The sequence below is a fragment of the Chenopodium album genome, chromosome 6 (genome assembly GCF_948465745.1).
Source record: "Chenopodium album chromosome 6, dcCheAlbu1.1, whole genome shotgun sequence".
Lineage (NCBI taxonomy): Eukaryota > Viridiplantae > Streptophyta > Magnoliopsida > Caryophyllales > Amaranthaceae > Chenopodium > Chenopodium album.
This window is the reverse complement of record NC_137839.1, coordinates 16,983,354-17,055,442: the sequence shown is the minus strand read 5'-3', so window position 1 is coordinate 17,055,442 and position 72,089 is coordinate 16,983,354. Positions and strand designations below refer to the sequence as shown.

Below are 72,089 nucleotides of genomic sequence, written 5' to 3'. Positions count from 1 at the left end.
CCTAATCATTAGGAGTTTTGTCCTGTTCTATGTCAGGTGAATGCAGCCCTGTTGCCTCACCAATCAGTGGAGAATTTCCTTGTTTGTCTTCTTGTGACAGCCTGTGATTGTATTCCTGCCCTGTGCCTTGTTGTTTGCGTCTCCTCTCATACACTCTCATAGTTTGTTGAGGCGGTTTCCCTTGATTTCCTTGATTCACAGCAAACTAACAACTGGTCTTTGGGGGTTAACTTGATTAACCTTGGACAATTGACTAAGTCACCCTTCGGTAGAAAGCTTTAGGGCCATTGCAAGCAAAAGGTCCATCACATAACTAACTAAGAATCTTCAGGGTGGACTAATGTCCTCCCAAACTGGTCACATTACTTCTTGCCTGTGGAGGGGTAGGAAGTGTCACCTGTGGGCTGTGGCACCTCCAATTCTCCAAAGATATGATTATGTTAATGCACACCCACTAAAAAGTAAACCTAACAACCGCAAATTAATGTAAATATGGATCTACAAAGAGACCATTGTTCACTACAATTGTTTGTAATTTTCTTATTAGATCTTTATATTCTTCAAATTTGGAGACATCTTTGATCTTAATATCCACCCATAAGAACCTATGCGATTTTTGTCATAGGGAATCATACATCATGGTAAAACTAAACGACTGGTTCCTTGTTAAGAGATGTACTTTGACACCTCATTCCCATGATTCAGTCCCCAATCGACAAATAGATGAAACCCATATCAGACCTGTATAAACTTCTTTGTTTCTGGTAGTGGTGGATTATTGAGAAATCATTTTAGGGCATCTAAACATACTCTATAGACCTGGTTATTGGAAAGGGTAACCCAATGATAATAGGGTTAGGGCCAAGCTTATAGGGCCCTTAATGGACAAGGCCAATATAAGGCCAAAATATTTGTCCAATTTAATACATAAAGAAAATAGATAATGTATAAAAAATTTACATACATATTTTCGTACTCATATGTACTTAATTATGGCTTTGTCCATTATTTATTCTTATTGATAGTTTATTGGCCCGCCCATTATTGATCTGCGACCCACATTGGCCCGACCTGCTATTGACTCTATAAATTGTGACCCTTTTTGACCTGACCTGACCCGCTCAACCCAATAACCAGGTCTAATATTTTAGTATAATACTATGGAATTTTGTTTTGGAATAGGGAACAGGAGTACAATAGTTTAGAATGAGTATTTTGCCAAATGAGGTTTGCTCACAATATTTCATTGTTTGTTATACTGGTTGTTGAAATTTTCTTGTATAACTTTTTTAGCTCCTACATTAACTTTAGAATGTGGTTTATATGTTTATTTGAGTGCTCATTGTGTCTTATGTGTCTAGTTTGATATTGGAAATCATAAGTTTCAATCCTCCTTTTTGAACTGTAAAGCTTTAATCAGAGTATGCTTTAAATCTTCATCTGAGTTATTGCATCTTTAAATGTGCCAGGAACTGGAAACTGAAGAAGTAATGAAGCAATTGAAGTACATTGAAATGGTAAGTCTAATTGCTCCCACTATTAATATGCCATACTAAAGGCCTAGTACAGAGTATATGGAAGTGGCGGGGGGGAGGGTATAAAGGGGTGCAGGTTAATGCTGTTAACCCTTTCATTTGCTTTAACAGTAGACTTGAACCTAGCTGCTTGGTGACTAGAACAAAGCTTGCAAGGGGACACTAGGAAAATTCTTTTGTGTTTTGGAGTATATCTTATTTTTAACATCAATGCTGGGACGCTGGGTGAGGACTGGGTGGGTGTTGTATGTTATATACAGTATCCTTGGTGCTTGCACACTCCTTTATCTCCTGCCAGGGCTATGCATCGTATAGATCCTTTTTCCTTTTGGAAAGGAGCTGAAATGTCGTATGCCTTACACCTTACTACCTTATTGTTGTGAAAGTTGTCAATTAGAAGGAGCAAATGGAGAGTTAAGCAGATGGTGGTTGAAACAGATTAGTTTATGGAGTGGACTAATTAGGGTTTTGGACTAATTAATGTATATTTGGCGAAAATTTAATGATAATGCATATGTTCACCTACCAGTATTCCTCAAGTACAGATTTATTTTTTGCTTTTTACATTTGTACTTTATATTGATTACCGAGTCATGCTTTCCCATGTGCACAGACATGTTTGGCTATATTTTCTTGGTTAGGGATTGGGTGAGGGTAAAGGGTTAAACTGGCTAGCAAAATTATTTGTTTAGTGCTACAGTACATTGCAACAATCTGGAGGGAAAAAAAGTGTGGATATTTGTAATGGCCTGAATGCCCTGCACTTTTGAATTTGGAACATATCTGTCTTTTGAACTTAGTCAATTCAACAAGTTGGATTACTCAACAACATTTGTCATTGTTAATTTTAAGATTTCCTTGATCTGAACCATGTATTAGACAGAAAACATTATATCATTGATGCAATTATCTGAATGCCTCTAAAAATACTGTGGACAGAGAGAAGGGGGGGGGGGGGGGGGGGGGGGGAGTTGTGATGACAAAAGAGGTAGTTTGCAATTGAACATGCAACAGCTGATATGTGGCTGATATTCACTTAATAATCAATGGTCTGCAAGTGTGGGGAAGCTCTCTTAGCATGCTACACAAGGATGATCATGCAAGTTGGGTTTGAACTAGCCGTTTGTAGTGAGAGTAATGGTATATTAGTTGGAGAGTTATTTGTTGTTGTTGGAGCAAGGATTGTATTATTCTGATTTCTAGTTGCTTAAATTGGTATCACTGAGGTGGTTGTCTCTGGCTTCATTTGTTCTTGCAGTTGAGACCTCGATTGGCAGCAAAGAGACGGAAGTTAGACATGTGTATTGCTAGTGGCTCTGAGGTGGCGACAGAAGATGTGAGCAAGTGTACAGGCTCTGTAGATGCAGCAAGGACTACATAGTCTTGCTGTGCAACACCGGTGAATTTTATCTCAATTCATGGGTCTGATTTTGCTGCACAGGTATCCTATGTTTGCTGACCATGTTGTAATCAAACCAAAAGTTAGTATAGCGTACTTGTAAAAATGATCTAAGCTAGTTTTGTTTCTGCCTATTGAGCTCGTGCAAAATTGTAGAATTATGCCCCCGGTTTTGCTGTGGTTATAGGGGATTACATCTGTGTATCAAACTTGGTCGATTCGGATGTTGAATGAATGGATGGAGGTAACTAAAAACATCAGCACATATATGGCAACCGTTTCCTGATATCTAAATCAATTACAGGCCATCCGATTGTGACTTTGATTCCCATAGTAAAGAAAAGAAAAAGAAGTTAATTAGTGGAATAGAAATAAATTAGGAAAATTAATGAGAAATTTTGTTAAACCAGTCTAACACTCAGGCCTCAGGCATCTTGAACAGGTGATTGCTTGGCATTATAGAACATCTGAATGTTGCTGTAAATAACAAATAAACTTCAAGAAAGAAATAGAAATCTTCGTACTTTTTTTTAGACTTTAATTTCCAAGTCTAGTCTTGATTTGGACCAATTTACATAATAATATCATTAAACTCCTGCGGTCCTGAAATTCAATAAACAAAGGGAATCACTTATGTAGCCCAAGACTTATAAATGAGCTAAGAAACACATGTAATACATATGTGTGTAATACAAGAAACCTTTTGGTAATAATAAAAAATATAATAAAATAAAATAAAGCAAGCATGAACTTCGAAGTCGAGCTATCATAAGATTCATAACATGCCTTTTTAATACATTAACTAGTGTTTAGTCAGGCGATGTCCCAAATCAATACTTAAAATATTATTGTATTATAGTTCCCAATTTTTATGTGTACAGTTGTATTTTTCGTAGATGAATTTCATTTTTATTTTAATTTTTTGATGTACATAATAATATTAAGTATGCCTATTTAGTTTAGATTTAATCTAAGAAAATTGTGTTCTAGTTAATATATAGTATGGAGTACTCCATAATACTTAACAAATACATAGCAACATAAATTTTTTTCTGGATATTTATATTTCCAGCATTGGCATTGTGTTTTGGGCTTTTTAGCCATGTATATAGCAACATAAAATTACGAATATGGGTGTGTTCTATTCTCCTGATTTTCACTGATATGAACTTACCTTAATTTATATGAACTTATCTCTTATTTTAATTGTAATTTGTACTGGGTAACCCTTATCAGAACTTATTAAACTTGAACTGAACTTATCTGAATTTAACAGAACTTATCTGAACTTATTATACCTGAAATAAGTGAAAATAAGGTGAACATAACACACCCTAAATACACTATCATGGTCTACAACTCTACATTGGTCTACATTAACTATATTTAAGAAGAATAAATAAACATTATTAGATAGCGAAGATGGCATACTGTTAGTGGAATGGAGGGTGACACGTGGTGTGTATCCTTGATTTGAAACACCTTTTAATATATAGTATAGATTAAAACAGTTCTCAAAGTAAATTACTAAAGCACTACTTAAACTTCTAGGATTACACACATCCCTCACACATATGAACTTATGAAGCTACTAAAATGAGCACTAATAGGCCTTACAAACCAAAATGTGTTAGAAAACTTTTTGAGTATTTGTATAAAAGATACATGATAGGAAATAGATAACTCCCTTAGTTTTTTCAAGCAAATGAGCATCCTTCTGACGTTGCTACATGGTTCTCGTTGAAGTTTAATGTTTTTCGGCGGAGCAAGGTTGATGCAGTGGTTGTTGTGCTGATAAGGGTCACTAGCAGATTGCAGCGGTGCGGTGGTCGAAGTTGGGCAAGCGTTTAGGTGTCATGGTGGTTATGATGTTTAGGGTGAGGAAATTGATAGAGGGATGACAAAGGAAGAAGTATTTACGGAGTATTAAGATGAAACTAACAAAACCTCCCACAACTATTTTTTTTCTAAACTACATCCTCTATTTTATTTATTTATTGCATCACTTGCTTCTTTTTTTTTTTTTTTTTTTTTTTTTTTTTTTTTTTTTTTCATGCGTATCACTTTCTTTTTTGACAACTCATAAAAGTACCCGTGCTAAATAAGGATGGAAATATTAAGTAGATATCCGCTAACCTGCTCCATCCGCTTTAAATAAATAGACAAAAACTCAAATTAAATGGATGAGAAGCGGGTGACGGATGAAACGGGTAATGGATCAGTTTAACATATAATAAATTTTGAATCTAAGAATTTTAATAATAGAATATGAAATGTCTAAGAAAATTACTTTTTTCTTTGTTGCAAATTAATTTTTCAAACAATATGTTTTTTTTTTCCTTTTTTATTAATAAAATTTCACTTTAATACTCATTCATTAGTTTTCGTTCTACCCGTTTCATCCGCGGATGATGGATAGACGGATATGGATAATGGATGAAGAGAGTAACGGATGGATGTGGATGGAGCGATTAGAACAGTGGATGGATGCGGGTGAAGCTCCAGACAATCTAAATCCAATTCGTATTATATAGGTAAAGAAAACCTCCATCATACATTGAAACACAAATAAGCCTTCACGTATCTAGTCCCACCACAACATGCCATTTTTTTCATTCAAACTTTCTTACATGCATGTGTTATGACAACAATCAATAGTCTTTTTACTCCATGTTCTCATATTAAAGTACCCGTGAAACTTGCTCTTTTTGTTACATGAATAGGATAGTCAAACAAAACCAAATTAATCCTTAGAATGTCCTTTTATCCAATTTTATGGTTGCACTTGGATATGTCTCAAGCTGTTTATTATCTCCATGCTATATGAAGACTTTTAAGCCGGTTTTTCCAACCGTTATTAATGAACGATTAAGTTCTTAATTGAAATTTCCAAAGCTGGTTTTTCAACCACGACTGATCAATATATCAAAAATTTTAAGCCGGTTTTTTAACCGCGATCAAGATTCCTATCGCTGGTTTTTCAACCACGATTGATCATGAGATAATTAATCAAAACTTTTAAACCGGTTTTTCAACCGCAATCGAGATTTCTCGAAGCTAGTTTTTTTAACCACAACTTATCATTAATCAAAAATTTTAAGCCAATTTTCTAACTGCAAATAATTGACGATTAAGTTTTAACCACAATCAATACGTCGTATTTAACCGCAAGTATTCTGCCACATATAAGCAAATGCTTGATAATTATTAGCGTTTTTTTTTTATATATTTTACTCTAGTTTCTTTAAAAGTTCTATTTAAGGATCAAAATTTACTATCTTTTTCTAATCATTGATCATCGTTTGTTCCAAACTCGATCAATGAGGGATATTTTGTAGACACCAAATTTTGATCCCCTATTTTTATACTTTTTTTTTTTACTTTCAATCAACTAATAAATTTTGCATAATTTAATAATTATAATAACAAATTTAATTATGCTAACAACAACCGCGATAATTAGAGACGAATGTAAGTGATGTTTATTTATAATTTTGGAGTACACAAAACTATTACAATTTGTACTTCTAATTTACGAATAAAACACGATGTTAATTTGAAGCATAACTCGAACCTTGTATACTCCGTGCCAGAAACTTCAAGTCGTCATTTATTCATGATTATGAAATCATTATCGCCATCAGTAGCACCACTAACGCCATAATCAAAGCTAAATATAAATTTAGCACTCGAAAATGCTCGTCGAACGGAGAGAGAACTTAACGGGAGCCATGGAAACCGAAGATGAAAAGGTAAGAGGTGTGTTTTTTTGGGTAGATAAGGGGTGAATGGTGATTTCGGATAAGGGAAATCTCCCTTTTATAGGATGTAAATCTTATCAGTATTTTTATCATATCCCAATCGTGTTATCGTAGTCTAATAATAGTAATAAGTTTATCTTATAAAATAAAAACCATGTTGTTATCACTGACATATGTAACAATTATTCCATTTGATATATCATGGTCGGGAGTATTAAATATTGACCCTCTAATCCATAAAATTTTAAAACCGCGACCCTCTCTATATTATCACTTTCTAATTCCGGATAAAAGTTTAGCACTACTGATTTCATCTATCCTTTTTTTATTATTATTCTAATATTTTCAATCACCTTTTAATACATAATAATAATATAAAAAATTAAAATAAATAAATAAAAAAATTGGTTGAAAACAAAATAAAACAAAACCACAAAGGACAAATGTGCATGCTTTGATAATGAAGAAGCATGCATTACATGCATGATACAATTCAATTACCAAAGCTAAGTCACGGCTCCCCCCTCCCAACTTTTTTTTTTTTACTTTAATTTTTTTAATCTTTCACTCATAAAATGTTTTTTTATTAGATGGGACTTTGTGATTAACGTACTACTACTCCATTTTTCATCTTCTTCCTTTCAAATCCTCACTACAACACCATTACAGATATACCTTCATGACTCATCTTATCTTTGTTCCATACACTTAGAAATAACAAGTGTAAGGTATGCATGCTATTTCTCTTCCTGATTATTGCAATGACAACAATATTCGACAGTGAAAGAGTGTGTAACACCCCAATAATTCTCTCTTTAAACCTGTGAGGACCCTGAACAATATTCAAGAGAATTACTGGCGTGCTACCGCCACGTGTTCAAACGTTAAGGCTTTATAAAAAAATAGCAGCGAAAAACTAACTCAATAAAAAAATAGCAGCGAAAAACTAACTCAATTAAAGATAGTTTCAAAACCAATAACCAAAACCAAACTAAATCTTACAAATTGGAACCATTAAGACCTTTATTCAAAACTCAAACTAATAGAAGTAGTATGAAAGTAAAATTGAGTTTAAATGACTTCAAAAGTAATTAACAATAAAAATAAGAAAAGCAACCAACACTCCACTCAAGATCCCACTACCTAGCTACAGATGCTGCATGTGTAAGAACCTGTGGTTAATCTGCTCCCCAATATTACAAGTGTAAAAATTGAATCATCACATGGTCATTGAAAGGCGAAGGCCATAACCAAAGAAAGACACACACAAAAGCACGCAATCAGCAAAGTTGAGTACATACAAGCTGCGAAACATAATAAGAAATCCCTAGCATGCTACTAAAATAATCAATCATCACGCGTCATTAGTTTGTAGACTCGACACATGAATCATCTATTTACATTACTATGACTCCATTAATTAATAGGATGATTTTACAGTAGTCGTTTGAAAAATGACTACCATATTATTTTAATAGTATACAATATGATTGATTTATTTTTTTCACCTTATAAAATGGTCACAATTAGTCTTATTATATCTACTATGCATACATATTTATTAAAAATTTTAATCCAATATATAATAATTTTTTTTCGAGAAACTATAAAATAAGAATAAAAATTACATAATTGTTGCTAAAAATTTGATAAATCAAAAAAATGTTGATAATACTATTTTATACCTAAAATTAAGTAAAATAATTAATTATCTGGAAAAAATATATATCAATTATAAACTTTATAATCATGAAAACATTATGGTAGTCATATTTCAAATGACTATTGTAAAATTTTCATAATTAATAATAGGTAAATCATTATTTTTATTCATTGGATTACGCAATAGACAAGGTTGTCCAACCCATGCTCCTTTCGGAAACATCAATAAAAGAAAATGTAACACCCCCAAATCTCCCTCTACAGAAATACTAGTAAAATACGTATAATTATACCGTAGAGATAGACTTAGGCGTATTACCGCCGCGTGATTACGCAAGGCTACCAAAACTTACTAAATAAAACTAATACTTTGCAGTGGAAACTTTAATACTCTCTTATTAATAAAACCATAAATAGTAACCATTGTCATGAGTACTCATAATTAAAGACAAAGACCAACATTCCTAATCTAGATGAAGACATTCCCCGGACTCCATATGCTCACATATTGACTTCACCTGAAATTAGTCAACACTGCTTACCATTAAGGTAAACAGGGCGAACCAAAACAAAGAAGAAATACGAATTAGCAAAATATGCTAAGTACGATAAGTGCAAGATAATGTAAACTCAATTTACTTACAAACATGCTTTTAAAACCAATTCCAATAATTAATCCAATAATTCCAAAACTCATGTTTCAAAACCAATTCTCAATAATTCAATAATTTGATGAAACGATTTATAAAACCAATTCCAATAATTCAATATTTCAATAATCAATTCAATAACACCAATTCCTCTTTTAAAAACCAATTCCTCTTTTTAAAACCAATTCCTCACCCAAGTGTGCACACCCCCCAAGCTAGTCTCTTTATATTGCAAGGCTATTCTTGAGGAAAGACTCGGTCATACAAAGTTCAAAGTCTTATCTACCAAATCCGCATAGTGGGATTACTAACAACATGCTTGTAAAGCTTTAATAAATAATTCAATAAAATTCCTCTTTGAATAAAATCAACCTTTATAATAGGTTAACTCAAAACTCCTTTTTATTTAATTCAACATGCTTTCAAAATCAACCTTTTAATAAATACTTGAGAATTAAATCTCATATAAATAACTTTTCAAAATCAATAACTCTTCCTTTGAAAAACCTTTTTAAAAACTCTTTAAAACAATCCAACATACTTTTTAAAACCAAATTCCTTAAACATAATAAATAGTTTAAAACCATTCAAAACATGATATTAAAATCAATCCTTTAAAAATACATTTATTAAAACAAATATTAAAATCAATTCCTCCAACCAACTTTATTTCATAAATCATAGTTCAAATCAATTTAATTCAATCACCAATAAAATCATATAAAACATGTTATTCAAATTAAACCAATCACTTTCGAAGGTATCTTGCCACTTTGATCCTTGCTAGCAATCACACAAATAGACTTCAAGGACCTTGATTTAACACACCCTACAAATAATCACAACAATTAAATTAAAAACCCCCAACTATATGTACATGAACCTTTTAAATTATTTTTCATAAACATGAATAAAAATCTGATTTTATTTAATTAAAACTACTCATAATAATTTTTATAAATCCCTCATAATAATAATAATAATTAATTAAATAAGAGAAGAGAAGAAGAAAAGGTAGAAAACTAAGGAAAAGAGAAGAATTGGATTTGCGTTGGAAAGAATAGGCAGAACTTGCATAGGCTGTAACTCCTTTGATATAACTCCGAATTGGGTGATTATTGAGCCTAAACTCAAGGGTTTTTTGATAGGAACAATTTTCTGTGAAATAGAAAAACCCCAAAAATGACCAGAAGTGCCCGAAAATTGGATCCAAAGATGTACGGGCTGATTTTCTTTAGAAAAGAGGAGAAGAAGAGTAAGAGAAGAAGAGTAAGAGAAGAAGAGAATTGGTGTGAAGAATGTGAGAGGTATGAGAGGGTATTTATAGGCTAGCTCATGTAAGAATTATGGCAAGAGAATGTGGGAAGAATTGTGGTAAAAAGAATTAAGGAATTACTTGGAGAAGATAATGAAAGAAATATGGAAAGTTTTTATATTAAGGTGATTGTGCATAATAAAAATATGGAAGGTGTGTTATCATGAAAAATAATATGGTAAAAGAGATTGCTTGGGGAATAATCAAGGAAGATATAAAGTAGGGAAATAAGATGATCAAATATTAAGGAGATGGAAAAATAGAATTAAGGAAAATAAGAGATTTTAAGGAGATAATTAAAAATACAATTTTTCAAAATAAATCACCCAAAAATCAACCAAGATGGCCGAAAATCTTGAGCTTCCATAGCTCAAATTTTCGGACCACATTAATATAATTTAGGAAGTTATTTTGCTAGATTTAAGGGATTAAAAATAATTGTGTAAATAATATTTATTGTATAAAATAATTAATTAATAAAATACCAATTATTCACTAAATAAATTAACCTAGAAAATCAGATTTTCCACACAAGAAAAATCCGAAAATCTTAGTCAATAATTAGGAATTTTCGGACCTTATTAATTAAATAATAAAATATAGTTTTTTCTTTAATTAAAATATCCGAAATATATAAATAATCCGGTTTTTAAAATAAATTAAATGGATAATAAATCTTATCCAAAATCTAAAAATAATAATTAGGTTTCAAAATGCTGTTGGCGCCAAAATTCAAATATCATTTTGGCTCCAAAATTCAAATTGTAATTTAAATTACTAAAATACCCTTTTTAGGAAATAATAATTAATTAATTAATTTAGAAAATACGTATCAAAATACGGGGTATTACAGAAAAACCCCATACCTCCTTTCGGAAACATCAATAAACATCCAACGACCACGGGCGCAACTCCGTGACCGTAGTTAGTATGAGATCTCACCTAACTCCTAGTTTTAAAAAAATTTTGAAATAGAAGACTCGTAGATCAGACGACCTCGAGAAAAGTGCACGGCTAATACCCTGTGTACCCCAACCCCTGATTGTCATTACTCTAGATGTGCACCATTCTAGAGTTTCATTGCTCATCCATCTTACACTTTACGTGATTTACAGGTTTAGACTTAGTGATGACTCATATGCATAACAATACAAACATTCCAAACACAATTCAATCAAACAAGGCAAGTTTCCAATTTTAATTCTTGATTTATTAGTGACAAACAACATATGTTATTTCTTCCTTTACTACCTTGGTGTATAAACACCTTGAGTGCATAAGGCACCTGTAGACACCCATTTGTGTCTCCCTAAAACCAAACCCAGTGATGAGTACCTTTCACGTCGAATCATAATCGAATGAAGCGAAAGTGTGGAAAGCCTAGTGTTGCGGACAATTTTAATTTCTTTTCTCTTCTCTCTGTTTTTGAAAACTTATTTTAAGAAAACAGCCAATCCAGTTTGGTTGGTTCATGATATGGGTCCAATAGTAGTGTAGTTGGATGGGGCGTGACAAGACCTTTCCAACGATATATTATAAGCCCAATTCCGATGAATATTGAGGAAGTTATGACCAATTTACTAAACTGGGCCCGGTTTGAGCCTTATATGCGGCCCAATGATCTAGGGGAGGGCCTAATATGATTTATCATTCCTAATGCAATTAGGAATGGTTTTAGTCTTCTAGATTCTTCTAGAAGGTTCTTTTCATTCCTAATTCAATTAGCATTGATAAATTGACTTTTGTTGACTTTTCAGAGTTTTAATTAAAATCAAAAAGCATTTTCGAGGAAAAGATACGATTTTATCCTCCTGAACGGCAAAACTTATCTGATTTTCGAAAACGCATTGAAAACAGGCCTGGCGCCTGGCGCCAATTAGCTGGTGCTGGCGCCAGCTCTGTTTTGCGTGCGCCAATCTCGTTTCACCTAGCCATATTCGAAATTGCCTTCGCCCTAGACGTGAAAGGTTTTAATTTCTGAGGGTTTGGTCCCAAATATCTCTTTCAATTATTTAATTTGATTGTTTGTTTATTATTTTCCTTGAAGTTACTAACGTGTGTATTTTGTTATTAGAAAGAGGTACGAGGCATCAAAGTAAGTACTTTAATGTTTTTATTGTTATTATGATGTAGAAATCATGTTTATATTGTTATTATGATATTCCTAGTATCATGTCTAGGGTATTTTTAATATTAAATATGATTCCTGCGATGCTTCATATGTTCTTCCTAATATTTATGATTGTTAGTATCATGTTAGGGCTAAAGATTTGATTTTTATTGCTTAGTGACATGCTAGGGTTTGTTATTAATCTTGTTAGTATCATGCCTAGGATATTGCTATTATTATGCTTTAATATTAACATGAACATGATTATGATTATAATTGTTATTATGAATATTATTATTGTTGTTATTTTGATGATGATTATTTTATTTAATATGGTGATTATGATTATTTTATTATTATTGATATTATTTTGATTATAATTTATATTGATTATTTATTATGTTGCTTGATTGCTTGATCACGCCTTTTTATGCATGTTTAAAGGGAATTTGGTACTTGTAATCACGCTTAATAAGATAATTAATAATCTTGTTTAGGGTTAATTTTGATTATAATTCAAGTGATCGCCAATAATAGTTTATTTGTGCATTATATTCAACCAACATAGATAAACAGGTTTAGGGTTAATCTTATTGATTGCATGTTAATTAAAAAGCGCACATGAATACGATCAGAATAAAGTAGAGGCCTATTATTAGGGCAGGTTCAATCTCTTTTAGGGGGATTTGTACCTTCATCCCCGAACCCTTATTTGGTTCAAGACCTTATGGAGTTGACGATCACTTGGATCGTTAAGGGGTGTAACCTTCACCTCGTGAACGGTTTATAAGTTCCTAAAACTTGTTGGCGACTCTTTTGCTCTATCTTCTTCCCTTTTGAACGCCACCGTACTTTAGTGTATGATCACAGTGGGGTTCAAGCTAGGGGGTTAACGCTTGAAATTATTCCCTACAGTTTTTGGCGACTCCACTTGGGAGGATTTCTATTTTAATTCCTGAATTTGTTTCGGCAATGATTTAGAATGAGTGGATGAGACTCGAAACGTTCTAAGTATTTCATGTGCGTAATTTTGATTAACATTATTGTCATATGCATAAAAAAGATCTCATTGGAAAGACCATCCGTAATGAGTTAAAAACATAGGATTTTACACGTAGGAAATTTGAGAAATATCTTTCACAACTAGGACCGAAATAACACCGCGCGAAACTGAAAAATTTTATTGAGCACAGAAAGTTGCTGAGACATGTGGGAAGTAGCGTCAGGGGCTAGAGCTTGGCGCCAGCATTTTAGTCGTAGCGCCAGACACTAGTATTGGCGCTAGGCGCTACAGTTAAAAGCTGGCGCCAGTCTCTTATTACTGGCGCCAATTTCTCCCAATACCGAGCCAGAAATATGCGTTCTAATTTCGACCGGTTTTTCGTATTGTTTGCTCGATCCTACTTCCTGATTGAATTTTTTCTCACTTTTCTAAAACCCATATGTGTTCTACATATGGACATAACTCTCTGGGAATTCATGCTCCATCTACCCGATTGAACGCTCCGTGCAACAAAGGGTACATCCGAGATTGTTGAATTCACCAAACCATGGAAGCGAGTTTTTCTAAACTCGCGGTGTCCCATCCACTCGCGCCAACCCTTCACGGTTAGGCTTCCGCGCGGTGCATCCGGAAAATCAACCATGGACCCTCTATTGACTAAACCATATCCCGAACTTTAGAGAACTAGAGCCATGGTTAGGGTGCAAACTCATTGCATCATATTGTGCCTACTTGACTAATTGTGCATTATTTATTGAGCATATATTCTATGTTTTTCCTAACAGTTTTTTTGACTTGTGTTAAAACTAAATAAACTGATTAATGACTAAAGGACTTTGTTTAATTAATTAATTAATTAATTAGAGCTAAAAAAATAAACTTAAAATCGAGTCATAGTCCCTTTAAGTCAACCCGGATTTTTATTCCCGTATACTGCACAAGCGTCAACTTGTTTTGGAAATAGCCGGAGTTCTAGGAAGAGTTACGAGTCGTACAACCTATGGATCTGTAGCCCCGAGTTTTTTCTTTAATTTGGAGTTGGTTTCATCCCAATCAGAGTTGCAGATAAAACTTTATGACTAAAATACCACAGCCTATCCAGTTTAATGCATATACGCGAGGTCTTAACTTAGTCTTTAATTAAGTCTAGTCACATAGTCTAGCCACATGGTCATGACACGAGTCTTAACATGTCACCTACACTCACTAGTCTTAGCACACACTTTTAGTACATCACCATGACCATGTCTTAGGTTCATGCATGAGTCGGTTTTTTTCCGTCATTTGAGTTGGGGGGGTACATTCTATTCCTAATTCTTCATATCCCTCCATCTACATCATTTCTCTTCACTTTCTATTCCAATATTTATTCACTTCCTCCATCCATTGCATGTTGAATAAAGTTTGAGTCAAATAATTAACAATGAATATCCCCAAATTCCTTTTCCACAGTACTTGGTCGAGGAGAGAAGGGCGATTAATCAAGGACAACCTCTTTATTCAAGTCTCACTTTTTGATAAACCGATTCGTCAAAAGAGGAAGACTAAAAAGATAATGGCAACTCAAGAAGAAGTCAATGAGCTTAAGAACCAATTGGTTACCGTAACTGAGACACTAAGGCTACTCACACTTAAGATCGATGATCCCGTGAAGCAACAACAAATGAACCTCATGCAAGAGAGTCTAAGCAAGATATCTAGTGACTACAAATTTCAGGGCATGAGTTCGCAAGGGGTCTCGCTGGACAAGGAATTTCTTCCGCATAAGTTCAACGCCACTGACATCCCTAAATTCAAGGCAACAGATAACCCTTACTTCCATCTAAGAGCTTTTGAAACTATAATGAGTATTAAGGGTATCGATAAGAAGGTTTTCCCCTCTCTGTTCCCACCATCTCTCGAAACCGTTTGTCAACAATGGCTCTTTTCTCTCGAGAAAGAAAAAACCTCTTCTTGGGAGTCGATAACAAACGCTTTCATAGATAGGTACAAGTGCAATATTCAAGACGAAACAGACTGTAGACAACTCGAGATGTTAAAACAAAAAGAAAACGAAGGGTTCACTTCTTTCTTTAACAAATGGAGGGAAACTTCTGCTAATATGGTCAAGGCTCCTACCGAAAAAGAATCTGTGAGGATGTTTATCAAGAATCTCCAAGGGAATTATTCGAAGCACTTAAACTATCAACACAATTTGAATACTTTCAAGGCTGTCTATAATATAGGCATTGACATTGAAGATGACCTTCTAAAAGATAATAGTGCGAGAGGAAAGAAGAGCGACCATCCTTCTTCTTCCTCTCCCATTAATGAAGTACGTGCCACGAACGCCTCTAAACCACGAATCCAAAGATCAAAGAGGGTATTCACTCCACTTGGTATGAGTTATGAAACAGCTTTCGAGAAGTTACACCACAAAGGATAGTCATGCCCATAGGGCCTATCAAAGATCCAGTTCTAGAAGCCAGGCCACCTAAGTGGGACCCTAATAAGCACTGCAAATATCATTAAGGAAAGGGTCACGACACCGAGGAGTGTTGGAAACTCAAAGAAGCTATTCAAGATCTGATCGATAACAATGAAACTTCTGAGATTCTAGCCATCGGAGATGACCAAGCATCCTTCGATCCATCACTTCTTATCACACTTGTAGGAGAGCCCATGATCGAGACAGCTTATATAACCTCTCTCGATGAAGTGGCCATAATTGGGGAGGATGAGAGTCTTTTCTTAGATAATACCAAGGAAGACTCGTCAAGTCTAAAAGAGGACGTTCGAAAACTGCAAGATGTCATTGCCATGCTCTTGAATGTGGTAGAAGGATTAGCAAATCGGGTGATGGCCGTCGAACAAAATTCTCGCCAAGAGTTTAATGAAGAACTCAATGCTCCTAAGCAACAGGAAAAACGGACCATTAAAGAATACACACCAATAGAAACGACTTACAATGAAGCTTTTGACTGTCTTCACGATCAAGGTCTCATTCACCCCATTGGTCCCAGTCAAGACCCTCCACCTGAAAAACGTTTTCCCAATTGGGATCCAAAATCTTATTGTCGATACCATAGAGGTCGTGGTCACACCACTGAAGTATGTCTCGCCCTCAAGGATCGTGTTCAAGATTTCATTGATTCAAATCTCCTTCATGATCCTCCGCACGACAAGAAGGCTAAGATTAGTAACAATAGTAACAGTGGCTATAAAGGGAAGAAGAACGACTATCCTTCTTCTTCCGAAAATACCTACTCTAGCAACAGTGTTGGTACTTTCGACCTTAATGAGATCCTAGCCATGGGAAATCGAAAGCAACTGAGAAAGGATTTAATCGCTATTGGAATTAGCTACGATAATGCTTTCGATCGACTCCATGCCAAAGGACTCATTGTTCCCATTGGACCTATTCAAGATCCCCCACTTGAGAAGAGATCGCCTATTTGGAATCCAGACGAACACTGCAAGTACCATCGTTGGAAGCTAAAGGAGGCTATCCAACATTTGATTGATAATAACAAGCTTCCCATGCCTCCGGTTAACAAGGAAAGCGAGTGATGATAAATCAAACAACACAAGACAAGAGGCGAGCTTCAATGACAAGATTTCGTGACCTCTTTTTTCTATTTCTTTTTTATTTACCCCTTTCCCCAATAAGTCTAGCATAGGCACCTTTTTATTCTCCTTAGATTTATTTTGTAGGATCATTATATATTTTCTTTTAATAAAATGAGCATTTATTTCCTTACATATGATCATTTCATTATATATTATTAAAAAAAAAAACCCTATGTTGAATTAAGCACAAGCTATACCAATGATTTGAGACACCCCTTGTAGCCACATCATGTCTCCTTTCACCTTTCAAATTTACAATCCTCTCTTCATAAACCACTTTGAGCCTTGTCTAACGATAGACCCTTCTTTTTTCAACCGAAATCTACCTAACCTTGGGATGGGATGGTGTGCAACTTATGCAATTATAAAAAAGGCTTGAGTGATTCAAAAAATTAAAATAGCAAAAATAAGCAAAAGCAGAAAAATAAATAAAAGTGTACAAAAGGGCAAGTGTTCTAATGTCTTTGATATGAAAATATCTTCGATAAGAACACGTTTCAGATTACGTCTCTTATCGAGTGCTCGGTACCGTGCCTGAGAAACATGAATGCCAAGTGAGTGATAGACCGCATGATCGGGATTGCCCACACTCATAAAAATAAAATAAATGCTAAAGCAAAAAAGAGCTAAAAAAAGAGTAGAAACTCAATCATAAAAATACAAATACTCAATAGCAAGGTTGCACACCTTGGGGGCTTATCGAGGGTCTTGAGCCTTTTTATCCCTTTCTTCTATAACCTTTATCCTAACCACGTTACAACCCTTAAAAGTCCTTTTTGAGGTATACACACTTGTGCGAGGTTCGGCTAGAGCTACGTTCGGCCTGATTCCTAACGGATACGTAGGCAACCTCACATCGAGGTGCGGCCGTAATAAACATGCATTCATATTCACATTCACACACTTACACCATGATCATATCAAGAGATCTCCAATGCTCATCCCTATTCATTTAGAGCTAGACTTGGGGGCTTGATCCATATATCATTAGCTTACCTAGCCTGAGAGTCACCACCATTTGACTCTTTTCAATATATTTTCCCACATACTTAGCTCTTGCGGCCTAACTTTAGTGTCACCTTCACACACATCACACATACATGACCAAATATACTTCCCTTAGGAACCCTTTGTCATGAAATCTTAACATAACGCTGAAGCATGCCTTGTCATATCAACACCACTCATCAATCATAGTTGTCATTACATCACGAAGTATGAAGTACTTAGCCTCCGTTCCTAAGTTACCCAAATACTTTCATCATTGAGTCAACCATTGAGATAGCCTAGGATGGATTAATCCTTGCACCTTGAGAGATAGTATCAAATGACATTTGACTAAGCTAATTCAACATGCATCTTCAAAAAAATTCACTTCGATTCTTTTTCGTGTCTTTCTTTTTCGGGAGAAAGTCGGTACCCTCCACAAAAATGACTGAAATTTTTTGCTTTTTTGCATTTTTGAGTCGCACGATCACATTACAATGCACACACGAGTCATGTACACATTGAGTCATGTCATGTCATATCACCTTGATTCGAGTCACACGTGTCATTTTACTTCGAGTCGAGTCAACCTCGAGTCAGTCAATCACAGATAGTCAAGTTTATACCTTGAATCGTGTCAAGTCGATGAGTCAAGCAATGCTAAACCTTAGGTCAACCCTAAGATAATTAAAGAGATTGGCAAAGTTCTATAGTAAAAAATAAATACAGGTGCATCAGAATAGGGAAGACCCTACTCCAGAGATATTCCAGCAGCGACAGAGTTCGAAGCCTCTCAGAAAGGTGATTTTGACCTCATATAGCAATTTCGGGTTCCTTGGTACGCCAGTTAGCCCCTATAAGAAATTTGACATGATCAAGTAGTCAGTTTGATTACAATTACAATAAGTGGTCACCTGATGAAAGATCGTCTCACTAAGCTTAAAGCGCCTAATCACGGAAACACCGACATACTGGTTTTAGCGGAAGCGAAGTTTAGGCGAGCTTTAGAGATCGACAAATGTTGGTCTTCGAAAATGTTTCTTCAGAATATTATCGCAACAAACGTTCAAGTACCGAAGCTTTTTTGTTCAGAGACGCGTGAACATCTTCATTCCTTTCAAAGCTCTTTGCTCCAGAGACGCGTGAACATATTAAAAAGAAGCTCTTTGTTCAGAAACGAGTGAACATAGAAACATCAAGGTGGCGTTCCCTAGATTGTGGAAAGTTGTCACAAACAATTGAGGATTGTTTCAAGAGAAACAATCTTCGATAGTATTCCCTTGGATGTGGAATATTATCAAAGCGGAGGAGGCTCGTTTCAGGCAAAGCAATCTTCTAATTTGGAAGCAGTTACGGGCGTAGCGGTTTTCAAGCGGGATGGCATTCTCTAGCTTGCAGGAGGTCATCAAAACAACAAGGATACAGCAAATCGGTTATTTTCAGAGACGTGTGCTCGACAGTGCAAGATACGCGTTTCTTAACTCTTTTATCTGTTTAACTAACGATAGTTTTGCAGGTATCGGCGTTACAAGAGTGATTTAGGATCGCAGAACGTTCTGAATCATTCTCCATCCCTATCGATACTTTGACTTTCGTTTTTCAAAAGTTGCGTTTCTCCAAACTCAGTCAAAGTGGGGGCTTCTGTAGACACCCATTTGTGTCTCCCCAAAACCAAACCCAGTGATGAGTACCTTTCACGTCGAATCATAATAGAATGAAGCGAAAGTGTGGAAAGTCTAGTGTTGCGGACAGTTTTAATTTATTTTCTCTTCTCTCTGTTTTTGAAAACTTATTTTAAGAAAACAGCCAATCCAGTTTGGTTGGTCCATGATATGGGTCCAATAGTATTGTAGTTGGATGGGGTGTGACAAGACCTTTCCAACGATATATTATAAGCCCAATTCCGATGAATATTGAGGAAGTTATGGCCAATTTACTAAACTGGGCCCGGTTTGAGCCTTATATGCGGCCCAATGATCTAGGGGAGGGCCTAATATGATTTATCATTCCTAATGCAATTAGGAATGGTTTTAGTATTCTAGATTCTTCTAGAAGGTTCTTTTCATTCCTAATTCAATTAGCATTGATAAGTTGACTTTGTTGACTTTTTAGAGTTTTAATCAAAATCAAATAGCATTTTCGAAGAAATTATATTATTTTATCTTGTTTTGCGTGCGCCAAGTGCTTTGTTTTGATATTTTATCTTTTTGGTTGATTTCTCTATAAATAACGTATTAAAAACTCCGTTTTCATTCACCAACAACCAATTCTCACGAATTCTCATCAACAATCAGTTTTCATTCATCATTCATCATTAATTCTCTAATTCTCTCTTAATTCATTCATCTCTTTTTTCTAAACCTTGTTTTTTCATACAAAATTCCGCATTCACAAGATCTAGAAACACCTAGCCATATTCGAAATTGCCTTCGCCCTAGATGTGAAAGGTTTTAATTTCTGAGGGTTTGGTCCCAAATCTCTCTTTCAATTATTTAATTTGATTGTTTGTTTATTATTTTCCTTGAAGTTACTAACGTGTGTATTTTGTTATTAGAAAGAGGTACGAGGCATCAAAGTAAGTACTTTAATGTTTTTAGGAAAATTTGCCAGGAATAATACCACCTTTCACTTGTCTTCCAATAATGGAACGACCTTTAATTTATTTCTAAATGGAACCACCTTTGACCCCTATTTTCTATAAATGGAACAGGTTAATTGTTAACCGGTTTGTGAAGGTAAACTGGTGACGTGGCCTTAAATTTGAAGGTTAAATTGGTGAGTTGGCATATTACCGTTAAGTTATGTTGCCTTTTCTTATAAATTAGGCCCCTTGATCTCTGATCTCTCTATTCTTCTCCTTCCCCTGTTCTTTCCATACTTCATCTTTCATTTTGCGAAGGAAATCCTTTGACAATGGCTTCAAGAAAGGGAAATTCATACACTTCTGGTTCTTCTTCTACCAACAAAAGGGTTGTGAATGCAAAAATTCGGTGTGACTGTGGAAGGGAAGCCCTTATCAAGACTGTGAGAAATGGGCCTAATATGGGGATGAAGTTCTATGGTTGTCCTCTGTGGCCAGTAAATTTTGTAATTTAATTAATTTAAGGTTAATTAGTTATTTGATAGGCTAATTGAACAATTTGATAGGCTAATTGGATTTGATTTGTTGTGTTGTGTTGCGTTTTGTGTAGGATACACAATGTGAATTTTTTAAACGGGTGAATGAGCACACTGATTTGGAGGAGCAGCAGATGAAATTGTTAGAGAAGGATACTATAATATTAGAGATGGAGGTTGAACAAAAGATCAGAGATGAGAAGATTAAGAAGCTGCAATTAAAGAAAGGTAATTTGGAGGAGGAACTTAAAGACATGAAGAATGAGGTGTTTCAAATGAAATCTGAGATAATGAATTGTTCAAGGAATGAGAAAAATCTGTACATGGCTTTGTTTATTTCATGGCTTTTGTTTGTTGTTGTGTATTTATCTTAGGTATGTACTGTTGGCTTGACATGATTGAGTTTGTAATGGGATGGTTTCAATGGAATGAGAATGACTAAGGTATATTTTGTACAAAGTGCTTTACAAGTTCTATATGTGATTGCAATTGGAAAAAAAAAACACCTCTAAATTTGGCAGCATAACTTCACCAAAAAGCTATAATGAGCTAAAAAACCTTACATTACTTAATTAATTATCATCCAAATGGTGCCCATATTTAAACACCACCATGAAGTAAAAACATAGTTTTTTAAGTTGCAAAAGATTACAATACCCTGATCACAGTTTAGCTTGCCAAAATTACACAACTTTAACAAAGTTCAAAAGATATCCCTAGTCTGAAAACATATGTAGTTCAAGTTGTTACAACATCATTGTGGTTGCTGGTCAATGGTGGAGGTCTGGCTTGACTGAGTTGCTGACCTAGTCCTTGCCCTTGAACTTGAAACCTATTGTGTGTACATGCCAAAAAAAATGATGTCAGGAAAAATTAATAAAAAAAATCAGATTAAAAAACAAAATAATGTCAGACAACATACTTGTGGGTTTCCATCAGCACCAAACAGCACACCAATACCAACAGGTGTGTTGTTTCTTCCCCTACCCCTTCCTCTTGCTCTCCCTCTTCCATTTCCTGAAGTACTAACAGCAGCATCAACTTGACTCCCCCTTCCTCTCGCTCTCCCTCTTCCTTGTCTTGTACTAGCTGCAACAACCTGAGTACCTCTCCCAGCTTGGCTTCCCCTACCTCTTCCAGTTGACCTAGCACCTTCACCTCCCAGAATCATTCTACCACCCCTGCCAATAAGAGTTGGTAGTACAGGAGCATTGTGATGGGCTGAGGAAGGTGTTGCAGTTGCAGGTGTTGCAGTAGTTGCTGCAGAATCCATCTGTGAGGGGTGGTCTGTTGGAGTTGGTGTTGGTTCAGCTCTTGGCCTGCCTCTTGGTTTTTTAGGTTGTGGTTCAGTAGCTGCTGCAGATCCCTTGTCTGGGCACCCCCTCTTATTGTGACCCTTTGAATTACAAATGCTGCAGGTGACAGGGTAAAGTCGTATCCCCTAATCAAAAGTAAATACCTAAATCCTCTAACTAAAGTAGATAGGGAAGTAGGGTCGATCTCCACAGGGAAACAAGTCTTTTTACTCCTAATTAATTATTATAATCTAAATTATCTAAGTAACCAATATTTATGTTTGAGTATGAAACTAAACTACAAAGAATAGGAATAGGGAGAAAACAATATATAAAAGGATCTAGGGCATAGGTTCACCAATAAATAATACTCCAGAGTAAAACATAGTAATCAATCATTGACATTGCATAAATAACATGATTAACAGGCTCTCGCAATTTATTAATCAACATAGATCTAACAGGCTCTCGCAATTTACTAGATCTAAGTTCTTATTGAAAATAGCCTTTAATATCAAATTAACATCTGCTCGATTCATCAATTTAATATTGCTATACTTTTACAAGCCGCAATTGTAAAACGTTAAAACAATTCAATAAGAAATTATCATGCAATACCAATAATCAATAATAGTCAATCATCAATGCATCAATTAACCAGATTGTAAAGGGTTTTCGCTACGTATTACAATCACAGAATTAATCTACCGGTAATAAATCTCATCTCTCGAATCTCGACTTAATCATTTATAAATTAACCTGCCTATTGAAACTAGACCTAAACATCAATTCTCATCTCTCGAATCTTGAATCAATATTGTCAAACTCATGAATAAAAGATAGGCCTAATCTAGTCACAGAGCATTAAATCAATCAATAGGAAATTAATCTAGCATTGATAATTAACAACAATAAATTACCCCTTCATATTATTTATTAGATCCCCATAAACCCTAGAAATAAAACTACTCACACATATTAAAAACTAAACAAATCAAAGCAATAAAATAAGACATGATTAAAGGAATAGAATAAATAACTAAGATTAAGAGAAGAGGAATCGTTACCAAAATAAATCTGGAATTAAAAGTAGAATTAAGAACAAAGGTTTAGAGAGAGAATTCTAAGAGAATAATTAAGAGAGTACAGAAAGAGTAAAGAGGAGAAGAAGAAGTGGTGATACTAAAATCGTATTACGGAGGAGTATTTATACTCCGTACAAAATCCTAAATTAAAACAAATTAAAACTACGTTAAACATCTCCTAAGAAATACACGCGCCCGATCGGGCGCGCCTTCGGGCGCCAGCCTTTGCTTCTCTCGCCCGGCCGGGCGCGCCTCCGGGCGCCAGCCTTTTTGGCCGGGCGCCGACCTTTTCTTCTCCCGCCCGGCCGGGCGCGCCTCCGGGCGCCAGCCTTTTTGGCCGGGCGCCGACCTTTTCTTCTCCCGCCCGGCCGGGCGCGCCTCCGGGCGCCAGCCTTTTTGGCCGGGCGGCTCTCTTGGGCCACTATTTGGACTACGATTGGGCTCCAATTCTTCGGGCCAATCTGGGTTTCCTCATTGGGTCTTGAATACTCGGTCCAAATGCCCCGGTATCACCTATACCGAGCCCTTAATCACCGGTTCGATGGCTCTAACCGGCCCTAGGCTATAAAATCTAGTCGTGTTTCTCCAATGCTCGTGATTGCTCCAAAATATCTCGGGAAAATACTCCAAAAGCATAAATCCCTGCAAAAGTCAACCAAATCTACGAAAACACTAGAAAACACCAATTAGTAATAAAAGTGGCTTTAAAGAGCCAAAAACACTACTAATTATGACCAAGGGACGGGGGTAAAATACTATATAAAATGGACACATCAGCAGGTCATCTCAATCCCTGATCTAGTCAATGAGCCTGTCTTCTTAGGATTCTCAAGTGGGTGTTTGATTTTGTTCTTCCTGGGCCTTCCAGGGCCAATTTTGATTAGAGGGGGATCCAAATTGCAGGGCACCCTTGGCCAATACCTTTCTCCTTCCAATGGTGGTATTGAGCCACTGTAAGCCTTCACATAAGTCTCCACCTTGTAGCACACATCAACATAATCCTCTGCTACCTTGTTCTGAAAGTAAATACAAGCTATGGCATGGCAGCAAGGAATGCCAACCATATTCCACTTCCTACAACTACAAGTCTTAGCCACTAAGTCTACATTCACTTGATCTAGGATATGTCTGACATTAAACAAGCTATCTGAGGATGGCATTACAGTACAGTATGCTGCCTTCTCCTTTTCTTTGTCTAACCTAGATTGTATCCTAGGGCATAAGATAGAACTCCACTTCCCCATTTCTTTTCTTTTGCTCACTAACCTTTGCATTAATGCAACCCTAATATCCTCTAACATGAAGATTAGGTGCCTAGTCCTAGCATTGATTATATAAGCATTGAATGTTTCTGCCATATTGTTAGTTATGGCATCAGTTTTAATAGATGGATCTAGGTGTGCTCTACAAAAGACATTAGGATTGTACCTCTTAAATGCCAAGGCAGCCTCTGCATTCATTTCACTTAACTCATCCAGTGCTTCATTGTAATCTGCCAAGTTATAGCACTTGGCTATCTTCCAAAACTGCATCTTCATCTCATCCCCTTTGTATGTCCTGTGCCAATGGGCAAAGATATGCCTGGCACAATGTCTGTGTTCAGCTTTTGGAAGCACAGAAGCAACAACATTCAATATAGCCTACACCCAACATAAAACAACACAAACAGACTATTGGATCAATACATGCATTAACAAGTGAATAAAGGCAGGACTGTAGATGCATTAACAAGTGAATAATGGAGAATGGACACATTTATACCTGGTGCTCATCTGAAATTATAGCAATCCCACTTCCATCTCCCAAATCAAGGCAGGACTGTAGATGGGTAAAGAACCATACCCATGACAGGTTGTTCTCTCCCTTAACCACAGCCCAACAGATTGGGTACATCTGCTCAATTGGATCCCTAGACACTGCTGTCATAATCTGACCCCCAAGGAATGTCTTCAGAAATGCAGCATCTACACAAATCACTCTTCTGCAAGCCATCTTCCAACCCTCTCTGACTCCATCAAAACAAGTGAAAAACCTCTTGAAGACTGGGGTTGATGTGTTAGGCTGTGGATCAACAACCAACTCAACTACAGTTTCTAGGCTAGCTTCCTGAATTGCCTTGAAGTACCTCTCAACTTTCATATAATGCTCTTTCATTAATCCATGTAACATCCTATGAGCATGATATTTTACCTTGTATGCAAAATTTCTAGTCACAATTACCTTGTACCCTCTTCTTATTGTTTCCACTATCTCCTTAGCTGGCCAATGTGGCCTTGCTTTGAACAACTCAAGAAGTTGCTTTGCCACCCAAGTGCTCTTCAGTTGTCTGTTCTTGTTCATGTTTCTAAGACATGTGTGGCTATCTACAACACTCTTCACCAACCAAGTTGCATCTCTGGAATGCATAGAACAATATAGATAGAAAGGGCAGTTCTCTACACATTTAACTCCCAATTTTTGCTTGTCTTTGTTGCTTATGACATACCTAAGATCTCTCCCTTGCATGACTGCATATTTGCTAACAGCCTCCTTGAAATCAGCTCTGTTTGCAAACCTTAGACCCAATTTCCAGTTGAACTTTGTGAAGTCAGTGTCTCCCTTCACTAACACACCCTTTTGACCCTTGGTAACTCCCTCTAATTCATCCTCACTTGCAGTTGGTGTATGAATATCATCATCACTCTGCTCATTATCAGTGCATACACCACCTTGCTGGGTTGTAGTTGCACCAGATGTCTGATCTTCCTTCTCTAGTTGGTTTTCACCAAGCTTCCCCTGACAAACTTCTTTCTGCAGCTGCAAAGCTATTTCAATTACCTTTGAATTGCAATTCTTCACTCTAGCCCTAGCTTCAATGACCTCATAATCACTGACATCAGACTCAGGGTCAATAAAATCAGTACCCTCAAGCTCTGCAACCTCCTCAACTTCCAGATCTATGTCATCTAGACTGAAATCATCAGCCTGTTCAGTGTCTCTATCACCATCTACCTCATATTCATCATCAATTTCATCCTCCTCAAACTCATCCCCCTCACAAAACTTCTTGTATTCTGGGTCTGGTTCATAAGTTGGATCACTGTCATCACTGAATACATCATCATCACCTTTAAGCTCACTCCACCTCAAAGGGCTATCTCCCCTGTTGTCCACCCAATCATAATCAAGAAAGGTTGTGTTAACACTAGGCAGCTCAGCAGTGGATACAAATTCACAACTTGGAAATTGAGAAAGGTTTGGAAAGGGGTTTTCAGTTTCTTTATCTAAATCTGGAACTACAGAAGGAGGTTTGCTGGGGGAAGCTGCTTGTTTTTCTTTCAGATTTGGTTTCAAGGGTGGAACTGAGGTTGTTGGGGCAGTCAACTGTTGGTAAGATAGAGAATAGGATGCTCTAATAGATTCTTTTTGTGATGATGTGGCAGCATCTTTTTGTCTCCTAGGGCTTATCCTAATAGGTGTGGCCAGCTTTGTTTGTGGTCCCTTCTTTGGGGTCATTTTTTTTTTCTCTTGTTTACTTTGCTTGTGGGATTCTCAACATCTTTGACTTTTGTTTGAGATTTAGGTGAAGATTCTGCCCTATTGCCAACAATAACTCCCTCCTAACTTTGTACAGTAGGATTGCTAACAGCTCCCTCCTCACTTTGTACAGCATGTCTACGCTCAGATGGCTCCTCATGGTGCAGGAAATACACATCAACACGCTTATGTGTATTTGCAATTTTAATCAACTCCAACACTTCTTCATCTCCATCTATTTTACTCAAGCCATCCTCCAAACTCATCCCAAGAACTAGGTAATATATCCCAGCCACAGCAATGTACCCACATTTATTTGCATATTCAAGTAATTCCCAATAACACAACAAATCAGTGTCCACCTTGAAATTCCTACCCTTACCACCCACACACACCAATTCACCATTATGTTGATGTTTGAACAGCATTAGCTAAATACATCAATTAACCAGAACACCCCATCAGTAACCCAACTAACAAGATTATCACAACATTCACAGGAATTAGCATCATTCGAAAATGTGTACTAATTACTCACATGAAATTCTTTCTAAATTCATAATTAACACCAAACAACACTTCAATTGCATCAAAATACACTCAAAATCATACGTGACTAGGCCACAATTCACAATTCAATACATGTCATTGCAATTTCACATTTTGTCAATAAGTTGGGGCAAAAAATCTTACCTTTAAACGCGCAATTAGGGGAAAAATCGTCACTTTTGTACTTCCATAGACTGTAGCTTCCTTCTCCAGTTGATAGGGACGGCTCACCGCATTCAATTCCGCTGTTCAATTGTGGTAAAGTGAGTGTCTTCTTTAATGGAGTAAACAAAGGAGAGAGTGTGTGAAAGGGAGGGAAATGAAATTGAAGAGGGAAAAAGAAGGTTGTTGGGAGTCATTAATGCCACGTTGGCTTCTTAGGGAGGGAATGGAAGTCAAGGCTTGACTTCCACCTGCAACCTCATTTATTAGCCGGTTACCCATAACCTGTTCCATTTATAGAAAATAGGGTCAAAGGTGGTTCCATTTAGAAATAAATTAAAGGTCGTTCCATTATTGGAAGACAAGTGAAAGGTGGTATTATTCCTGGCAAATTTTCCATGTTTTTATTGATATTATGATGTAGAAATCATGTTTATATTGTTATTATGATATTCCTAGTATCATGTCTAAGGTATTTTTAATATTAAATATGATTCCTGCGATGCTTCCTATGTTCTTCCTAATATTTATGATTGTTAGTATCATGTTAGGGCTAAAGATTTAATTTTTATTGCTTAGTGACATGCTAGGGTTTGTTATTAATCTTGTTAGTATCATGCCTAGGATCTTGCTATTATTATGCTTTAATATTAACATGAACATGATTATGATTATAATTGTTATTATGAATATTATTATTGTTGTTATTTTGATGATGATTATTTTATTTAATATGGTGATTATGATTATTTTATTATTATTGATATTATTTTGATTATAATTTATATTGATTATTTATTATGTTGCTTGATTGCTTGATCACGCCTTTTTATGCATGTTTAAAGAGAATTTGGTACTTGTAATCACGCTTAATAAGATAATTAATAATCTTGTTTAGGGTTAATTTTGATTATAATTCAAGTGATCGCCAATAATAGTTTATTTGTGCATTATATTCAACCAACATAGATAAGCAGGTTTAGGGTTAATCCTATTGATTGCATGTTAATTAAAAGGCGCACATGAATACGATCAGAATAAAGTAGAGGCCTATTATTAGGGCAGGTTCAATCTCTTTTAGGTTGGATTTGTACCTTCATCCCCGAACCCTTATTTGGTTCAAGACCTTATGGAGTTGACGATCCCTTGGATCGTTAAGGGGTGTAACCTTCACCTCGTGAACGGTTTACAAGTTCCTAAAACTTGTTGGCGACTCTTTTGCTCTATCTTCTTCCCTTTTGGACGCCACCGTACTTTAGTGTATGATTACAGTGGGGTTCAAGCTAGGGGATTAACGCTTGAAATAATTCTCTTTGTTATTTTCTAATAAGTGGGTTTCGTAGTAGTCTGATTTGGCTATGGTAAGTTTGAAATACGAAGATTAAGTACAAGGAAATACACTCTTCAAAGGAAAGTAGTACCAAATAATAATTGTATTAAAATTATATTAGTGCTTTTAATTATTTTTAGTCATTAATAATATTGTCATTTATTCAGTCAAATTAGTAATTAAGTTTGCATGTAGTAGTATGTCGGCTAATTCTATTTGTCCTCTACCTCATTAAGATGAATTTTGTTACCATTTCTACCTAACTCTTGTATTCTTACGTATTTATTTTGTATAAGTAGTATATTCTTTGTATTTTGTATATATATATATATATATATATATATATATATATATATATATATATATATATATATATATATATATATATATATATATATAGGAGGACTCGGCCTCATTAATTAGATCGATCATATTTGACACTACTTTTACTAATTCTTCAAGATAACTACTTAAAGTCAAAGGGAATATTTTCCTTTTCTTTTATTTGTGATTTTCCTTTATTTGTTACATACATTTACTAACTTTTCTACTTTTGTGTGTTCCATAACCTCCTAGGGCACTATACTTGCCGGTTTCCTAATTTGGAAACCAAGTAGAATCTGACCGACCACGAGTGAGTTCGAGAATGAGTATACATGGTTTGTTTGATTGTTCCTCTTGTATGTATCATCATTATTTAGAACAAGAAATGGAAGCAATGATAATTGTACAAAATGCATAAGGAAGCTCTAAAAAATGAATGATGGAATTCTAGCAAAGTACCATTTTTTACCACTTTACTTTTTATTATGTAAAAAGTCATTTTCCACGATAAAAAAATAATAAATTTTTTACAATAAGCTTATGTATTAAGGAGAGTGTGAGACTTGAAATTTTATAAAAAAAATTTTAACCAATCCACAAAAAAATTAGACATTAAGGCTTACTAATACCACAAATTTTTGACTACAAGTCTTCCCATGTTCCAATTTCGACAATATTTTTTTTAGTAATAAAATTTAAATTGACTACCTAAAAAGTAGATTCCTTAAACTTTCTAAATTGGGGTCACACGTCCTCATAGGATGAATACTCTATTTTCTATGATTTTTACAAAACAATGTATTAAAATATTTAATTCAAGACTGTTCTTCACAACCAAGAATATCTTTTTTATTTGACATATCAAATGGCTTCTAAAAACAAGAATTTCTTGCAGAGCATATATATGTATGTCCTTAAAATACCATTAAAAGGGACATGCTACGTTCGATGTATTTTGACCATTTTCACCTGATTCCCCATGAACGTCCCAAACCGAAGTGATTTAAAGAAACTTCATTACCTCTTAATTCAACCGTTGGATGGATTCCTGATGTGTCTATTTTATAAAGTATTTTACCCCCGTCCCTTGGTCATAATTAGTAGTGTTTTTGGCTCTTTAGAGCCACTTTTATTACTAATTAGTGTTTTCTAGTGTTTTCGTAGATTTGGTTGACTTTTGTAGGGATTTGCACTTTTGGAACATTTTCCCGAGATATTGTGGAGCAATTACGAGCATTGGAGAAGCACGACCAGTTTCTGTAGCCCAGGGCCGGTTAGAGACATCGAACCGGTGATTAAGGGCTCGGTATATATGATACCGGGGCATTTGGACCGAGTATTCAAGACCCGAAGAGGAAATCCATATTGGCCCGAAGAATTGGAGCCCAATCGTAGTCCAAATAGTGGCCCAAGAGAGCCGCCCGGCCAAAGAGGTTGGCGCCCGGAGGCGCTCCCGGCCGGGCGAGGGAAGCAAGGCTAGCGCCCGAAGTCGCGCCCGGCCGGGCGCGAGAAATGTACCTGATGAAAAAGGCGCGCCCGATCAGGCGCGTATTATTGTTAGGGGACGATTAGCGTCATTTAAGTTTGTTTTAGTTTAGAATTCTTACGGAGTATAAATACTTCTCCGTAAAACGAGTTTAGTATCTTCTTTTTACTACTTTTACTCTCTCTTAATTATTGCTTAGATTTTCTCTCTCTCTACTTAGCTTTTAGATTAGTTTCTCTCTCTTATACTTGGTTCTCAACTTTATTCTTAATTCCAGATTTATTTTGGTAACGATTTCTCTTCTCTTAATCTTAGTTATTTACTTTATTCCTTTGATCATGTCTTGTTTTATTGCTTTGATTAGTTTAGATTTAATTATGTGTGAGTAGTTTTATTTCTAGGGTTTGTGGGGATCCATAAATAATATGAAGGGGTAATTTATTGTTGTTAATTGTCAATGCTAGATTAATCTCCTATTGATTGATTTAATGCTATGTGACCAGATTTGCGCAGATCTTTTATGCATGAGTTTAACAATATTGATTCGAGATTCGACAGATGAGAATTGATGTTTAGGTCTAGTTTCAATAGGCAGGTTAATTTATAAATGGTTGAGTCGAGATTCGAAAGATGAGATTTAATACCGGTAAATTAATTGTGTGATTGTAATAAGTAGCGAAAGCCCTTTATGATCTGATTAATGTATGCATTGATGATTGATTATTATGTTTTACCCTGGAATATTATTTATTGGTGAACCTATACCCTAGATCCTTTTATATATTGTTTTCTCCTTATTCTTAATCTCTGTAGTTTAGTTTATTATCCAAATTTACATATTGGTTACTTTATAATTTAGATTACTTTAATTAATAAGGAATAGAAAGACTCGTTTCTCTGTGGATTCGACCCTACTCCCCTATCTACATTAGTTAGAGGATTTAGGAATTACTTTTGATTAGGGGATACGACTTTACCCTGTCAAAATTTGGCGCCGTTGCCGGGGAAACGGTTTTATTTTTGTTTCTGATTATTTTTGTAGTCTAGGTTATTTCTTTTTGTCTCAGAGAACGTTAATTCTTTGAGGCAAGTCTCATATTTGCTTTTAGTTTTTTTTTGTATATGCCCATGTGTTCCAGATCTGGTTACATCCCATTCGATCTTGAGATCGAACGATCCTTCCATAGACAGAAGAATCTTTACAAGCAAATTATGGCGGATTCTGGTGATAATAATAACCACCGGGACCCTACAGCTGATTCTAGTGATTCGGAGGTATCATCATATCCAGAATCAAAGATGACGGCTCCAAAGAAGCTTAGTGATTACTCACAACCAAAGCTTACAGATTTTCCACATCTCACTCCCACTCCGGCTCTTGATGGGGTACAATTAGAGATCAAACCTCAATTTATAACGATGATAGAGAGGAAGCAATTTAGTGGAGCTAAGGGTGAAGACCCAAATCTTCACATTGCAGACTATTGTCAGTATTGTAATACCATCAGGCAAGCCGGGGTCACACAAGACCAAATCAGGGAGATTCTCTTTCCTTTCTTTTTAATTGGAAAAGCTTAATTGTGGTTTAATGGTTTATATAGAACTGCACTTGGTATAACTGACTGGGAAACTCTTGTTTTGAACTTTTATAACAAGTATTATCCTGCAGAGAGAACAGTCGTACTACGGAGTGCAATTCAGAACTTTGCCGAAGAAGCCGACGAAACTTTATATGAGGCTTGGGAGAGGTTCAAAGACTTACAAAGAGAATGCCCCCACCACAATCTAGCACAATGGCAGTTAATCCAAGCCTTTTATAATGGCATTGGAAATTCATCTAGAATAATCTTAGATTCTGCAGCTAGTGGGAGATTTATGAATCTTAATGTTGATGATGCAGGTCAGGTTATTGAAGATATGGCGATACATAATTCCCAATATGGGAATCCCAGAGGCTTTGCTAACAAGGGGCAGCATAATGTTGACTTTGTATCCTTTTTGCAAACTCAATTAACCTCTATCTGCCAGAAATTAGATAATCTTAGCACTGCTAATGTAGCTAATGTTTCTGCAATTAATAAAAATGCTAATGAGGATTTCTGTGAAAATTGTGGAATTATAGGTCATTGGGAACAAGATTGCAGGAGTTCCGTGGAGCAAGTTAATGCCTTTCAAGCTTATAGACAGAATAACCCATACTCCAACACCTACAATCCTGGGTACCAGAACCATCCATACCTTTCCTACCGGAGTACCAACGTTCAAAACCCACCACCACAAGAACCGCAGGCGCCACAACAACTTCAGCAGAAATATTACCATCCCAATGCTGGCCAGAAGAACCAACCACAACAAACCTCCTCATCTTTCGACCCCGCTTTGGTAGAAATTAGAGCGATGCTGGTTAATATGCAGAAGCACATGGAGAGTAGAGATGCACAAATTGATTCAATTCTAGCACACAATAAAATTGTAGATAATCAAATTGCGCAACTTTCCGCTACTCTACAAGCCCGCCAACAGGGAGCTCTGCCAGCACAGCCGACCAAGCCTACGGATCAAGCCTATTCAATTACTCTAAGGAGTGGTTCAAACTACGAAGGGCCCCCTATGCCCAGAGATGATGAACCTGTTTTAATAAATAATGCTCAACTTGATTCCGTTAAACCAGACAATGTAGCTAATAGCCCCGCAGGGCTAAAGCATAGTACTAATATATCTAATTCTACATTGCAGGATACGACTCTAGGAAAGGTGGCCACTCCAGATAAGAGCAATAATTCTCCAAAGCCAGTTATCAAACTTCCATTCCCCAATCGTCAATTGAAAACAAATTTGGATAAGCAATTTGGTAAGTTTCTGGAGATGGTAAAAGATCTAAAGGTAACAGTTCCCTTCACTGAATTAATCACACAAATTCCCGCATATGCAAAATTTATGAAAGAAATATTGACAAGAAAAAGGTCTATTAGTGAGGTAGAGACATTAGCTTTCACTGCAGAGTGTAGTGTCGTACTTCAAAATAAATCTCCACCTAAATTAAAATATCTGGGTAGTTATTCTATCCCTTGTCATATTGGCAATCTAATGATTGATAATGCATTGTGTGATTTGGGTGCTAGCGTTAGTGTTATGCCATTATCTGTGTGTTCCAAGTTAAATATGGGTAAATTAAAAGCTACTAATATTACTCTACAAATGGTCGATCGTTCTTTCAAATGCACTTTAGCTGTTTTAGAGGATGTTCCCGTTAGAGTAGGTAAATTTTATATACCTGTCGATTTTGTTGTTCTTTATATGACTAAGGATATGCAGACCCCAATCAGTTTAGGTAGACCATTCCTTAACACTGCAGGAGCGATTATAGATGTGAGAAGTGGAAAATTAACACTATCAGTAGGGGACGATAAAATCATTTTTAATCTTAATAATACCCCTAAAAGACCCATGATAGAGGAGAAGTGCTTTAGTGTTAATGTGGTTCAAAGTTATTCTAACAAGCCCCAAGCTCTTGTAAAAGATCCCTTGGAGGCGGTATCTTGTGTTGCATCCCTTTCAGATGAGATAGACAAATGGCAGAAGGAAGTTGATGCAATAGAAAGAGCCCTCGACACTGTCGGTCTTGGTTTTGAGGACAAAAAAGTGGAATCAATCAAGCAAGTTGTGGAAATTGAGCCTACGGTGAGTGTTCCGCCAGATCGAGTTGCAAGTGCTAAATGCAATGACAATTTGAAGCAACCCTCGATCAAAGAGGAATCTTTAATGCGTAGCATTGAAGAACCCCCAATCCAAGTCAAGGAGGATTCACCAGATAAGGTGAATTGGCATCCCACAGGGTATGTTAGGAAGTCGCGTCGTAACCAAAACACCGCTCGACCGGGTGAGAAACCGCCCGACCAAGCGCTAGGCCAAGGGTCCTAGTTCTTGTACTTGGTAAGAAGGTCGTGCGGGACCTAGATAAACCAGCGCATTGCGGGAGGCAACCCATATTTTAATGCTTTTTAGACTAGTTTTTCTTTCTTTTTCTTATGAGAGGAGAGATGAGGGAATTTAATGAGTTGTATGAGTTTTGTACAGGTTTGAAGGGAAAGATTAAGCCAAAAATTGAAGAAAAGAAGAAAGTAAAGATTTCGTCAAAATAGCCTCGGGCCCGACCGGCCGAAGCTCGCCCGATCGGGCGTGAGAGCTAAGTTTAAAAATCAGGTTTTTTTCGCCCGACCGGGAGAAGGGCGCCCGACCAGGCGCGAAACACGTCGTATACAGACATCTTAGATCGCCCGATCGGGCGTATGCCGCCCGACCGAGTGCGAGAGTTGAAGAAAATCGGGCATTTTTATCGCCTGATCGGGCATGAGAGCATAACAGAATTAAAAATTTAGATCGCACGACCGGGCGCGAAAGCCCGCGTTCTTTTTCTTCTTCTTTCTTCCTTTTTTTCTCATTCTAATTCTCTTTCCTCCATAAATTTCTCTCTCTAAAACCTTAAAACCTCTACCTTCTCTCTAAGTTTTCTTCTCCATTTCTCACCCAAATCCAAATATTTTTACATATTATTAATCCTCTCTTCATCCTCTACAGTTCTATATATAAATTTTCGAATTCCATTCAAATTAATTTTCACACCCATTTTTACTATGGCTTCAAAGAGGGCTCGGTCTATTTTCGGTAGGAGTTCTAGCTCGAGGGAGGAGTACGACCCGGATTTACAACTCCCCTACTGGCCAACGATCCGTATTGCTAGCCAGGAGAAAAAGGAGCGGCTAGAACACCTAGCCGGATGCGAGGTAATTCCTTCACGGTGGTTACACCGCCCTACTTTAGAAACTTATGGTTTGTATGATTTTGTTAAACGATTTTTGAATGACATAGGAATGAGAAAATTCGTTGATATGTATTATCCTACATACCGTGAATTAACTTGTGAATTCTTGTCTTCTTTGAAAGTTGTAAATAGTAGAAATGAACCGAATTTATTTTTTTAGGTTGAACAATAGAAATATTAGTTTAACATATGTGGAATTTTGTAAATTGTTTGAATTGAATTCTAAATTACCATACCAATGGCATGCTGATTACAAAATGGGTGACATTTATTATGCTCTGACTGGTTTGCCTACCCCCGACCCTTGATATGTCCATTTTATATAGTGTTTTACCCCCGTCCCTTGGTCGTTATTAGTAGTGTTTTTGGCTCTTTAGAGCCACTTTTATTACTAATTTGTGTGTTCTAGTGTTTTCGTAGTTTTAGTTGTATTTTACAAGAAATTGCACTCTTGGAACATTTTCCCGGGGTTTATGGATCAACTACGGAAGCTAGAAGGATGCGACCACTTTTGGAGCCCAGGATCGGTGAGAGACGGTGATTAAGGGCTCGGTAATTGGGATCCTGAGGCATTTGGACCAAGTATTCGAGACCTGAGAGGAAATCCAGATTGGGCCGAGAAATCTAGCCCAATCGAAGTCCAAGCCTCAAGGAGAAGCAACCGCCCGATCGGGCGCGGCAGGACTATTAGGCTGAGTGTGCTGAGGCGCGCCCAATCGTGCGAGCTTCTAGCACGATCGGGCGAGGCTGCTTGGGAAGAACGCAAAGAAAAAGGCGCGCCCGATCGGGCGCGCGTTTTTAGAAGACCTGATGATGTTTAGTTTTAATTCTTGTTTTAGAAAACGTTTAAATACGATTTTGTACGGAATTATTAGATTACTTCTTCTTCTACCTTCTTTCTTAGACTTTCTCTCTCTACTTAGGATCTTTTCTCTCTCTTAACTCTTCTCTTAACTCTTGTTCTTGATTATTTCCATTAATACAGATTAGTTTGGTAACGATTTCTGTTCTCTTAATCTTATTTCCTTCCATCATGACTTATTTTATTGCTTGGATTTGTTTAGTTCTTAATATGTGTGAGTAGTTCTATTTCTAGGGTTTATGGGGATCCATAAATAATATGAAGGGGTAATTTATTGTTGTTGATTATCAATGCTAGATTAATTTCCTATTGATTGATTTAATGCTCTGTGACTAGATTTGCGCAGATCTTTTATGCATGAGTTTAACAATATTGATTCGAGATTCGACAGATGAGAATTGATGTTTAGGTCTAGTTTCAATAGGCAGGTTAATTTATAAATGGTTAAGTCGAGATTCGAAAGATGAGATTTAATACCGGTAAATTAATTGTGTGATTATAATACGTAGCGAAAGCCCTTTATAATCTGATTGATGTATGCATTGATGAATGATTATTATATTCTACCCTGGAATATTATTTATTGGTGAACCTATGCCCTAGATCCTTTTATTCATTGTTTTCTCCCTACTCTTAATCTTCGTAGTTTAGTTTCCTTTAATTACAATATATTGGTTACTTTATAATCTGGATTATTTTAATTAATTAGGAATAGAAAGACTCGTTTCTCTGTGGATTCGACCCTACTTCCCTATCTACGTTAGTTAGAGGATTTAGGAATTAATTTTGATTAGGGGATACGACTTTACCCTGTCAACCCCCAACATGCTAGTACCAAACCTATTCATCACCCTATCCCAAAAATCTGGCAAAGATTTGCGGGTTTGTGTTTTCTAGGTAGGAATGAGCCCCATAACGCCCAAACCAATGAACTAGCTGTTATAGGACACTATGTGTTTGGGTTTGGGAAACTGAACATGGGTAGGTACATCATCCACCATTTGAGCAGACATGCCACAGCCAATACCCAGTCTCGCACCCCTATTCGTATAGGAGGCCTTATCATTAGAATAACAGTGAAAAAGGTCGGTTTTGTTGAGGGTACATGGACCCCACCAATTGACCAACTGTGGACCATATACCTATATGACTGCTAGGTATTTTAAGGATTTGGGGTGGGTACGACTGGACAGTGAGCAGACACCCCACTGGTGTATTAGGACTGGGACCGAGCAGCCTTTGCCCATCTTTCCCCTACCTAGTCCTGACTTGATCGCCTTTTCCCCCGGGCAAGCATCCTACACTTATGATCTTTTAGTTGCCAATGCTGGGGGCAAGCACCACCAGTACCACCACCAGTTCCACCACCCCAGCCTCAGCCCGAGGTAGCGTTTTCTCCACCTCGCATGTCTCACTCTGTCCCCTATGTTGACTCTGACCCGGTTTGGGACCTTCAGAGTATAGCTCAGGCTTTAGGTAGTATCGAGCATTCCCACATTGACCTTAGGAGGATGGTAGGCTCCATAGACCAGAGGTTAGGGTACCTGGAGAGGAACCAGGGTAGAGCTCTCTACCCTATGTACGATGATTATGCTCGTCGGGGCAACATTCCCGATGATGCTATTTACCCTGACTGGTTTCAGCCTCCACCCCAGGGATATGATAGGGATCCCACTGCCCATGGCATTTATACTGAATATTCTGCCTTCCATGGGTACGGCCAGGACATTCCTTTCGGGGGACCAACGGGGGGGAATTTTCATGCTGATTATTTTGGTGGTAGCTCTTCTGGTGCAGGTGGTGCAGGTGGCAGTGGAGGTGCAGGGTTCGGCTCCATGGATGAGGATGATCAGGACTAGCTATGTTGGGCTAGTTCCCGAGCCAATGAGGACATTGTCTGATTCTGGCTTGGGGGAGATTTTGGATTTGGTATCTTTCTTTTTCTCTTTTCTTTTATTTTGGTGTGTTTTCTTAGTTTAGATTTATTGCTTTCTAGGTTAGTTTTATTGCTTTATTTTATATGAAAAATACAAAAAAAATTCAAAAATACGTTCCAATGAAATATAAATCATGCTTCCCTGTGCCCCTTACTTGAGAAAATATTGTTTTGATTCTTGGTATATGATGATAAGCATTGTGGATTAGTTGATCATAATTTGATGTTTGATTGCCTTGAAACCTTAACATGCGTCAATTTTGCCCAACTGCTTGTGAATATAGTGCTTGACTAGTTGATTTGGTTAGGAATGTGTTTTAGTTCCTGGTATGTCAATGAATTTGAGTATTGGTTTGCAACTATAAGTAATATTTATATGATTCATTATTATGCACATTGAGGAGGACGAAAGCGTTCATTCTTTTAGGTGGCCTTCAGATGATTGTAGATACATTTGTTCCCTTCTTGCTACCCATGTTGTTGCCTTGACTTTTTGTTGTTTATTAGCCACATTACAAGCCTATTTTGCCCCATTGGTTACTAGTCCCAAGCTTGGCTTGGGGGAGCTATTAGTGAGTGAGGTGAGGGAGTTTGTAGTGTGATTATTATTTGCACAATTTGGGTGGGTTTTGAGAAGTTATTTTGTTTTTGATCATATTTATTTTTGATGAGTTTGAAAGTTATATCTTCTTGAAAAAATAAAATATGATGTTATGAAAAAAAAAAAAAAAGAGAAGTTCCAGAAAAGAAGTGAAAAAAATATAAGTGAACTTCAAAAGAAAAAAAAATTGTTTAATGTTCAAATGTTCTAGTTGGAGGATGATCAAAAGAAAAAAAAAAGTTAGTTTCAATGAAATTCAAGTTTGGAAATAAAGTTGTTTATTCACTCCAGTTCTTTATTATCATATCTTGTGAGTGAAATTGTAAGTGTTGGGATTGTTTATATTGTTTGCAGTTGTATTTGGTGGATTTTTGTTAGAGTCGGTTATGTAGGAGATGTTGATCATTATTTATTTTGATCATGGGTTTTACTAGGATTTGGCTCCCTTTAAGCATAGCTTTTCTCTCACTTGTTCCCAAATGATTCCTACCCTTTACCCTAGCCTTACATTACAAGCTTTAAAGACCTTCCGACCTTTGTGCATAGAGTTGTATGAATGTGAAAGTGTTGTTTATCAATGCAAGTTATGATTTGACATATTTCGAGTTGACTAGTAGGTTGGGCGTACATCTTTTTATACACACGAGATTGTGAGTTGGGAGGGCATTGTTCACATAAAGGGGTTGGATGGAGAGCGATCGAGTACATCTTTTACTCGCCACATAAATGAGAGTTGAGTGTGTGAGCGCTAGTCTTGAATTCTATATGCTCTTGTGGTTTGCTCTATTTGGCCATTGTTAGGGAGGAAGGGTAATTGGACGGATTTGATTGGTTGATTTTGAAGCATGTTTATTTGATTTACCCTAAATTGTTTGTGCTTGATTTTTACTTTTTGGGGTGAAGCATATTTACTTATTCATTGATGAGATCTTTGCTTAGGGACAAGCAAAGGTTTGGCTTGGGGGAGTTTGATGTGTCTATTTTATATAGTATTTTACCCCCGTCCCTTGGTCATAATTAGTAGTGTTTTTAGCTCTTTATAGCCACTTTTATTACTAATTGGTGTTTTATAGTGTTTTCGTAGATTTGGTTGACTTTTGCAGGGATTTGCACTTTTGGAGTATTTTCCCGAGATATTGTGGAGCAATTACGAGCATTGGAGAAGCACGACCAGATTCTGTAGCCCGGCCGGTTAGAGCCATCGAACCGGTGATTAAGGGCTCGGTATATATGATACCGGGGCATTTGGACCGAGTATTCAGGACCCGAAGAGGAAATCCAAGTTGGCCTGAAGAATTGGAGCCCAATCGTAGTCCAAATAGTAGCCCAAGAGAGCCGCCCGGCCAAAGATGCTGGCGCCCGGCCGGGCGAGGGAAGCAAGGCTGGCACCCGAAGTCGCGCCCGGCCGGGCGCGAGAAATGTACCTGATAAAAAAGGCGCGCCCGATCGGGCGTGTATTATTGTTAGGGGACGATTAGCGTCGTTTAAGTTTTTTTTAGTTTAGAATTCTTACGGAGTATAAGTACTACTCCGTAAAACGAGTTTAGTATCTTCTTTTTACTACTTTTACTCTCTCTTAATTATTGCTTAGATTTTCTCTCTCTCTACTTAGCTTTTAGATTAGTTTCTCTCTCTTATACTTGGTTCTCAACTTTATTCTTAATTCCAGGTTTATTTTGGTAACGATTTCTCTTCTCTTAATCTTAGTTATTTACTTTATTCCTTTGATCATGTCTTGTTTTATTGCTTTGATTAGTTTATATTTAATTATGTGTGAGTAGTTTTAATTCTAGGGTTTGTGGGGATCCATAAATAATATGAAGGGTTAATTTATTGTTGTTAATTGTCAATGCTAGATTAATCTCCTATTGATTGATTTAATGCTCTGTGACTAGATTTGCGCAGATCTTTTATGCATGAGTTTAACAATATGGATTCGAGATTCGACATATGAGAATTGATGTTTAGGTCTAGTTTCAATAGGCAGGTTAATTTATAAATGGTTGAGTCGAGATTCGAAAGATGAGATTTAATACCGGTAAATTAATTGTGTGATTGTAATATGTTGCGAAAGCCCTTTATGATCTGATTAATGTATGCATTGATGATTGATTATTATGTTTTACCCTGGAATATTATTTATTGGTGAACCTATACCCTAGATCCTTTTATATATTGTTTTCTCCTTATTCTTAATCTCTGTAGTTTAGTTTATTATCCAAATTTACATATTGGTTACTTTATAATTTAGATTACTTTAATTAATTAGGAATAGAAAGACTCGTTTCTTTGTGGATTCGACCCTACTTCCCTATCTACATTAGTTAGAGGATTTAGGAATTACTTTTGATTAGGGGATACGACTTTACCCTGTCAATTCCAATTTTAAATGTTATATTAGATATGTCGACCTTTCCAAAGACATGTCATATGCTCAAATGCAACCGTTGGAACATAAGATATAAAGTCCAAAAGATCAGGAAAACATAAAACTTTCAAGAACTTAAAGAATGAACATTATACAATTTGTGTCAGCCTATTATATATACCTCTAGTAAATATTTTTCATAAAATATTTTAAATTAAGTCATTTGAGGAAGCTATAAATTACTCATGCCTTAAATTAATATTAATCTCATCTAAAAGGAGACTCATGTGTATCATTTTAAGATTAAAAAATATTTTTTTTCAAGTCTTCTTCATACCCTATGGCTATATGAAAGGAGCATTATAAATAATTTATTTATTTTGGAATATAATGCCTTACAACTTTTAAAGAACTTTTGTTAAGCCTTAATTCCATCATCGTTTACAAGGGCAAAATTTCCTTATGCATTTTTAATAAAGAGACAACTTACTTTTAATTAAGTAAAACATGGCTTTGCATGCTTGTATCATTTTAGGAATAAAATAAATCTTGTGAGTTATGGTTTATGGCTTATATTTAAATAAGAGGGTAAAATTGAACATTCAATCATGACAGGTTATAAGATGATCTATTTGCCGTGGAGAATTATACTTTTAAAGTTTCATTATCTTGGATAGATCGCTTACATAATCGAACATGATTAAGGTTTTCAATTCACTACCTATACTATCATTCGGATTTAAGCGATATGGAACGTCCATTTTGCATAAGTCAATTTCATACAATCCAAATACATTTCCTTCGTATTCCTCTCGATTCACACCTAATAAAATGCCCTTTAAGAATACTTAAATAAGCCCATACAATCTCTTTTCAGAAGTTGGTCAACCCTAAAGTCGTTAATTGAAACGCATTTTATAAAAAAAAAAAATCATTCTCCTCAAAGAAACTCCTATGGTGGCGTTGATTCTAGTGACTTCCTTGATGTGTCTAATTTATATAGTATTTTACACCCATCCCTTGGTCATAATTAGTAGTGTTTTTGCCTCTTTAGCGCCACTTTTATTACTAATTGGTGTTTTCTAGTGTTTTCGTAGTTTTGTAGGAAATTGCACTTTTGGAGCATTTTCCCGGGTTTTCATGTAGCAACTACGGACATTGGAGGAGCACGATCGTTTTTGAAGCTCAAGGCCGGTTAGAGTCATCGAACCGGTGATTAAGGACTAAGTATTTGAATTTTTGAGGCAATTGGACCAAGCGATTCAAATCCCCAAGGAGAATATTTGGTTTGGGCCATAGTTACGAGCCAAAACGAGGAGTCCAAGAGTGGACATGCCCCGCCACCAGAGAATCTGCCCGAAGGCGCGCCCGACCGGGCGGGGCGAACATTGTTGCAGCAGCTATCACACCCGAACTCGCGCCCGGCCGGGCGCGAGAAATACTCACTTGAAGAAAAAGGCAGGCCCGGCCAGGCGTTGTGGCGCCCGACCGGGCGCGTCTCTGATGTTATTATTAGCATCGGATTAGTTTGTTTTAGCTTAGGATTTCTTGCTTAGTATAAATACGATTTTGTTAAGCAAGTTTAGTACACTTTTACACACTCTTTACTTCTTATTATCTCTCTACTTAGATTATTTTCTCTCTCTAGATTTCTCTCAACTTAATCTTGTTCTTGACTCAACTTTGTAGTTCCGTCGATTTTGGTAATGATTTCTTCTTTATTAATTTCAGCAATTTTATTCTTTCATTCCTTTATGACTTGTTTAATTGTTTAGACTTAATTATGTCTGAGTAATTTCCTTTCTAGGGTTTGTGGGGATCCAATAAATAATATGAAGGGGTAATTTATGATTATTGATTGTCAATGCTTAATTAATTTCCTATTGATTGATTTAATGTTATGCAATTAGATTATGCCTGGTTTAATTGTATGAGTTTAGCAATATTGATTCGAGATTCGAGAGATGGGAATTGATGTTTAGGCTTAGTTTCAATATGCAGACTAATTTATAAATTGTTAGGTCGAGATTTGAGAGATGAGATTTAATACCGGTAAATTAACTCTATGATTGTAATACGTAGCAAAAGCCCTTTATGATCTATTTAATTGATGCATTGATGATTGATTGTTATGTTTTACCTTGGAATATTGTTTATTGGTGAACCTATGCCCTAGGCCTTTTAATATTTGATTCCTCCTATTTTATTCTCCCTACTCATATTCTTCGTAGTATAGCCTTTTATTTAAAACAATTTGTTACTTGATAATTTAGATTGCTTTTAATTAATTAGAAATAAATTGACTTGTTTTCCTGTGGTTCGACCCTACTTCCTATCTATATTTAGTTAGTGGTTTTAAGAATTACTTTTGATTAGGTGATACGACTTTAGCCTGTCAAAATTTGGCGTCGTTGCCGGGGAAATAGTTTTATTTTTATTTTCTGATTATTATTTTAGTCTAGATTATCCCCTCTTGTCTCAGAGAACGTTAGTTCTTTAAGGCGATTCTCATATTTGTCTTTTAGTTCTTTGTTTATGCCCAGGTGTTCCAGATCAGGTTACATTCCATTCGATCTTGAGATCGATCACTCTTTCCATAGACAAAAGAATCTCTACAGACAAATCCTGGCGGGCTCTGAGGAAGACAATAATCGAAGAGACCCTCCAACTGATTCCAGTGATTCAGAAATCCCTTCTGATCCAGAATCAGAGATGGCAGCACCTAAGAAGCTCAGCGATTATTCGCAGCCAAAGCTTACAGATTTTCCACACCTTACTCCCACTCCATCCCTTGATGGAGTGCAATTTGAAATCAAACCCTAATTTATCACAATGATAGAGAGGAAGCAATTCAGTGGAGCTAAGGGTGAAGATCCTAATCTTCACATTGCAGATTTCTGCCAGTATTGTAACACCATTAGACAAGCTGGGGTCGAGCAGGACCAAATTAGGGAGATTCTTTTTCCTTTTTCATTATGTGCAAAAGCTAAATAATGGTATAATGGTTTGAATAGAACTGCACTTGGTATTACTGACTGGGAAACTCTTGCCTTGAATTTTTATAATAAATATTACCCTGCAGAGAGAACAGATGTACTAAGGAGTGCTATTCAGAATTTTGCCCAAGAGGCCGATGAAACTCTATATGAGGCTTGGGAGAGGTTCAAGGATCTACAGAGAGAATGCCCCCACCATAATCTGGCACAATGGCAGTTGATCCAAGCCTTTTACAATGGACTTGGAAATTCATCTAGATCAATTCTAGATTCTGCAGCTAGTGGGAGATTCATGAATCTTAATGTGGAAGATGCAGGATAGGTTATCGAAGATATGACAATACATAATTCCCAATACGGAAATCCGAGAGGGTTTGCTAACAAAGGAAAACATAATGTCGATTCTGTATCCTTTTTGCAAGCACAGTTAACATCTATTTGTCAGAAACTAGATAATCTTACTGTTGTTCCTAACTAGGGGTGAGCGTAGCAGGGTACCCTGTAAAAATATCAGGACCCGGAACCGGAACATGTTGCAATAGGTTCCTAAAAATAGGAACCGGAACCGGAACCTGTTGCAACAGGTTCCTAAGAATTGAGAACCGAAACCGGAACCTGCAGGTTCCGGTTCCTAAACAGGGTACCCTGTCTGTCAAAGTAAGTTTAATAGTTACTTGATAAATTGTGACAAATTTATTTTTTTTTAAAATAGATGATCACAATAAAAGCTTACAACTTTGTATATTACTTCAAATATAACAAACCAACACTAATTGCCTAGAATTTTTAATACCATATAGGTTCCGGTTTCATGTACCCTATAGGGAACCTATACTAATAGGGTACCCTACATGTTCTAGATCCAAAATTTTATTACCCGGAATCAGAACCTGTTGCAACAGGTTCCTAATTTTATTACCCGGAACCGGAACCTGATCAACAGGTTCCGGGTTTGGAACCTGTGGTTCCGAACAGGTTCCGGTTCCATATCAGGGTACCCTGAATTTTTGCTCACCCCTATTCCTAACTCTGTAGCTAATGTTTCTGTTGTTGCTAACAATGAAGCTTTTTGTGAAAATTGTGGAATTCTAGGGCATTGGGGGCAAGATTGTAGGAGTTCCATGGAGCAAGTTAATGCCTTTCAAACTTATAGGAAAAATAACCCATACTCTACCTCTTATAATCCTGGCCTCCGGAACCATCCATATCTTTCTTACCGGAGTACCAATGTACAAAATCCTCCACCTCCACAACAAACACAACAGCAACCCCCACCACAGCAAAAATATCACCATCCTAATTATGGCCAGAAAAACCAACCACAATCCTCCTCATCTTCTGACCCTGCTATGACAAAAATGAGAGCAATGCTTTCAAGCATGCAAAAGCACATGGAGAGTAGGGATGCACAAATTGATTCAAACATATCCCACAATAAAATCATGGATAATCAAATTGCGCAAATTTCATCTACCCTACAAACCCGTCAGCAGGGAGCTCTACCATCGCAACCAATCCATCCCACAGATCATGCTAATGCAATCACTCTAAGGAGTGGTTCACATTATGATGGACCTCCTATGCCAAAGGAAGATGGACCTGTTCCTGATCCTAATTCCTTTATACCAAATGATAATCCTACTTTATACCAAATGATAATCCTATTAACCCTACAGGGCTACAAAAAGATACTAACCCTTCTAATGTTTCTTTGTAGGGTAAATCTTAGGATAAGGGAGGAGATGTGTAGAGCCCAGTTATCAAACTACCATTCCCCAATAGACAATTGAAGAGTAAGTTTGATAAACAATTCGGTAAGTTTTTGAAGGTTGTGAAAAACTTACAGGTAACAGTTCTTTTCACTGATTTAATCACTCAGGTTCCTGCATAAGCTAAATTTATGACAGATATTTTGACTAGGAAAAGGGCCTTTGATGAGGTAGAAACTGTAGCTTTTACAAAGGAATGTAGTGCTTTATTGCAAAATAAATCCCCTTCTAAGTTAAAGGATCCTGGTAGTTTTTCTATCCCTTGTCATATAGGTGATGTCTTCATTGATAAAGTATTGTGTGATTTGGGTGCTAGTGTCAGTGTTATTCCATCGTCTGTATGTTCTAAACTTAAAATGGGTGATTTAAAAGCTACTAATATAACTTTGCAAATGGCAGATCGTTCTGTTAAGTACCCTTTAGGTATTTTAGAGGATGTCCCTGTCAGAGTTAGTAAATTTTTTATCCCTGTTGATTTTGTTTTTTTAGACATGGCTGAGGATACACAAATTCCCATTATATTAGGTAGGCCTTTTCTCCATACTGTTGGAGCCATTATTGATGTCAAAAATGGTAAACTAACTCTTTCTGTTGGTGATGATAATGTTACTTTTAATTTAGGGAAAGTTTTGAAAGGACCTATGCTAGAGGAAAATTGTTTTTTAATTGATGTGATTGATATAATGGATGATATTTGTGATGAAAGCTTACCACAGGTTCATGCAAGGGATCCCTTGGAGGAAATTCTTTATGGAGATTTATATGCACATAATGCAAGCGTCTGGGGTAATGAAGTGGATGCCATTGAAAAAGCTCTTTCCCTATAAGAGCTAGACCCCAAAGAGACCATGAAGGTAGTGAATTTAGTTCATGAATCAAAACCTACAGAGGATAAGAAACCTGAACTAAAACCTCTCCCTTCTCATTTAAAATATATTTTTCTTGATGAGCAGAAACTATACCCTGTGATCAACAGTACTGCACTTGATGACCCACAAACTTCCCAACTTCTAGAGGTTCTTCGAACCCATAAAAGAGCAATTGGGTACAGTATTGATGATCTTAAGGGTATTAGCCCTGATTTTTGTATGCACAAGATACATTTAAGGGCAACTATAAGCCCTGTATTCAACCCCAAAGAAGGTTGAATCCTAATATGCAGGAAGTAGTCAAGAAAGAGGTTATGAAATTACTTGATGCAGGTATTATCTATCCTATTTCTGACTCTAAGTGGGTAAGTCCTGTATAGGTGGTTCCTAAAAAGGGTGGGATGACTGTGATTAAAAACGAGAAAAATGAATTGATTCCCACTAGAACTGTTATAGGGTGGCGTATGTGCATTGATTATCGTAGGTTAAATATCGCCACTAAAAAGGACCACTTCCCCCTTTCCTTTATTGATCAAATGCTTGAAAGGTTAGCTAATCATAAGTTCTTTTGTTATTTGGATGGGCATTCGGGATTTTTCCAAATTCCAATTCACCCTGAAGATCAAGAAAAGACTACATTTACATGTTCTTATGGTACTTTTGCATATCGTAGGATGCCATTAGGTTTATGTAATGCCCCCGCTACCTTTCAACATTGCATGATGAGCATTTTTTCTGATTTCATAGAGTTTATTATGGAAGTCTTTATGGATGATTTTAGTGTGTATGGTTCTTCATTTGATGCATGCTTAGTAAATCTCACTAAAATCTTGAAAAGATGTGAAGAATGTAATTTGGTTCTAAATTGGGAGAAATGTCACTTTATGGTGACAGAGGGAGTAGTTCTGGGTCATATTGTATCTGATAAGGGTATACATGTAGATAAAGCTAAGATTTCTGTGATTGAGAAATTACCTCCCCCAGTAAATGTTAAGGGAGTTAGAAGTTTCTTAGGTCATGCGGGGTTTTATCGTCGCTTTATCAAACTAACTCAACTTTTACTCAAGGATGCCCTTTTGTAATGGCGAGTGTCTTGAGGCTTTTAACAGGATAAAGCAGGCTTTGATATCGGCACCCATCATATGTGTACCCAATTGGAATTTTCCTTTCGAGATTATGTGTGATGCAAGTGACTTTGCACTAGGATCCGTGCTCGGACAGAGAAAGAACAAAGTTTTGCATGCTATTTATTATGCAAGTAAAACTTTGGATGAAGCCCAAGTTAACTATGTGTAGACACCCATTTGTGTCTCCCCAAAACCAAACCCAGTGATGAGTACCTTTCGCGTCGAATCATAATCGAATGAAACGAAAGTGTGGAAAGGTCTAGTGTTGCGGAAAGTTTTATTTCTTTTCTTTTCTCTCTGTTTTTGAAAACTTTATTTTGAGAAAACAGCCAATCCAGTTTGGTTGGTCCATGATATGGGTACATTAGTGGTGTAGTTGGATGGGGATTGCAAAGACCTTTCCAACGATATATTATAAGCCCAATTCCGATTAATATTGAGGAAGTTATGGCCAATTTACTAAACTGGGCCCGGTTTGAGCTTTATGTACGACCCAATGATCTAGGGGAGGGCCTAATATGATTTATCATTCCTAATGCAATTAGGAATGGTTTTGGTCTTCTAGAATCTTCTAGAAGGTTCTTTTCATTCCTAATTCAATTAGCATTGATAAGTTGACTTTGTTGACTTTTTAGAGTTTTAATCAAAATCAAATAGCATTTTCGAAGAAATTATATTATTTTATCTTCCAATACGGTAAACTTATCAGATTTTCGAAAACGCGTTGAAATCCAGTTTGGCGTCCAACCCTAGGCCTTGGCACCTGGAACCAGGCTTGGCGCCAGGCGCTAGCCACTGCCCACTGGTGCCTGGCGCCAGCTAGCCAGGGTTGGCGCCAATCCTGTTTTGCGATCGTCAGACTCTGTTTTGTTAAATTATCTTTTTTTGGCTGATTTTCTCTATAAATATCGTATCAAAAACTCCGTTTTCATTCATCTACAATTCATTCATAATCTACATCTATCATTCACCAATTCTCTCAATTCTCAAGTATTCTTTAGCATTCAATTCTTTCTTGCTTTTTCATACAAAATTCCGCATTCACAAGATCTAGAAACACCTAGCCATATTCGAGGTTGCCTTCGCCCTAGACGTGAAAGGTTTTAATTTCTGAGGGTTTGGTCCCAAATCTCTATTTAAATTATTTAATTTAATTGCTTTGATTATTATTTTCCTTGAAGTTACTAACGTGTGTATTTTGTCATTAGAAAGAGGTACGAGGCATCAAAGTAAGTACTTTAATTGATTTGATTGATTTATGATGTAGATATCATGTTTATATTGTTATTATGATTCCTAGTATCATGTCTAGGTTATTTTTTATATTAAATATGATTGCTATGATGCTTCTTATGTTCTTCCTAATACTAATTCATGTTAGTATCATGTTAGGGTTAAAGATTTGATTTTTATCGCTTAGTGACATGCTAGGGTTTGTTATTAATCTTGTTAGTATCATGCCTAAGATCTTGCTATTTTTATTATGCTTTAATATTAACATGAATATGATTATGATTATAATTGTTATAATGATTATGAATATTATTATTTTGATGATTATTTTATTTATGATAATTATTTCAATTATTATTAATATGATGATTATTTTCTTTTATGATTATTATCATGATTATTTCAATTATAATTTATTTTTATAATGATGATATTCATTATTATGTTGCTTGATGCTTATTATTTATTGCTTGATCACACCTTTTATTGCATGTTTAAAGGGAATTGGTACTTGTAATCACGCTTAATAAGATAATTTAATAATCTTGTTAGGGTTAACTTTGATTATAATTCAAGTGATCGCCAATAATAGATTTGTTTGTGCATTATATTCAACCAACATAGATTAAACAGGTTTAGGGTTAATCTATTAATTGCATGTTAATTAAAAAGCGCACATGAATACGATCAGAATAAAGTAGAGGTCTATTATTAGGGCAGGTTCAATCTCTTTTAGGTTGGATTTGTACCTTCATCCCCGGACCCTTATTTGGTTCATGACCTTATGGAGTTGACGATCTCTTGGATCGTTAAGGGGTGTAGCCTTCACCTCGTGATGGTTTACAAGTTCCTTAAAAACTTGTTGGCGACTCTTTTGCTCTATCTTCTTCCCTTTTGGACGCCACCGTACTTTAGTGTATGATCACAGTGGGGTTCAAGCTAGTAGGATTTTAAAGGCTTGAAATTATTCCCTACAGTTTTTGGCGACTCCACTAGGGAGGATTTCTATTTTAATTCCTGAATTTGTTTCGGCAATGATTTAGAATGAGTGGATGAGACTCGAAAAGTTCTAAGTATTTCATGTGCGTAATTTTGATTAACATTATTGTCATATGCATAAAAAGGTTCTCATTGGAAAGACCATCCGTAATGAGTCAAAAACATAGGATTTTACACGTAGGAAATTTGAGAAATGTCTTTCACAACTAGGACTGAAATAACACCGCGCGAAACTGGAAGATTTTATCGAGCACAGAAAGCTGCTGAGGCATGTGGGAAGTAGCGTCAGGGGCCAGAGCTTGGCGCCAAACTTTTAGCCGTAGCGCCAGACGCCAGTATTGGCGCCAGGCGCTACAGCTAAAAGTTGGCGCCAGTCTCTGTTTGCTGGCGCCAATTTCCCCCAATACCGAGCCAGAAATATGCGGTCTAATTTCGACTGGTTTTTCGTATTGTTTGCTCGATCCTACTTCCTGATTGAATTTTTTTCTCACTTTTCTGAAACCCATGTGTTCTACATATGGACATAACCCTCTGGGAATTCATGCTCCATCTACCCGATTGAACGCTCCTGGCAACAAAGGGTACATCCGAGATGTTGAATTCACCAAACCATGGAAGCGAGTTTTTTCTAAAACTCGCGGTGTCCCATCCACTCGCGTCAACCCTTCACGGTTAGGCTTCCGCGCGGTGCATCCGGACAATTAACCATGGACCCTATTTGACTAAACCATATCCCGAACTTTAGAGAACTAGAGCCATGGTTAGGTTGCGAACTCATTGCATCATATTGTGCCTACTTGACTAATTGTGCATTATTTGTTGTGCATATATATTCTATGTCTCTCTTAACCGTTTGTTGATTTGTGTTGAGACTAAAATTAATGACTTAAAGAACTTTGCCTATTTAATTAATTAATTAATTAATTTGAGTCAATAAAGTTTTTTTAATCGGAATTGACCTAGTACGACTTTAGGCATACCCCAGTTGACTAATAATACCGAAAACAGTCCCAGACCGAAGCTCCAATATTGGCGCCAAAGTCTGAGCTGTAGCGCCACATTATAGTGTGTAGCGCCAGACATTTACTAAATTGTCTGGCGCCAACCACCATAATGCGACGCCAGTCCTGTCGCTTGGCAGACAGTTCGGATTATTTGTCGAGTCATCACCTAATGTCTAATTAATCAGTTTTCTGTTTAATCCGGTTAATTTTGCTGACAATAATGCTTAATTGAATTAATGTTCGAGTTTAGGCACTAAGTCCCATGGTCTTACACAAGAGTCCAAGCATGTCACTTACACTCAATGCACACACCAATACACATGTTTTGACCATGATTAAGAGAGTCTTGTGTGCGCGTTTTTTTCGTCATTTTTTTTAAGGGGGTAAGTCGGATATTAATCCTCCAATAAATAATAATACTTAGTTCCCTAAAAATATGTACTTTTTTTAAAAAAAAAAAAAAAACCATAAAGTCAAGTCGATTCGAGTCAAGTAATTAAAACGCAAATTGGCTTAATTTACAGCGCGTGGTCAAGAAAGGAAGGACGATTAATTAAAGATAACCTCTTCGCACAAGTCCAACTTTTTGACAAACCTATAGCTCGCAAGAGGAAAGCAAGAGTTATAATGGCAACTCAAGAAGAATTCAATGACCTCAAGAACCAACTGGCTACTGTAACTGAGACACTGAACCTTCTCGCACTTAAGATCGATGATCCCATGAAACAACAACAAATGGACCTCATGCAAGAGAGCCTGAGCAAGTTGTCCAGTGACTACAAGTTTCAAGAACTCACATCCCAAGGCGTCTCGGTGGATAAAGATCTTCTTCCGCAGAAGTTCAGCGCCAACGACATCCAAAAATTTAGGGCAATTGACAACCCTTACTTCCATTTAAGAGCATTTGAAACAATAATGAGTATCAAGGGTATCGATAAGAAAGTCTTCCCTTCTCTGTTCTCACTATCTCTCGAGATCGTTTGTCAACAATGGTTCTTTTCTCTCGAAAAAGAAAAGACCTCTACCTGGGAATCCATAGCAAACGCTTTCGTTGATAGGTACAAATGCAACATTCAAGTCGAAACTGACCATAGAGAACTTGAAATCCTCAAACAGAAAGAGAATGAAGGCTTCACTGCTTTCTTTAACAAGTGGAGAGAAACCTCAGCTAAAATGATCGAGGTATCAAGTGAAAAAGAGTCCGTGAGACTGTTCATTAAAAATCTCCAAGAAAAAATTCCAAACATCTTAAATATCAAAATAACCTTCATACCTTTAAGGCTGTTTATGATATTGGGATCAATATTGAAGATGACTTGGTTAAATCTAAAGCTGCCAACAATAGCTCCAATAGTGGCTGGAAAGGAAAGAAGAACGACAATCCTTCTTCTTCCAAAACCGCCCACTCAAATAATGTTAGCACCTTTAATCTAGGTTAAGTCCTCGCCATGAACAACCAAGGACAAAGGAAACCATTTAGGAGGAACTTCACTCCTATTGGCATGAGTTATGACACCGCATTTGATTGATTAAATGCAAAAGGTCTTATAACTCCCATTGGACCATTTGGAGATCCACCAGTTGAGAAGAGGTCGGCTAACTGGAACCCCAACGCACATTGCAAATATCACCAAGGTAGGGGCCATTCTACTGAAAGCTGTTGGAAGCTTAAGGAAGCTATCCAAGACCTAATTGACAGTAACAAGCTGCCGTTTTCCCCAGCCAGTAAGAAGCCAAGTATTGACAATGCACCTCTAGCTCATACTTTGGCTATCTCCGATGAAGAAAGCGAAGTTGACCCCTCATTTCTCATTAAGCCTGTCAAAGCAACCAATGTCGAAGAAGGAGAAGAAGAGATCTTTTTCGATGTCAGAGATAACCTTCCAAAACCAGCAAACAAGGAAGACATACAATTGCTCACACTGTTTATGAGGGAAACATCGCAACTATTACGTGAAACTCTCAAAGTTGTGAACGAACTTCACAAGAAATATGATGAACTTCCATGTCCAAAGGATAAACCTAAAAGAGAATTCACACCCATAGGAATGACCTACGATGCTACTTTTGATCGCCTCTACGATCAAGGACTAATAAAACCTATTGGTCCAACAGAGGATCCAACGCCAGAAAAGCGATCTCCAAGATGGGATCCCAAATCCTACTGCAAGTACCATCAAGGAAATGGTCATACTACAAATAAATGCAACAGGTTTCAAAACCTCATTTAAGATCTTGTGGAAGCTAATAAGATCTCTTTACCTCTAGCTAGCAAGGGAACGACTTATGAGGAAAAGTAATTTCCCTTACAAGTCACCGAAAAACCCAAGAAGAGCAATAGAGTTTACACTCCAATTGGGATCCCATATGCACAAATGTTCGAAATGCTCTCCGAGAGTGGCAAGGTCAAACCTTTCGAACCGAGACCATTTGAATCATTAAAAAGGACAGATAGATATTACTGTCAGTACCATCAGTCAGGGGGGCACACCATAGAAAACTGTTTCAAATTCAAGGATTTGGTGCAGAAAATGATTGATGAAAAGGAATTAATCCAAGTTCAACAAGAAGAGGACATAACTGTTAATGGAGTATGGGACAGTGATGAAGAAGATGTCTACCTAAAGGACATAGTAGGACCTTCACCTTCTGTATCATACACCATAGACGACATTTGGGCTGAAGAAGATTCATCAATAGACGTCCTCACAAGATCCGGGAGAATGCAACCTCCCGTTTCAACACAACCTATGCCTACTGTACAACAGGTTCCCATACCTATCATCGAAGACAACGACATCGTTAAACAGTTTAAGAAGACAAAAGTTGAGATGAATGTATGGAAGCTCCTGGCAACATCTCGAGAACATAGGTTGGCTGTAATGAATGCCTTGGATAAAATCGGGATAGATTCTGACACCACTCCTGAGGGACTAGCTTACTTCCTCACAAGTGACCTCCCTAGTCCGATCAATCTAATCACCTTCTCTGATAAAGATTTACCCCCAGAAGGTGACAAACACTACAAGGCGTTAAACCTCACGGTAGTCTGCAAAAGGATGAATGTTCCCATGACTCTTGTAGACAACGGATCAGCTATCAATGTCTGTCCACTTAGGACTGCGAGGATGATCAGCATAAGGAATGAGGATTTAACTCCGTCCACACAAGGAATAAGAGCTTACGATAATACTCGTCGTCAAGCTCTTGGCAAAGTAACCCTAAATGTGACGGCAGGAGCAATAGAACATGCTATTACTTTTCAAGTGGTAGACATCAAAGCCTCATTCAATCTGTTGTTAGGACGCCCTTGGCTCCATGATCTAAAGGTCGTCCCTTCATCTCTCCACCAACAAGTGAAAGCCATAGTTGGAGGAATTCCAATCACTATTGACGCTTCGCCGATGAGAATCAAATCAATAGAAAATCCAAACATCAATGTGGAGCACGACGAAGATGACGAAGACCTATAGGGCTTTAACGAAGAAGTCTCCTTAATCCAAGAGGATAAAAGGACATCTCTTTTCCACGACCCCCATTCCAACATGATTATCAACACCATGCTGAAGAAACAAGGGCACTTCCCTAGGATGACCTTAGGAAAGAAGAAGGAGATAGCAAAGTCGATAGAGTCACCTGGCCTCCCTAAATTAGATACTTTCGGACTTGGTTTCGAACCAACTCGGAAAGATCTCAAGCGAGCCCAGGACAAGTTGAAAGCACGTAGGGACGCTCGCATTCAAAAGAAAGCAATTCCAATGGATCAGTACCCTCTTACGCTTAATGGTCAGTTTATAAAAGAAGGAGAGGACTATCCATGCCATGAATTTCCCGAGCCATTTGTCGTAAATGGCATACGACAACCAGGATTCGAGATTTTCTTGGATTGTTACTTCACTGACGAAATCCCAACTCCCGTCCGTAAGGAGAAAGCACCCCCATGCTTTGACTTTAACGTCATGGGATTATTGTTTGGGCGAGAAAAGAATGAGCCAGCTTATGAGGAAGATAATTCCTCACTCATTCAAACGGTCCTACAAAGCAAAAATTTCGACCCCTCGAAGCTAATTACTCCAGCCGAAGGATCATTGCAGGGGTGGCGCAAGACTATCAAGGTGACTACTCCGAGTGGAAGGAAGATATCAATCATGACAGGGCAAGGGCCGATGTTCGAAGAATCGTCAGAGTTAGAGTCCGAGTCAGAGTCTTTCCCTTTAGAATCTTCTAAGTCTTTAGCAATAATGCCTCCCCTTCTTATTTCTTCTCCTAGGATAGTTAGTGATCCAGTCCCTGAGGACATATCACTCTTTGATGTAATGATCTCAGAGTATAATAATACTTCTCGTTCTCCTTATTTCTCGTGTTCTTCCCTAACCCAAGATGACGAACATTGCTTAGCTAACGATGAAAAAGATAAAGAAATTATTAAAGCAATGGAAACACTTGAAAAGAAAACACCAGTAATTGAAGAGACTGAAACAGTCGACATCTCGAATGATTCGACTCATAAAAGAGAAGTTAAAATTGGACTAACGTTGAATAAACAAGAAAGAACCGATTTAATTAACTTACTTAAAGAATTTATCGATGTATTTGCTTGGTCATATGAAGATATGCCAGGCATTAACAGAGAAATAGCTCAACACACTATACCATTAATCCCAGGAATGAAACCTGTAAAACAAAAGTTGCGTCGAATGAAACCCGACGTAGCACTTAAAATAAAAGAAGAAGTTCAAAAACAAATAACTGCAGGTTTCATCAAAGTATCCAAATACCCTGAATGGGTCGCCAACGTCGTCCCAGTTCCAAAGAAAGACGGAAGGGTAAGGATGTGTGTCGACTATCGAGATCTAAATAAGGCAAGTCCAAAGGACGACTTCCCTTTGCCACACATCGATATTCTGGTAGACAACACGGCAAATCACGCGCTTCTTCCATTCATGGACGGATATGCAGGGTACAATCAGATTCTCATGGCAGAAGAAGACATGGAGAAAACGACCTTTATCACACCATGGGGCACTTACTGTTACACGGTAATGCCATTTGGGTTGAAAAACGCAGGTGCTACTTACCAACGTGCAGCAACTGCCTTACTCCATGACATGATGCACAAAGAAGTTGAAGTATATGTTGACGACATGATTGTGAAATCAAAGGACCGTCCAGGCCATCAAGTAGCCTTAAAGAAATTTTTCGAAAGGCTAAGAAAATATAATATGAGGTTGAATCCATCAAAATGTGCTTTTGGAGTCACCTCAGGCAAACTCTTGGGATATGTCATAAGCTCTAGAGGAATAGAGATAGATCCAACCAAGATTAAAGCAATCATGTCGATGCCACCGCCCAAGACCGAGAAACAGATTCGAGGATTTATTGGTCGGTTGCAATACATAAGTAGGTTCATATCAAAACTGACAACGATATGCGAACCAATCTTCAAAAAGCTCAAGAAGAATGTACCAGTAATATGGGATGATGAGTGTCAAAAAGCCTTTGACAGGATCAAAGCCTATCTCACAAATCCTCCCGTATTAGCGCCAGCACTTCCCGGAATACCTCTTAGGTTATATTTGACGGTTACCAAAGAGACAATGTGAGCCACGCTAGCACAAGAGGTAGAAAGCAAAGAGAATGCAATCTATTACCTAAGTAAGAAGATGCTCGAATACGAAACACGCTATACACCACTCGAGAAATTGTGCCTCGCTTTGGTGTGGGCCACAACTAAATTGAGACATTACATGTTGGTACATACCGTTTTCGTAGTATCCCGATTGGATCCACTCAAATATTTGTTCGAGAAATCAACACTCAATGGACGTATTTCAAGATGGATAGTCAACTTAGCCCAGTTTGATGTGCGGTTTATGCCACAAAAAGCTATTAAAGGATCTGTGGTGTCAGACTTTCTGGCAGACTTTCCAATAGAAGACTCGACACCAATACGGGACAATGAATTTCCAGATGAAGATTTAATGGTCACCGAAGATGATACTTGGACCTTGTATTTCGACGGAGCCTCAAATCAAAATGGATGTGGCGTCGGAGTGCTACTAGTATCACCTAAAGAAGAACACGTCCCAATCTCAATAAAGCTTGATTTCGACGTTACCTACAATGCTGCTGAATATGAAGCATGCGTGGTAGGCCTTGAAACAGCCCTGGCATTGGGAGTAAAAAAGTTAAGGATATTCGGAGACTCATCTTTGATTATCAATCAGATATCTAAAAGGTGGAAAGTAAGGAGCGAAAGCCTAGCCCCTAACCAAACTTATCTAGAAACTCTTACCGATCAGTTAGAGAAGGTAGAATACACATATCTACCTAGAGAAGAAAACCAATTTGTTGATGCCTTGGCAATATTAGCCTCAATGGTTAGGATTCCCACGGAAATTGAGCAAATGCCTCTAACTATCAAAAAAAAGGCACAAACCAGCATATATACAGGCTATAGAAGATGACGACTCAGTCCAAGACGAACAAGAAGAGCAAGAAGAAGAACCATGGTACACAGACATTCTCAACTATGTCACCAATGGAGAATACCCTCCTCAAGCTGACAAAAGAGCAAAGCGAGCATTGAGACTTTTGGCTTCTCAATATGTACTCATAGACAACGAGCTACATAAAAGGGTACCTAAAGGTCGAGCTCTCCTATGCGTAGGAAAGGTGGATGCACAAAGAATAATGAGAATGATTCACGAAGGAATCTGTGGAACTCATGTAAATGTAAAAATGTTAGTCCAGAAAATAATGCGAGAAGGGTATTATTGGACTACAATGAATAGGGACTGCCATCAATACGTGAAAAGATGCCCTAAGTGTCAAATTTATGCCAATTTACAACATGTTCCTCCATCTTTTCTCTACACCTACACATCACCATGGCCATTCTCTACATGGGGAATTGACATAATTGGCAAAATCACTCCCCCAGGGACAGGAGGCCACGAATTTATTCTAGTAGCAATTGATTACTTTACAAAGTGGGTCGAAGCGAAATCATACGCTAAACTTACCGCAAGACATGTAGCACTCTTTATCGAGAGAAATATCATTTGTCGATATGGAGTCCCACATGAAATGATAAGTGACAATGGAACTCACTTCCAAGCCGAATGTGAAGAATTGCTACACAAATATGGTATCCAACATCATCATTCGTCCCCTTATAGACCTCAAGCAAACGGATCAGTTGAGGCAGCTAATAAGAATCTAAAGACTATCATCGAGAAAATGACAGAAAATTATAAGGATTGGCTGACAAGCTCCACTTCGCGCTGTGGGGTTATCGCACGTCAATCCGTACATCAACGGGAAATACACCATTTTCTTTGGTATACGGAATGGATGCCGTACAACCTGTCGAACTAGAAATACCATCTCTACGCATTGCGCTAGAGAGTAAACTCGATGAAGTTGAATGGACAAGGGCACGATATAAAGAATTGATCCTACTCGACGAAAAGCGACTAGAAGCTTTACATCACACTCAGTGCTATCAAACTCGTATGGCTAGACATTTTAATAAGAAGGTCAAGACAAGAAATATCAAAGTAGGAGATTTGGTATTAAAAGCATTAAGGAAAAATGTTTTAGATCCAAGGGGAAAGTTCAGACCTAATTGGTCTGGCCCCTACATTGTCAAAACAATCCTGTCAGGTGGTGCAGCAAAACTAACTGATATGGATGGCAATGAATTCTCAAACATGACCAATCTTGACCAACTTAAAAAATACTACCCATAATTACTTGAGTAGGACACTCAAGAGAGCTACGTTCGGCCTGATTCCTTAGGAAAGGATACGTAGGCAACCCTTTACGGGTGCGGCCACTTTATTTTTGACATCTCCGCGTTCCAGAATTAACTAAAATACAACACAAAATCGGCAAATTATTGGCGTCGCAGAACAGAGTCTAGCGCCAGCCAGAAGCCACTAGCGCCAGCCGATGGTATTGGCGCCTGGCGCCTGACCTCAATAGCTGACGCCAAACTACAATTACTGGCGCCAATTCAGCAATAAAATCTGGGCGAATTTCGGTGTTTTTCGGAAAATTTTCGACTTCCGTACTCGAAGAATTTCTAGAAAATTAATTTTTTTTTTTTATTTTTTATTTTCATTGCTTTAATAAAATAAATTTAAAGTAACAATTTAATTGAAAGCTGAAATTTCATTAATAAAATAAAATTACATTGTTAATGGAATTTAAGTAAGGCTAAAATTAATTAACTTTAAATAAAAATTAACAATCTAATAAATCTAAAGCTAAGTAATGTTTTTAATCTTTCTTCTCCTTTTTCGCTCTTTTCCAATTCTTTTCTATTTCCTCCTCTTCATCCATTACTTTAGCTAGTAGGCATCCTTTAGAAGACCTACATTCAATTTTGGAATAGATTGTTTCCCCTTCAGCTAGCACCCCATGCTTCTTTTCCACCCAAGCCTTTTTGTCCGTGGTGTTAGTTTTCCTTTTCCCTTTGTCTTTAGTAGTATTCTTCTTCCTAGGCATTGTAGGTGTTTTGAATTCAATTCTTGCACCTAAGCGTTCTTTGGCCGGTGTCACCCTGTCACCTAGACGACTCTTCACATCGGCTCTACCCTGATCAATCGAAGATTTCTTCAGCAACCACTTCTTTACATCATTAGGTAAAAAAGGGGGAACCTTTTGGGTAATCACTTCCCATAAAGGTCTAGTGCTCCAGTAAGTGTCGAATCTATCTACTTCTTGAGATACGGGGTACTCATAGGGAGGACGAAGATCCCCGGAAGGAATATTTTGAAGCAAGTCGTATTGTCTTTTTACCCTGCAGGGATAATAGTATGTTACACGGGACAAGCTTGGGAGACGGCAGAAAGGTTGCTTGTTAACACCAACCATCCTTTCTATTTTCCACCATGGGATGACCCACTTGATAGCAAAATCACGTGATTCAAAGACTTTTCTCCACCCATGGCGCCCAATTTTAGGGATGCGTTTCTTCCTTCTCACGAAGCAACTGGGAGTATATTTTTCGATGTCATCCGGAGGGCTAATTAACCCTAGCCTCTCCATTAGCCACATCTGTAAAAATTGCAATGCAAATAAATTATTATTACAATACAAAAATATATTTTTTTATTTCTGTAATTAAAAATATTATTTTTCTACCTGTAATAAAATTGGAGAACCGCGAAGAGGCGCTTTTGGGTCCCTTTTCAATTCATCAAGACTAATCATAGTCTCTCCAACTATCAATGGCATTGGATTTCTCCCTGATTCAATTTGTTCTAGTACAGTGGTTATAATTGATTGACCCTCGTTATTTTTACCACTACTAAGAAGAAATTGATTAAGCATGCAAAATAAGAACGCCCTTCTTCTATATATATGAAAGGATTCAGAAAGAGGTTTATCAAAATAATAGCGCGCGAATTCTTTCAAATTAACTATATTGCCATCTACTATTTTTGATAAATCCCTATCCTTTAAATTAAGGAAGCGTTCGAAATCCTTATAGTAATATACATCTACTCTAGGGATTACTACCAGGTCTATTGAAGGGAAGCCTAAGATAGCACCAAATTCCTCTGGCAAAGGGCTAATTTCATCATACCCTATTCTAAAACAATGTGTATCGATATTCCAAAATTCTAATGCGGTATGTATGAAGTCTATGTCTAAATCTACCCCTTTGATGCCATAAATTCCCCCCAAGTGAAATAAATCTAATTCTTTTCTTTCTCTAGCATTAAGAGATCGACACCATTCATAAGTGTATTGGGTGAAGGTTTTAGTGGCTAAATACATGATTATTATTTTTTCTAAAGAGGAGAATAATTTTTTCACTGGAATTATGAGAAGAATCGGCTGAGCAGGGGGCTATTTATGTACAAATTGCGAAGAATTTCAATCTGAATGAAATACGGAGTCAGCGTCAATTGGCGTCAAAGCCCCAACATTGGCGCCACCCTCCAATGCTTGGCGCCACACGCTAAGTGTAGCGCCTGGCGCCACGCGCCATAGTGTGGCGCCAGCTGGCACCAAGTCATCAGGACAGTCGCGCGTGCTCAGTTTGCGTTTTTGATATTAAACTTAAGTCGGTTTACTGACTTTATGGCCCCGTTTGATTTTTTCTAAATATCTTTTCTATTTTTTTCTAATAAATTAAATATCGCAATTATTTTTAATTTATTTTATTTTTCCTTTTTTGGATTTTATATTAATTTTCAAAAAACGGCTTTTTTCCGTTTTCTTTTCCTTTTTATTTTTTCTTTTTGGGGGAGAGAGTCGGATAATATCCTCCATCAATAATAAAAATGACGGAATTTTTGCGCAAAATTGGTATCACACTTCTTTTGCACACACTAACATACACTAACATAATAATAAACAGTCAAATGAATTTACGATAACATAAAATTACAAAAGTGTCTAAATAATGAGTCAAAGGCAAAAGTTCTATAAGTCAAAATAAAGTACATATACAGAAACAGACTACGGCGCCGGAGGACGTAGACCCATCATGCCATAAAACTGCGCCGTACGAGGAGTCACCTCTCCACCAGCTCCGGCCTCAGCACCAGCTCCAGTCTCCGTAGGAGGAGGAAGACTCAACACAGGACCGCTCCAGCCAAGATCAACCTGAGGCTGAGACCGCGGAGGCTGCTGCGATGACGAGCCAACCTCGTACATCCCACCACCTCTGAAAGCCGAGGTAGCCTCTCCTACCAGTGCGGCAGGAGCACCCTCAGAAGAAGATCCTGAGCCCTAAGCAACGTCGGCTCGAGCAGCCTCGGAACGACCACCTCTACCTCCTGACGAAGTACGACGACGTCTCGAGCTAGACCTCGCCGGATCTCTCCGCCCCTCAGGTCTCGTACGGGTGTGAGAAGCGATGGGCTGACCCTGCAAACAAAAAAGAATTAAATCATAAATAAGGTAAAACTGAAGCCATAATGCAGAAATAATAAGTGAAGAAAGGTTACCTCTCGGACAACGTCATCCCGACGACAGGTAGCCGCGTTCCTCATCCGGACGAGCTGGCTCCGGAAGGCATCAATGCATCGTGCCATAGCCGAAACCACCTCGCGTGAGAACTGTCAGAAAAATAAGTCAGTGAAAATACATGATAATTGAATACAAAATTCTAAATTAAAACTAGGCTTACACTGGTCTGGTAGCGAGGAATCGACCGCTCCACGAAGCGCTCGCCCTCAGGAGCCGGAGAAATCGTCTCCTCGATCGGCCCGTATACCCCTTGGTAGTGAATAGACATACGGGGCGGCACAAATTCAGTGGGACCATCCTGATAAAACAGAAAGAAATCAGTAAGGTATTACTTGGGGGCTACTTAGCGAAAAATAAAAAGCTAAGGATCTTACCCTCACATCCTCAGCCGGTACAGGGGCTGGAGCTAATAAAGGTAGTAGCTCCTCAGCGTAACACCGCCCAAGGATCACATAGGACTGCCAGAGGGAACCAGATCCCTCGGCCATGCTCGACAACTGTCTCTCGTCGAACATATGACGTGGTGGAGGAGCAGGAACGACGAAAACATCAGAAGAGTGTTGTCTAGCAACTCTCTCTCCTAAATACGCAACCGCTCCGTAGGTCCCCAGAAAATAGCGACGCTCAGCAGAGTACTGTGCGGCTAATCCAGGGACTGTCCAACCGCCCCACGGTCGGTATACTACCTCAGGTCCCTATAAAAGCACCAATCAAGCAAGAATGTGTCTAAAACACCACAAAAGAGCAAGATAAATACTAAGAGTCGTACCGAGATGATCCGGCTCCGGACGCGTGCAGTAGACATGTCCACATGGTGGCCGCCCCAAGAGGCGCTCACCGGATATCCCCTCGGCGATGGTCTCGCCGGCGCAACGGAAGGAAAATACTCGTAGAACCAGATCTACAAAAAGTTAAAAGCGTGAGTAAATGCTAACTATTATAGGGCTAAACTTTATAGGGAATAATGTTTACCTCTACGACCTTCCAGAAAGCAGACAAAGCGACGTTCGTCCTAAAGGACCGGTGACGACACGAGTCCCTCAGCGCACGAACGAAATCAGCGTAGGCCAAGCTGGCCCAGTCATAAGTCCTGATCCGCTGGAGATCACGGACAGCAGGGAGGTAGTAAAGCAATGCCCTACTACCCTTGTCAGGGGAGAATGTCCCTGACAACAACATCAGCACAAAGATGCGCACCCGCTGCTCTCGGGTGGTCGCATCATCATCAAGAGCCGCTGCCAGCGTCGAGCGGCGAATCCCTCTAGCACTGAACTGAGTTGCTTCGACCTCAGCTCGGGCCCGAATAGCAATCGGCCTCAACAACTCCTCGACCTCTAAATAAAAGGTGTCGATCCCGCCGTCGAATGGCAGCGGCACAGAAGTGAACTCCAGTCCTGTGATGAGACTGAAGTTTGTAGGGGTGACCATCATCTCGCCCCAAGGAAAATGGAAAGTGTTGGTGGTGTCCCAGAAGAACTCCACCAAAGCGCGTACTACGTGGTGACCCCCGCTGGAGGCGACCATAGCCTTAGAGGTCTCGAACAGAGTAACTAGCCCGCAAGACTCCCATAGGAGTCTCGTCTCACGATCTCTAGCGATGTGCATCCTGTACAAATCGCCTAGACCATCACAGCCAGAGCCGTGATGCCGTGTCCTCCCAGGCTCGGTTCCCCGTCTCACCCTCTCAGAAATGTGGTGGACAGGGGCAAAGAACAAATTCTGCTCATCCCACTCCGGGAGCCGACCAAGCGAAGTGGACGGCGTGGCGTTGTCCTCCACGGGCTCATGCTCCCGTCTAGTGTTTCGGGACCGTGAACCTGAGCCTCGTTGTCTAGCCATGCTACATTGTGCAAAATCATCATAAATTAAGGTTCTATAGTATCTAAGGTTCGCCTAGCCGCATGATAATATGTTCGCAAAATACAGAGTACGTAGTACTAAAACAGAGCACAAATTCAAATTGAGCATGACAGTATTTTTTCAAGCAATCAAACAATTTCTTGCAATACTATGGTGATTATTGTGACAAATTGAACAAGAATTGCTAGTAAAAACGTCAAGAACAAACCACATTGTTCTTCACGACCTTAAGAGGTCCAACAATGGCAGATTGCTCATTTCTTCACCAAATTGAGTCAAACAAGTCTCAAATTACTCCCAAGGCAATATATAAGCATAAACAAGCAATTTCATGGCATAAAACCTGATAAACAAAGCAAATTGAGCATCCCAGAATTCGAATTTTCATAAAATTCGTGAATAAACATGCCAAGAATTCATAAAAACCGGTGTGAGTTTGAGGAAAACTTACATAAATCGGGAAAATAGATGAAAAGAGCTTTGATTTGCAACAAATTTGAGCGAATTCGGTTGAAAAACGAGCAAGCAATGAGCAATTGAAGCTTTCGGTTTCTTCGAGCAGCTTTCGCGACGAACAGAGCAGCAAATGAAGAGGAAACGGGAATTTAAAGAGAATCTCGTGCTGGCACCAATTCCTAGGCATTGGCGTCGCAAAATGGGCTTGGCGCCTGGCGCCAACATCAGCGCCTGGCGCTAATGCTATTAGGCTGGCGCTGATGGATTTTCAGCGACGCCAAAGCACTTAGCCACTTGTTGGGGTTGTGCTAGCCTTCTGCAATATATTTTTGGGTTCCTTGGTACGCCAGTTAGCCCCTCTAAGCAATTTGACATGATTAAGTAATCGGCTTGATTACGTAAACTGATCGACCTGATAAAAGATCGTCTCACTTAGCTTAAAACGCCTAAGCATTGTCTCATTAGCAAAAGGCACCGACATATAGGTTCAAGAGCAAAGGGCACCGACATACAGGTTCAAAGCAAAAGAGCGCCGACGTACATGCATAGCGGAGGCAAAGTTCAGGCGAACTTTTAAAGATCGACTGGCGTGGATCTTTGGTAATTTCCTTTGGAAAATTATCGTATCAATGCAACTGAAGATTGTTTCGAGAGAAATAATTTTTGATAGTATTCCCTTGGACGTGGGATATTATTAATGCGGATGAGAATTATTTCAAGAGAAATAATTTTCGATAGTGTTCCCTTGGACGTGGAATATTATCAATGCGGATGGAGATTGTTTTGAGAGAGATAATTTTCGATGATATTCCCTTGGACGTGGAATGTTATCATAGCGGGGAGGATAGTTTCAGGCGAAGCGATCTTCTAATTTGGAAGCGGTTACGGGCGTAGCAGTTTTCAAGCGGGATGGCATTCTCTAGCTTGTAGGAGGTCATCAAAACAATAAAGCAGCAAATCGGTTACTTTCAGAGACGTGTGCTCGACGGTGCAAGATACGCGTTTCTTAACTCTTTTATCTGTTTAACTAATGCTAGTTTCACAGGTATCGGCGTTACAAGATTGATTTAGGATCGCAGAACGTTCTGAATCATTCTCCGTCCCTATCGATACTTTGACTTTTGTTTTCGAAACTTGTGTTTCTCCAAACTCAGTCAAAGTGGGGGCTTCTGTAGACACCCATTTGTGTCTCCCCAAAACCAAACCCAGTGATGAGTACCTTTCGCGTCGAGTCATAATCGAATGAAACAAAAGTGTGGAAAGGTCTAGTGTTGCGGAAAGTTTTATTTCTTTTCTTTTCTCTCTGTTTTTGAAAACTTTATTTTAAGAAAACAGCCAATCCAGTTTGGTTGGTCCATGATATGGGTACATTAGTGGTGTAGTTGGATGGGGCTTGCAAAGACCTTTCCAACGATATATTATAAGCCCAATTCCGATGAATATTGAGGAAGTTATGGCCAATTTCCTAAACTGGGCCCGGTTTGAGCTTTATGTACGGCCCAATGATCTAGGGGAGGGCCTAATATGATTTATCATTCCTAATGCAATTAGGAATGGTTTTGGTCTTCTAGAATCTTCTAGAAGGTTCTTTTCATTCCTAATTCAATTAGCATTAATAAGTTGACTTTTCAGAGTTTTAATCAAGATCAAATAGCATTTTCGAAGAAATTATATTATTTTATCTTCCAGTACGGTAAACTTATCAGATTTTCGAAAACGCGTTGAAATCCAGTTTGGCGTCCAACCCCAGGCCTTGGCGCCTGGAACCAGGCTTGGCGCCAGGCGCTAGCCATTGGCGCCTGGCGCTAGCCACAAGTGCCTGGCGCCAGCTAGCCAGGGTTGGCGCCAATCCTGTTTTGCGATCGTCAGACTCTGTTTTGTTAAATTATCTTTTTTTGGCTGATTTTCTCTATAAATATCGTATCAAAAACTCCGTTTTCATTCATCTACAATTCATTCATCATCTACATCTATCATTCACCAATTCTCTCAATTCTCAAGTATTCTTTAGCATTCAATTCTTTCTTGCTTTTTCATATAAAATTCCGCATTCACAAGATCTAGAAACACCTATCCATATTCGAGGTTGCCTTCGCCCTAGACGTGAAAGGTTTTAATTTCTGAGGGTTTGGTCCCAAATCTCTATTTAAATTATTTAATTTAATTGCTTTGATTATTATTTTCCTTGAAGTTACTAACGTGTGTATTTTGTCATTAGAAAGAGGTACGAGGCATCAAAGTAAGTACTTTAATTGATTTGATTTATTTATGATGTAGATATCATGTTTATATTGTTATTATGATTCCTAGTATCATGTCTAGGTTATTTTTGATATTAAATATGATTGTTATGATGCTTCCTATGTTCTTCCTAATATTAATTAATGTTAGTATCATGTTAGGGTTAAAGATTTGATTTTTATCGCTTACTGACATGCTAGGGTTTGTTATTAATCTTGTTAGTATCATGCCTAGGATCTTGCTATTTTTATTATGCTTTAATATTAACATGAATATGATTATGATTATAATTGTTATAATGATTATGAATATTATTATTTTGATGATTATTTTATTTATGATAATTATTTCAATTATTATTAATATGATGATTATTTTCTTTTATGATTATTATCATGATTATTTCAATTATAATTTATTTTTATGATGATGATATTCATTATTATGTTGCTTGATGCTTATTATTTATTGCTTGATCACACCTTTTATTGCATGTTTAAAGGGAATTGGTACTTGTAATCACGCTTAATAAGATAATTTAATAATCTTGTTAGGGTTAACTTTGATTATAATTCAAGTGATCGCCAATAATAGATTTGTTTGTGCATTATATTCAACCAACATAGATTAAACAGGTTTAGGGTTAATCTATTGATTGCATGTTAATTAAAAAGCGCACATGAATACGATCAGAATAAAGTAGAGGCCTATTATTAGGGCAGGTTCAATCTATTTTAGGTTGGATTTGTACCTTCATCCCCGGACCCTTATTTGGTTCATGATCTTATGGAGTTGACGATCTCTTGGATCGTTAAGGGGTGTAACCTTCACCTCGTGATGGTTTACAAGTTCCTTAAAAACTTGTTGGCGACTCTTTTGCTCTATCTTCTTCCCTTTTGGACGCCACCGTACTTTAGTGTATGATCACAGTGGGGTTCAAGCTAGTGGGATTTTAAAGGCTTGAAATTATTCCCTACACTATGGCACCACAGAGAAGGAGTTTCTTGCTGTAATTTATGCTTCAGAAAAATTTAGATCATATCTTGTTGGTTCTAAAGTTATTGTTTTCACTGACCATGCAACTTTAAAATACTTGATAGCTAAGGCGGAATCAAAGCCTAGGCTACTCCGATGGGTTCTCTTGATCCGGGATTTTAATGTTGAGATAAAGGACAAAAAGGGTACAGAGAACGTAGTGGCAGACCACTTGTCACGTATCAGGTATGATGAGGGTAAGGATTCTCTCCCTATTGATGATTCTTTCCCTGATGACAACCTATATGTAGTTGTAGAGCAACACCCTTAGTATGCTGATTTTGCTAATTATTTAGTGGGTGGTACTCTACCTCTTGACTTGTCCTACCAACAGAAAAAGAAATTTCTCTCTGATATTAAACATTATTTTTGGGATGATCCTTTTTTGTTTCGTGAGTGTGCCAATGGATTATTTCGCAGGTGTGTTCCCGAATGGGAAGTTCACGGCATACTTACTAGTTGCCACACTTCACCCTATGGAGGACATCACAGTCCCACCAAAACGGTGGCCAAGATAAATGAGTCAGGATTTTACTGGCCCACCATGTTCAAAGATGCTAACAGTTTTGTGCAGGCTTGTGATTCTTGCCAGAGGACTGGCAACATCTTTCGGCGGCATGAGATGCCTCAAACCGGGATTCTAGAAGTTGAAAATTTTCATGTTTGGGGTGTTGATTACATGGGACCGTTCCCTTCTTCAAATGGGAATCGCTATATACTTGTCGTCGTTGACTATGTATCCAAGTGGGTTGAGGCCATTGCCACTCCTACTAATGATGCCAAGGTGGTCCATAGACTTTTCAAGAAAACTATCTTTCCAAGGTTTGGAGTACCTAGAGCCATAATCAGTGATGGAGGATCCCACTTTCATGAGCGGAAGTTAGATACCCTCCTCAAGAAGTATGGTGTATACCATATGACAGGTTTAGCATACTAACCTCAAATTAGTGGCCAAGTTGAAGTTTCTAACCGTGAGATCAAGGCCATTCTAGAGAAGGTGGTGGAAAAATCAAGGAAAGATTGGAGCGATAAGTTGGATGACACTCTTTGGGCATACAGAACTGCATTTAAGACCCCCAATAGGTACTACCCCATATAGACTTGTGTACGGTAAAGCATGTCATCTTCCGGTGGAATTAGAATACAAGCCATATTGGGCTATTAAGGAGCTCAATTTGGATGCTAAGCTAGCGGGAGAAAAGAGGTTACTTCAACTTAACCAACTTGATGAGTTTAGGTTGACGACCTATGACAGTGCACGTGTCTACAAGGAGAAGACCAAGAGATGGCACGATAAGATGATCCTTCCGAGAGAGTTCTAAGAGGGTGACAAGGTGTTGTTGTTCAACTCTAGACTTAAACTATTCCCAGGAAAGTTAAAGTCAAGGTGGTCGGGTCCTTTTACTGTCAAAAGGGCTAACAAATTTGGTTCTGTGGAATTATTCGATGAGCATGGTAATGAGTTCAAGGTTAATGGTCAAAGACTTAAGATATATCATGAAGGGGCTACGATTGGTGCAGTTGAACTACTTCACCTAATCGGTTCCGGTTCATCTCGAGATACAATGTGGTAAGAGGGTCGTGCGGGACCTAGATAAACCAGCGCTTTGCGGGAGCCAACCCGTATTTTTCTTGCTTTTTAGTCTTTGTTTTCTTTTTTTTCTTGTAAGAGAAGAGAGGAGAGAATCTAATGAGTTTTTATGATTTTTTGTACAGGTTTGAAGGAAAAGAGTTAGCCAAAAATTGAAGAAAAGAAGAAAATACAAAAAAAATCGCCCATGCTAGCCTCGGGCCCGATTGGGCGAAGGTCCGCCCAACCAGGCGCAAGAGCAAAGGTTCAAAAAATTTTAATTTTCGCCTGACCAGGCGAAGGTCCGCCCGATCGGGCGCGAAAGTTGACGTGTACGGACATTTTTACTGCCTCGCCGGGCGGTGTGGCGCCCGACCGGGCGCGAGAACGAAGAATTGTTTGAAGGGATGCATCGCCCGTTCGGGCGGTGTGGCGCCCGACCGGGAGCGAGAAGAGTTTAATTCGAGGGTTTAGATCGCCCGATCGGGCGAAGCACCGCCCGACTGGGCGCGAAAAATGGATCAGCCGAACCCCTCCTTCTTTTCTTCCTTCTTTCTTCTTCTTCCTCCTTCTTTCTTTCTTCATTTCTCTTTTCCTCCATATCTTTCTCTCTATAAAACCTTAAAATCTCTACCTTATCTCTAAGATCTTCTCTTCATTACTCACCCAAATTCAAATATTTTTACATATTCCTTCTCCTCTTTTCATCCTCTACAATCCTACATAAAAATTTTCAAGTTCAACTCAAATAATTTTTATACCCCTTCTCTAAAATGGCGGCAAAGAGGGCAAGAACAATTGTAGGGGGAAGCTCAAACTCAAGCCAACAATACGAACCGGCGTTGCAACTAGCACAATGGTCGATGATCAAGATAGCAACCCCGAAACATAAGGAAAAGCTTGAGCAACTCTACGAGCGAGAGGTAATTCCTTCACGGTGGTTACACCGCCCTACTCTAGAAGCATTAGGATTATATGACTATGTTAGGAGATTTTTGAACGATATTGGTATGAGGAAATTTGTTGATATGCATTATGCCACTTATCGTGAATTAACCTATGAATTTCTTTCTTCTTTGCATGTTCATAACCATAAAACTGGGCCAAAATTGATATTTAGGTTAAATAATAGAAATATTACTTTAACTTTTGTTGATTTTTGTAAATTATTTGATTTGGAACCTGATTTGCCTCACCATTGGCATGCTGAATATAAAATGGATGATATTTATAATGCTTTGACTGATTTACCGGCGCCTAACGCCCAACATGCTAGTGCTAAACCAATCCATCACCCTATCCCCAAAATATGGCAAAGATTTGCGGGTGTTAGCTTTTAAGGTAGGAACGAGCCCCATAACTGTCACACCAATGAACTTGTTGTTATTGGCCATTATGTGTACGGGTTCGGGAAGCTTAACATAGCTAGGTATATCATCCATCACTTAGCTAGGCATGCCACAGCTAGTAACACCGCCAGTACCCCTATCCATCTAGGTGGCTTTATCACTAGGATAGCTATTAAGAACGCCAGTTTTGTAGAGACTAGACACCACCGTATGACTAACTGTGGAGCGGATACCTACATGACCGTTAGGTACCTAGAGGAGTTGGGGTGGGTTAGGGTAGACGGCCATCAGGTCAGCCATTGGTGTGTTGGGACAGGTACTGAGCAGCCATTGCCCATCTTTCCCCTGCCTAACCCTGACTTGACTGCTTTTCCTCCCGGACAGGATTCTTATACCTTTGAGCTTTTAGTCACCCATGCCCGCGGGCAAGCACCTCTCGTTCCACCACCACAGCCACCACCCGAGCCTGAGCCCATAGTGATTCCATCACCACCTCTCATGTCTCACTTGGTCCCCCATGGTGACTCTGACCCAATTTGGGACCTTAAGAGTATAAGTCAGGCCCTAGGCCGTATTGAGAATTCCCACACTGACCTTAGGAGGATGGTAGGCTCCATGTACCATAGGTTAGGGTATCTTGAGAGGAACAAGGGTAGAGCCCTCTACCCTATGTATGAATGATTATGCTCGTCGGGGCAACATTCCCGACGATGCTATCTACCCTGACTGGTTTCAGCTCCACCCCAGGGATACGATAGGGATCCCACTGCCCATGGTATTTATACTGACTATTCTACCTTCCATGGGTACGGCCAGGACATTCCTTTTGGGGGACCGTCGGGGGGGAGTTTTCATGCTAACTATTTTGGTGGTAGCTCTTCTGGTGCAGGTGGTGCAGGTGGCAGCGGAGGAGGAGGATTCGCCTCGATGGATGAGGATTAGCCATGCCAGGCTAATTCCCGAGCCAATAAGGACATTATCTGATTTTGGCTTGGGGAAAATTTTGGATTTGGTATCTTTCTTTTTCCTTTTTTCTTTTATTTTTGGTAGTTTTATTGCTTTCCTATATGAAAAATACAAAAAAAATTGAAAAATAAAAAAAATC

At 37.9% G+C, this 72,089-nt stretch overlaps 1 long non-coding RNA gene and 1 other non-coding gene across 2 annotated transcripts; one reads left to right on the top strand and one right to left on the bottom strand.

Moving 5' to 3' along the window:
* The first annotated feature begins 1,466 nt into the window (after nt 1-1,466).
* On the top strand, nt 1,467-3,143 carry LOC145634672 (uncharacterized). The gene is made up of 2 exons (XR_014113472.1): nt 1,467-1,517; nt 2,794-3,143. It is a non-coding gene; the product is annotated as an uncharacterized LOC145634672 (long non-coding RNA).
* A 41,434-nt stretch (nt 3,144-44,577) lies between these two features.
* Nucleotides 44,578-44,684, bottom strand: LOC145637428 (small nucleolar RNA R71). The gene has a single exon (XR_014114213.1). It is a non-coding gene; the product is annotated as a small nucleolar RNA R71 (small nucleolar RNA).
* Nucleotides 44,685-72,089: the final 27,405 nt, after the last annotated feature.